The sequence below is a fragment of the Balaenoptera ricei genome, chromosome 6, assembly GCF_028023285.1.
Source record: "Balaenoptera ricei isolate mBalRic1 chromosome 6, mBalRic1.hap2, whole genome shotgun sequence".
NCBI classification, from domain to species: Eukaryota; Metazoa; Chordata; class Mammalia; order Artiodactyla; family Balaenopteridae; genus Balaenoptera; species Balaenoptera ricei.
Genome location: NC_082644.1, coordinates 18324033 through 18394772, shown reverse-complemented (window position 1 = coordinate 18394772; position 70740 = coordinate 18324033). Strand labels below are relative to the sequence as shown.

At 51.7% G+C, this 70740-nt stretch overlaps 1 protein-coding gene across 1 annotated transcript; it reads right to left on the bottom strand.

Moving 5' to 3' along the window:
• Positions 1-19797: 19797 nt before the first annotated feature.
• Positions 19798-67383, bottom strand: LZTS1 (leucine zipper tumor suppressor 1). The gene is made up of 4 exons (XM_059926266.1): positions 67217-67383; positions 24724-25191; positions 22689-23480; positions 19798-21242 (listed from the first exon to the last, which is right to left on the bottom strand). Exons 2-4 carry the CDS (start codon positions 25066-25068, stop codon positions 20583-20585), a joined length of 1797 nt encoding a protein of 598 aa, XP_059782249.1. The 5' UTR covers positions 25069-25191; positions 67217-67383; the 3' UTR covers positions 19798-20582.
• Between the last annotated feature and the right edge of the window lie 3357 nt (positions 67384-70740).

Genomic DNA, 70740 nt, shown 5'->3' with positions numbered 1-70740 from the left:
ACATTTCAGCACCTCAGAAGTTACCATCACCCCCTCCCTGGGGAAGCCACCGTCTTAACTCCTAATACCATAGGGGAAAAAAGCCTTGATAATCTTAATGCATAAAAATGTATAAAGTAAACCAAGTTACCACAAAATTCCTAACCCTTTTCACCACTTGTTTCTTTTGGTAATCCAGGGCCTATACTTTGCAAAGATAGGTTTCTTTATTTCAGGTTCCCCAACTGGGTGGGAAAAGAGGGAACCCACATGATTTCTAATCCCAGGGTCTCAGATTTGACCTCAGCTGTGTGCCATGCTTGTGCCCAGTATCCCTCCTGGGAATCTGTAGAACTTCTTCCTTCCTGTCTTGCTTAGGTAATGATGGGCTTTTTCCTGCCCTTCATGAATTATCAAACCAAACTCTAGAGGATGCCACTCTAGGATTCTAAGCCAACAACAGAACTTTCACACAGTGAGTGAAGCATTTTACTCAAGGGAAGACCAGAGCTAAACCCACGGCCCTACTCCTGATCAATTTTTCTATAGGAGATGATCTCTTTCTAGAACAGGAGAGAACAAGTACCTTAGGAAGCCATTGCTCTTTTCCCCACAGACCTGGCAGAAGCTTGGAATGAAGGAACTCTTGTTTTTCCAGGTCTGGGAGCACAGGACATTTTTCTCCAGCCTGCCTGGTCAGCTGTGTTCCCTGGTCTTCCTCTTACACTGAAAGCTAAGAACTTGCGTATAGGAAATGACGTCAGCACAAATTCCGGTGACTAGAGCTTTTGGGGGAGCACTTGGTCCTCTGCTGCTGCCACGTGAAGAGAAGGAATACAGAACAGGATTTTCCTCAGAGTCTCTTGGAAGATTCTAACATATTGCTGTTCTCAGCCCTCTCCCCCAACCTCACCTCAACCCACTATATTATATTATTTACAACCATCCCAAGACAGGGTGGGATAACATTATTACCTTTTACCCAAGAATCATGGCGGTCAAGTAATTGACCTGCATTTGATGGCAGAACTGGGGTTGGAACTCGGGGACTCCTGAAATCGAGTTGAGTGTCCTTCTGTCATTCTGTACCTCTGCTGTGGCTAGAAGCCTTCGGACTGTGGCAGCCTATGTGGAAAATCATGGGCTTTGGAGAAATCCCATGAAATCTATGCCCTATACTATAAACTATGAGAATTTAGGTAAGTTATTTACCAACTCTGAATCTGTTTATCATATAAAGGGAGGCAATACCTACTCTAAGCTGTTAAAGATTAAGTGAAAACACTACAAAATACCTTGCCGACTATCTAGGTTTGAATCCTGACTTCGCCTCTTTCTGATTGGAGGAGAAAATGTTTTAATCTCTGGACCTCCATTTCTATGTTTGTAACAGTATATCTTTTATTTAAAACAAACAAACAAAAAAACCTTATTTTACTGATGATAAACTGATCACAGTTATGGAAAAATTCAATGCCTGCACCTCAATGACTAAGTCATTTCAACTTAAGTTTCCTCATCTATAAGACAATCTGAGCAGGGATCTCATCCTTATACTGTAGGGTGCTGGTAGAAATCAAAAGTCATTGAGAACCATTTAAAAACTCATGATCAAGGAAATATTAAGGCTCCATATTTCTTAGAAGACTTTGTGATCTTGAGATGCCTTAAGTGTCCAGGGGAAGCTACATTGTATTGTGTCTCTTATGTATCTGGTGAGATACTTTCCATTTTGTTAATGTCAGTACTGGAGCTAGATATTAAATAACTTGCCTGAGGTCACAGAGTTAGTATGATTGACCTGGCTCTGACTCACAGCTTTCGTCTTCAAAAACAGTGTTTTTTCAGGATGAGAAGGTCATGACCAGGACCTTAAGTTTTGTTAGAGAAATGAGACCTCTGGCCATAAAGATGGGTCACGCAGAGTCTTGGAATGGCACCATAGGGCTACCGGGAATATATTCATAAGCAAATCTGAGGGAGGATGGGCTCAGGCCTGACATCTTTTTCAGAAGAGCAAAACACAATAGCAAACTCTACTGACCCTGTACTGCCTTCTCTCCTCACCCACCATCACTGCTCCCAACTGGATCAGAAGAGAGGCCTCCAGACAGCTGGTGAGAGGCCAGTCTCCCGGCAGCTGGGAGGTCCCATCCTTTCCGCCCACTGAGAGCACCTCTCATTTCTGCTACCTGGTATCCACCAAGGAGCAGGTCTCAGAGGACAGGGTGGCAGTGACTAGGGAACCCTTGCAGCCTCAGGGCAAGACAGGCTCCTGTGCCTCCAAGAAGGCAAGGAGCAGGGATCAGCTCCAGGAAGCTGTTACCCCGCAGGCTGAGGAGTCTCGGAGACAGAGCCCTGTCCTCTCCAAGAGAGGTGCCCTTCCCCAAGAAGCAGCTCAGGAAGGCATCCTTGGTATCACCCCCAGGCAGCAGCTGAGTGCAGAGAGGCGTCCTTAGACGCCCCCCAGGCCCAGCCACCACTGCTCATGGCTTGGCCATGTCTAGAGAGAGAGTGTGCCCTCCTAGAGCCGAAATATTCCTGAACTCAGTGCCCAAAAAGAGGAGGGGAGGGCTTGCATTCCACCCCCAGCCCCGCGCGACCCTGACCAGTTTTATTGAGATGGAATTGACATATAACATGGTATAAGTTTAAGGTGTACAAAGTGATGATTTATGCATCTATTGCAAAATGATTGCCACAATAAGATCCATCTCCTCACAGGGTTACAACTCTTTTTCCCTTATGATGAGAGCTTTAGACATCTATTCATTTAGCAACTTTTTTTCTTTCTTCTTTTTATTAGGAACTTTCAAATACAGTATTGTTAACCAATCATCATGTTGCACATTACACCCCCAGGCCTTAGTTGATAAGTGGAAGTTTGGACCTTTTGATCACCTTCCCCCAGTTCTCCCTCCCCCCACCCCCGGCCTCTTGTTTGTTCAAGTTCAGTTTTTTTTCCCCCACCTCCCCGATTCCATAGATAAGTGAGATCATGCAGTATTTGTCTTTGTCTTATTTCACTTAGCATAATGCCCTTAGGGTCTGTCCGCATTGTTGCAAAAAGAGCCTAGAATTTAATTCTGAGATAGCTGGCTGACAACTATAGCATCCCAGGACTAATTGGGGCATAGATTTCTAGAAAGGGTCAGGTATGTCCTTCTCAAGCTGTCCTCTCTTCTCTTGCTCTCTCCTCCCCTCCTGCCTCCTTCCCCCCAATCTACACACTCACGTTCTCAAGCTGACAGCTGTCACCCACGCTGCAGCCTTGGGATTGCCTGTTCAGCCAGGGTTTCTTGTACTAGTGGGAGGGCATGAGGTGAGGAAAGTTCCTATCAGGCAGGCCACCGAAACTTCTACTCTAGAGAACTTTCGAGGGCACAGAAAGCACTGACTCTTTTCCGAGGCCTGCTCTGGGGCTGGCCTGGCCCCGAGTTGGGAGAAGAGGCTCCCCAGCGGCAAACCCATCAAGAACCATGACTTGAATTCCTCTTCGGTTTGAGGTCCAAGTCGGTCACTCAGAGAGCTAGTTGGGGAAACAGCCTAGCTAAATAGCAGAGGTGTCTGTGTGTCTGAGGCGGTGGCCGGTGCTTTTAACACTGTTACAGAAATAAAAGCAAACTGGAAAAAAAAAAGCCCTCTTGATTCTTGCTGCATTTCCAGTATTCACCACAAGGTGGCAGTGGGCTACCCGAAAAGAGGGAGCTCTTAGGCACAGGGTGTGCTCTTCAGCCCATCTGTCCCTGATGGTGATGAGGGGCCCTCCTTGGCATTCATGTCCCCCTCCCTTAGTGGGAATCATCCCAGGCACCTCCTTTCCCCTCCCTGCCCTTCTTCCACCCCTGGGTCTCACCATAGTCCCAATGGTTCTACACCCAGAGCTCCCTTCTGCGTTCTTTCAGGGATGCATCCCTTCCCCTGGGACTGGATAGCAATGGCTGGAATTTATGTGTTTACTATGTGCCAGGCAGAGATCTAAACACTTACATGAATCATTTGATTTAATTATCAAAACAACACTCTGATGCAGGCACAACAAGTCACCCTGTTGGACAGATGAATTGGGCGAATGGAGATTAAGAGCAGTTTTCTTGGTCACGTGGATCAAAAGCCCTTGGGCCCAGGCTTTACCTGAGGCCGTTTCCCCAGAGGTGGAGCCACAGCCATGTGGTAATCCACCTGCGTCAGCAAACCACAGTAAGTCACTCGCAGCCAAACTCCCAGGAGTTCCCAGTTACCACATAACAAAGCCCAAACACAGGCTGGCCTCTCATCCCTCCCCAGGCAGCAGTGACTGTGCTAGGAGCAGCCTCCTTCCCACCTCCCAGGCCTTCTCCCAAATAAGATACTTCCAGGCTCTTTGGTCTGGCCTTTTACCATATCAGGGAGATTATCCTTATCTGGTCACAATCCTATTCTACCCTCAAGTCCTATTATGGGATGAAAGATGTCCCCTCAAAAATTCACATGTTGAAGTCCTAACCCCCAGAACCTCAGGACATGACCTTATTTAGAAATAGGGTCATTGCAGATGTAATCAGGTAGATGAGGTCATACTGGAATGGGATGGGGGTGTGGGAGGCAGGCCCTAATCCAACATGACTGGTTCTTAGAAAAAGAATGTCATGTGAAGACAGTGACACAAAGAGAGTGTCATGTGATGATGGGAGTGATGCAGCTACAAGCCAAGGAATGGCAGAGATGGCCATCAAACCACCAGGATCCAGGAGAGATGGGGAAACAGATCCTCCCACACAGCCCTCAGAGAGAACCAACCCTGCAAATATCTTGATTTTGGACCTGATTTTCCGACCTCCAGAACTGTGAGGCTATACATTTCTGTTAAGACACACAGCTTGTGGTACTTTGTTATGGCAGCCTTAGGCAATGAATACAAGACCCAATTCCAATACTTCCTCTTCAGAGCCTGCAGGGGCTTCCCCTGCTGTGGGTCAGGACTAACATCCCTGGCGGGCCCAGGAAGGCAAGGAGCAGGTATCAGCTGCAGGAAGCCTTTACCCTGCAGGCTCCAGAGTCTCGGTGGCACAGCCCTGTCCCGTCCAAGAGAGGTGCCCTACAAGAAGATGTCTTGGCATCATTCCCAGGTAGCGGCTGGGCATGCCCATGAGAGGAAGCCCCACTTAGTCCTGGCTCTGGCTGGGTCCTTAGAGCCCAGGCCAGCCACCACTGCTCATGGCTTCGTCATCGGTGATGTCAAATGTCGGAGGGCCTTGCATTTCAGCTGATGCCTGTCTACCTTCGGGCTGAGAACTGTTCAAGGACAGTGTCCTGTCACCTTCAACCAAGACAGATCCGAACTGGGGACCTGAATGAGGCAGGGGACCCTGGGAAGTGGTAAAGTGGCCAGGGCCAAAAAGGGGCAGATAAATGGGATGGAAGGAGGAAGAAGGAAGGGAGCAATAATTTCTCATTTGGTCTCAGCACCAAGGGTGGCCCTGAGGTTGTAGGGTCTGCTATTCCTCACTTACCTGCCTTCCACAGGGCAGTGCTGGGACTGAAACTTTCCTGAGGCCCCTTGGGTCCTAGTGGGGAAAGAGCCTGTTAAGTATTACTGATCTGAGCTTTACATACACATTCTCATGCCCACCCCTAATGATCGATCCAGGAGGCATTGTGATTTCTATTTTACAGATGAGAAAACCGAGGCTTGCATTTCGTAACTAGACCAAAGCCTCAAGGAGGCCAGGCCAGCAGCAGTCCCCCCATCTGCTCTACCTGATCCCCAAGCCCTGGCTTTTGGAGCAGAACACCCCCGCCCCCATTGTGTTGGGTGCAGACTGTGGCCCTGGGGTTTGAGGTGGAGCCACACGGGGTCACTGGAGCAGCCAGCTGTGACCCCTTCCGCCACATGGAAGCTCTGAACCTCCTTATCACCAACCTCCCTCGCTGAGTCTCATCGAAACCACCAAAGTCCCTGTCCCTGTCTTGTGACGGAGCCCAGAAAGCCCCGGGGCTGCCTGAAAGTCAGCTGCCTTGAAACAAAGGGCCACTCGTGCCCTTCCACCCCTCCCCCGTCACACAGCCCAGCGGGGACAGCAGGTATGTAAGCAAATGGGGGAAATAGGGCCACAGCTGCCGCCCAGCCGGGGCAGCACTAGGTCTTCTGAATTCCGGTTCCCACTAAGTGGTGATTACTGCAACTGCCTGGGGCCTGCTCCTTCCAGCCAGCTGACTGCAGCCAGGGGGGCGCCGGGAGAGCCGGAGCAGCTGGCGGCGTGCACTTCGGGCGGGGGCAGAGCCTCAGCGGCAGATGCCAGGCCCTGATTATTCCCGGAGGGCTGCAGAGAGGTCGCATTTGCACGTCAAAGGGGGTTGGGGCCCCAGTGCCCTCCTCTTGGGACCTGGGTCTATTCTGGGGAAAATCAAGTTGCTTTGAGCGAGTTCCACACCCGGGTCCACCCCCTTCTTAACACGAGGGCGGGTTTAAACATGACAAGGAGGAGTTACAGCCCACTCACTAGACCCTCCCAGGGACCCTCTGTCCAGCAGCTCTCCTTCTGGTGGAGTCTGTTCCGGTGGGAGGGGCTTTGGCGTTTAGCCCCGGCTCTGTTTCAACTGCCCTTTCATCTCAGTCCCCCCAACGTCCCTCCTTAGGGGGTGAATCATGCCCCCCAAAATGTTGACATCCTAACCCCCAGTACCTGGGAACGTGAACTTATTTGGAAATAGGACCACAGCAGATGTAATTAGTTAAGATGAGATAGGCCTCTAATCCAAGGTGACTGGTGTCCTTACAAGAAGAGGAGAGACACAGAGGGATGCCAGGTGAAGACACGGAGACACAGGAGAGAAAATGGACAGGGGAAGACACAGGCAGAGAAGGGAGTGATGCTGCCACAAGCCAGCGGACACCTGGAGCTGGCAGAAGCTGGGAGAGGCAAAGAGCAGTTTCCCTAGAGCCTTCCGAGGGAGCACAGTCTTGCCAACACCTTGATTTTGGGCTTCTAGCTTCCAGAACTCTGAGATGATAGATTTCTGCCCTAAGCCACCCTGTTTGTGGTACTTGTTAGGCAGCCCTAGTACACTAGTAGACCCCTGAAAAATAGGGGGTAATATCCCTATGTAACTAAAGAAGAAACAGGCCTGGAAAACTGCTGTTCACAGGCCATGCTTCTTTGCAAAGTGTCACGAGGACCTCGCTGTAACACCTGAGCAGGGTGCTGGGGCAGGGGGCGACCAGCCCAAGTCCCCCCCACCCCTTCATTACACCCCAAAGTAATTCAGGTTGTGACCAGGGTCCTGAAACCACACGATGAAATGGGAAAGAAGACTGGACGAGAAGCAGAATCACCCCTCCTTTACCCAAATCCACCTCCTCTCCCTCCCGGGGCTCCCGTGCTGTTTGCACAGGCTGCCTTGTCATTACTCAGGTGTGTGTCTCCTCGCCCAGCCCCGGGAACGGGATGCATCCCACAGCCTAGCTCCTCCTCCTCTCTGCTCAGTAAGTGCCACTGGCTTTGGCTTCTCTCCTGCTGGGTAGTGGGATAGGGGGTTGAAAGGAATTATCGCCCTAAAGGAGCTCACGGTCTGCAGGAAACCATGGAGGAAGATGTGTTCAACTCCTTCCAGGCCTGACCCTGACCCCTGGGCTAAAAAGCCACTGTCCTGCTTAGCCTCTGCGAAATGGGGCTGTTAACAGCCATGGCGGCCTTGGGTGAGATGTTCTTTGCACGCTGCAAATGCTGTTGTGAGCAGATAGGGTAGGGGGTCCCCGAAGAAAGAGAACCAGGCATGGCTCTCTTGACATAAGAGAAGGCATTTTGGGTCTAAGCCGTTTTGTGACCTAAGCCTGGCCACAATGCTTGCCCTTGAACGGGTCTCAGTATTTAATGATCTTAAGGGAAGTGAGGGAATGCAGGAACAAAGGAAAAGTAGTCAAGAAAAAATAGTCCAGTGATAGAACAAAGTCCTAGTTTCTCCTCAAAGAGTATATGTAACGGTCTGATACATACCATTGAGTTCTGCGGGAACTAAGGCCCCCATCCAAGCGGAGGATGGAAGGATGATGTTGACTCTCCTGACTTCGATGAACTAAAGCTAGGACTCTGCTGACCTTCGCCCCAAGTCTATGCTGAGTTCTCCTCTGCCCAAGCCCCTTCATGAATATGCATGTACCCTTAGCTTAAAACTTCCCCAGTTCGGCTGTTTGGAGAGACATTGCTTTGGTGTTCTCCTTACTTGCTGCAAGTCATAAATCCTGCCTTCTGCCCTTTGCCTCAGCTGTCTTTGGGCTCGACACCCAGCAAGAGGCGAACCCAGCTTTCGGCTAGCACTGTGTCCTGTAAGACTCCACCTCACTCCCAGCAGTGGGTGACCTAACAGGTGGGGTTGTCTCCTCACCCACAACCCAGGCCCCCCAGTCACGACAGAACGGCCCTCCTCCTGGTCCTCCCCTTCCAGAGACACTGGCCTTCAGCTTTCCAGCCTCCGTGCCCCTCACTCAGGCCTGCAGATGCTGCTAGCTTCTTGACGGGGCAGGACGGGAGGCTGTGGAGGTAACGATTCTCCTTGTCTGTCCCTCCAGCCTCAGGAGGTGCAGATTGGAGCAGTAAGGGGGAAAGACAGCCAAGTGGGAACCAAGGGAGAGCGTTGTTCCAACAGTCACTCGCTGTGCGGGTGACCCTCGCTGAGGGCGCCTATGTCGTGGGGATGGTGTATCTCACAGCACAGGGTTGCCATGGGTCCTGGGGGATGTGGACCTGCAGCCACGTAATCAGTGTGCTTTTGCCACAGGGTCTGGAGTCATTGGCCTCTCACCGCCTAGAGAGAGAGAGGAGGGCCAGTCACTGTGCCTGCCCTGTGGGGACACAAAGCAGGGGATCCCGCCCCAGCCTCCTGGCCAGGACGCTGCAGCAGCCTTAATGATCTCCACTTCCTCATTAGGCTGCTGAATGGACAGCCTCCGCCCTCCCCAGTCCGGCCTCCCCATTGTCTGGCCATTTGTCTCCAGCCTTTTCCCTGTCCTCTGTGTACAGCACAATAGCCTGGAAATGGCCACTTCCTCTGTCATTTACTGCCTGGGATGGCCTCACCACATAGTCTGAGGATGAGAGCCTTCGCTAAGTACCCTCCAGATCACCATAGCCAGGGTGGGGTGGGGGACCTAGACCCTCGGAGGTGAAGGGGTTCGCTCAAGGTCATGTGGGGGAACTGGCAACAGAGCCCCGTGTGAAGTCCGACCCCCCATCCAGAGCCCTCTGCTGAGCACCCACTGTGGCTGAGGAGGTGCCAGCCAGCTTTGGGGGCCCCTGCCCGGAGGTCACCTACAGCTAAACTGGTGGGCTGGCTCTTGGGCAACCCCGAGAACAGCACAGCACAGCCCGCCCCAAGCCTCCCTTCCCTTGCGGGCCCCAGTTCCTCCCCATGCCTAGTGTCCCATCCCTGGAGATTTGCTGGGGACATCCTAGGAGTCCTTAAACGTACCCTTCATCAGACACATTACATATATTCAACCAGTGTTCCTTCTCTTCTCTGTAATGGCCCAAATTCATAAACAAATACGGCTCTCGGCAGTGAGCGTCAGTGAGCACCTACCGAGTTGTGTTTTGGAGGCTCGAAGAGGGGAGTTGTGGATGTAAGCTGCACTTGAGCTTCGCACAGGACCCCTGGCTTGATCTTGGTGCCATCCGTGAGGGCCTGGAGGCTGCGGTGGAAAGAGCTAGGATGGAGGCCCCCATGCATGAGGCTTTGACTGGTGGTGCTGGGTTCCGAGGCGAGGGCAGACAGTAATGGGGAGGCAGCGAGGAGGAGGGGAGAAGAGGGAGAGTAGGGACCGTGGTGGACGCACGGTGGGTGACCCGGATCCCCCCTCCAGGAAGAGACTCATCCCCCCACCTGTCCGGAGTGTCGTGGCTGCAACTCTCAGCTGAGTCCCTCTCTGCGCTTTGCCTCCTGGTCCACAGCCACACCTCGTCCCGGGAGTGGGGACAAAGGCCCAGCCCTCCTGCCCTACCCCGTGGGAGGCTCAGCGGAGCCTCGCGGTGAAGTGTCCCTGCACGCAGTCCTGCTGGCTTCCTTCCCTGCGGCGTGGCCGGAGGCCTGCTCATCTTGGTCGCAGAGTCGGCCTCCTGGGAAGCCTCTCCTGTGTGAGAGGCGCTTTCTGGAGGTTGACCTCTGCCCCGATGAGAGGGAGGGGTGAGATGGGAGGCACGCAGTGCCTTTCCCCGTTGAGAAGCCCCTCCACCCCCTTCCCACCCACACCCACATGCACACACCTCTCGGGCCCCAGTTTTCAACATCAACTTTACAAACACTAGAAACTAGGGGAAAGGAGCACTGTCTTTTATTTTCTGCTTTCCCTTCTGTGTGTGTGTGTGTGTAAGAAAAGTTAATTAGCTTAATAGGCTTTTTCCTTTTCTGATAGAGTTATGCCCTTTGGGGATCTGTAGGTAGAAATACCCTATGAAACTAAAATATTTGAAAGATGGCAGTATGAAATTGAGCCTGAGAATGGTTTGCTTTTCTCGGGCTCAGGAAGCAGGAGGAGTGAGGCGGGAACCAGATTGGGAAAGACAGGCTTCGGGCTGGGGGGATTTTACTTAGGTGTTCCCGTAGCTGTGTCCTTCTGTGATGCCAGATCTCGCTTGGAGCTGGCCGGCTGGCATCGCTGTGGCCCCTCCCGCTTTCTAAGTATAGTCTTTGAGGCCCAGCCAGCTGGGAGCCAGAGCCAGCATTTCCCTGGAAAGCATTTGCTTGCACAGGGGCCAGGCCAGGGAAGCTGGTGCAGGAGGCTGGTGGGACTGGACTGCGGGCAGAGGTGCTCAGATCCCTCCCGTTTCTTATTTCCTCGGATGGGCCTGGTTCCCTTGGGCTCCCTGTGTGCACATCAACGTCTTGGATGGATGGTCCTGAGGCTCCTTCCAGGCTGACCTCTGGGTGGGCGGCCCTCTCCTCCAACCTGGTGGTGACCAAAGTGGGGATCAGAGCAGGCTGAGCTCCAGGCTGCTCAGCCGGGCGTTTGCAGGGGCTGGGGGTCAGCTGGGCCCCCAGGAGCCTGAGGCACTCAGACGGGAGTGGGGGACAAAGGCAAGGTGACCTTGAGGAGCTGAATCCCTCGCTGCACCCGTGCCCAGCTCCCCCCGACCCTGGAGCCCAGCGATCTCACGTGACCTCACTTTTCTCCAGCTTGGGAAATACTTCAGAAACCAACTCACTTCCTCCGAGGTCACCTGTCCCGGGATATCTATACTTCTGAAAGCTCAGCCCAAGGACGTGCATTGCTAACAGTGGAATTTCAGGACTCTGTGAGGGAAGGGCCTTCTTGAGGGGAAGAGGGGCCTCTCAGCCCGTGGGAAGGTGGGGAAGAGGAGTTCAGAACACAGCCTTTTATGGTCTGTCAGCCACCTGGGGGCTGTCGTAAGGGCGGAAGGAAGAGGCAGCTTCCTGTCAGAGCGAGAGGCTGGGCAGTGGCCACAGTCAGGCCTCACACACTGGGGGGTCCTGGCCTCTCCGAACCGCAGCTTCTTCGTACATAAAATTCACGGTTGCTGTGAAGGGTAAACATAGTGTGGATTTGGGAAGTCATCCAGCCGCAGCCCAGGAGCTGATAACTTCCCTTCTAGGGGTGGACCGCACCCCCTAGTCGCCACCCTGTGACCTGCTCTGCTTTGCCCACCCTCCAGCCTGGAAGAACCAATCGAGCCAAGGGAACCCTAGGCCTTGAACCCTCGGGCTACGTGCTGCCTCGCTCTCGGCCCGCAGCCCAGGAGGATGCCACCGGGTGATGGATGCTGGCAGGCAAATAGTCCTGTTATTTTTGTTGCAAGGAATTTAATTTGCCTCACCTGTCACCGGTTACAAAAGCTGTCGTGAGCCTACTTACCTCTAAATTAGCCTTCACTGAGGCAGTAGGGGGTGGGGAGAGCAGAAGGGAGAGTGCGGTGGGGACTTTGTGTGTGTGTGTGTGTGTGTGTGTGTGCATGTGGGCACGTGTGCGTACACGCGTGTGTGCAGGGCAGAAAGAGGGGAGGGGCCGTGAGAGCCGAGAGGCTGCGCTGGGAGAGACAGTGAACTGGGTTCTAACTGACTCCCTCCAGGCAGGGGGTTTGGTCATTGCCACAGGCTTGCTCGGGCCCAGGCCTGCTCCAGCCCCTCCACCCCAACTCCCAGCAAATCCCTCTTTGTTCCTTTCTTCCCCCAGCTGTGCCCTTTCTCCCAGGAGCTTCCCCTGACAAGCCAGCCTTCTGGAGTTGAGAGCTGGGAAGAAAAAGCTGGGGGTGGTAGGGAGACAGCTGACCGTTCCCCAAGGCGGGGAGCTTTGCTAAGGCCGCTGGAGCCTGGGCCACCATTGTAGTTTATCACAGTTTGAAGCAGTGACATTATATTAACAAATAATAATAATTACAGTAACAATAAATTATGATAGCAGTAATAAAAATAATAGCAACACTCGATCTAACTTTTATCGGCATCGTCTCATTGAATTGTCAAAACCACCCTCTGAAGCACAGGGAGGTTAAGTTACTGATCCAACATCACACGGCTCGGCAGCAGTGGAGTCTGGAGGTGAACTCAGCTAGCTCTGAGGCTGCACTTGACCCCTTGTCATGCTTGCCATAGAGGCTCCCTTGGCCGGTCTCACAGTAGAACACGGAACTGGGCAGCGGAGTGGGTTGTTTTTTTTTTCCATAAAGATTGTGACTGATGAGAAATGTCTTCGTGTTTATTGAGATTGTGTTGATCGTAGTTGTGCTGTTTCAGGGACCGTGCTTTGACGTGTGGTTAGAGTCTGGTTTGCTGAGATGGGTGTTGTAAACATAAAATGTAGGGACGTGAAGCCGGTTAAGGGGACTGAACTTTATTCTGAGGTTAGAGGGGAGCCCCTGAAGGTTTTGGGTAAGGGAGGGGCATGGAGGGAGCAGCACGGGGGGTATAAAGCTGAATGCTGTGTGTCAGTGGATTTAACGGACCAGAGTGGGGGCAAAGAAACCAGCAGGGATCTGAGAGTTGTCAAGGTGACTAGCTCTGTCATTCCCCAGCTGCATGACCTTGAGAAAGTCCTCTCTCCTCTCTGGTCTCTCTTTTGCACATCTGTAAAAGTGAGATGGCTGGAATTAGAAGATATCTAAGATGTCTTGGGCATTCTGTGAGTCTCTGGATGACCTCGGCTGGGCCAATAGATGCTGGAAGAAAAGAAGGCGCTTTTTTTCCCAATTAATTAATTAATTAATTAATTAAGTTTTGGCTGCGTTGGGTCTTCCTTGCTGCGTGCAGGCTTTCTCTAGTTGTGGCGAGCGGGGGCTACTCTTCCCTGTGGTGCGTGGGCTTCTCATTGCAGTGGCTTCTCTTGCTGCAGAGCACGGGCTCTAGGTGCGCGGGCTTCAGTAGTTGTGGCTCACAGGCTCTAGAGCACAGGTTCAGTAGTTGTGGCACACAGGCTTAGTTGCTCCGTGGCATGTGGGATCTTCCCGGACCGGGGCTAGAAACTGTGTCCCCTGAATTGGCAGGCAGATACTTAACCACTGCACCACCAGGGAAGTCCCAGGGGGAAGGCTTTAAGAGTGGAATCTAGAGAATCTAGGATCTGATTGGATAGGATGATGGAAAGGTGGAGTGTGGGGTCAATGATGGCTCCCAGTGCAAGGAGAGATTGATAGAACATCATGGGAAAACAGTCTGTATTAGACATACAGTAGGCTGATAAACTTCTGCTTGGGGACCAAACAAGGCAGACCCCTCCCACCAAAACAAACATATATATATATATATATATATATATATATATATATATATAAATTAATTAAAGCTGAACATGTCTCTGTCAAGTTATGTGGAAAGATGCTATTTTACCTTTAGCATCTATGTAAGGATTGTGTTACTTCACAAAATTTGGTTCTACACATGGAAGAACAATGTTTAATGCTTCAGACTTCTCAAGGGTTTTCATAGGAATTGCCGGGCAGAATTGTGTTTGAGGGAGAGGAAGGTGAGGTTAAAGGCTGCTCAGGCCTGGGAATTCCCTGGACTTCCAGTGGTTAAGACACTGTTTGCGGGGGGCACGGGCTTGATCCCTGGTCAGAGAACTAAGATCCCACATGCCACGCAATCAAAAAATGGGCAGAAGACCTAAATAGACATTTCTCCAAAGAAGACGTACAGATGGCAAAGAGGCATATGAAAAGCTGCTCAGCATCACTAATTATTAGAGAAATGCAAACCAAAACTACAATGAGGTATCACCTCACACCGGTTAGAATGGGCATCATCAGAAAATCTACAAACAACAAATGCTGGAGAGGGTGGGGAGAAAAGGGAACCCTCTTGCACTGTTGGTGGGAATGTAAATTGACACAGCCACTATGGAGAACAGTATGGAGGTTCCTTAAAAAACTAAAAATAGAATTACCATATGACCCAGCAATCCCACTACTGGGCATATACTTAGAGAAAACCATAATTCAAAAAGACACATGCACCCCAATGGTCATTGCAGCACTATTTACAATAGCCAGGTCATGGAACCAACCTAAATGCCCAACGACAGGCGAATGAGTAAAGAAGATGTGGCACATATATACAATGGAATATTACTCAGCCATAAAAAGGAACGAAATTGGGTCATTTGTAGAGACGTGGATGGATCTAGAGACTGTCATACCGAGTGAGGTAAATCAGAAAGAGAAAAACAAATATCGTATACTAACGCATATATGTAGAACCTAGAAAAATGGTACAGATGAACCGGTTTGCAGGGCAGAAACTGAGACACAGATGTAGAGAACAAACGTATGGACACCAAGGGGGGAAAGCAGCAGGGCGTGGGTGTGGTGGTGTGATGAATTGGGAGATTGGGATTGACATGTATACACTAATATGTATAAAATGGATAACTAATAAGAACTTGCTGTTTAAAAAAATAAATAAAATTCAAAAAAAAATCCAAGATCAAGGTGAAAAAAAAAAAAAGAACCTGCTGTATAAAAAAATAAAAAAAAAAAAAAAAAAAAAAAAAAGATCCCACGACCAACAACAAAAAAAAAGCTGCTCAGGGCTGCAGGGGATGTTTGGGGGCAATAATGAAAGATGCTGAGGTTACAGCAGTGCCGTGAGCCACCTGGCAAGAAAAAGCCTGCTGAGACCCACCCCCCCATCCCCCCAGAGAATGTAAGTTTTCCAGGAGAGAGAACTTGGGGTGCAAAGGAGTCCAAGTTAGGAAAGGACAATGGCACAGTCTCCCCAAATGTAGAAATAAGGGGATATTTTGGTTTTCCAACCTTCTTTCCCTGAACCAATTCCCCCTGCCCTTCTAGATACAGCACCGCCTAGGCCCTACCAGCTATATCATCCTGTTTACTTCCTTCATATCACTTCTCAGAATGCAAAAATCACTTGATTTATTTGTTTAGTTCCAGAGTGTAAGCTCCATTAGGAGAAAGAAACGACCGCTTTTGTTCGCCTCTGTACAATTTCTGGTCTCTAGAACAGGGCTCGTCATGGAGTAGGAGCTCAGTCAATATGTGTTGAATGAATCCATGCATGCACACATGAATAAATGTAATGGTGATACTTCAGGCCTTGAGAAGCCTGGGCTGGGGAGAAATTTGGGGCAGCATGACCTTCCTCATATAACTCAGAAAGCACCTGCTGCAGAGGCTTCGTGGGAACCATCGCTGGTTTGTCTCCCTCCTGATGGGCCCAGCACACAGTTTGTCTATGGCTCCGCGAGAAACCCTGAGAAACTATATATATATATAGTTTCTCTTTTGTTCTATTTTTTTCTAAAATAATCAGGTTTACGGGGGCTGGGGGTACTCAAGGAAGGCTTGCAGCCTTGACAGCGCTCCAGAGCAAGTGGGGTGGGGAAAGCCTTTGCCCCCCACTTTGCTGCCCTTCCTGCAGCTGGAGCAGTCTTCCCATGACCGCATCCCTTTCCAGGCACCCCGCTTTTCTGTTACCCCAAGCCCTATGGACGGAGAGAGGCTTGTTGGTGTGGCAAGTAAGGGGATTGCCAGAGGGCATTTGGGTTATCTTTTCCTATGTCACGTAATAAATCACCCTGGGTTTATTAGGTGGCTTAAAAACACTGCCATTTAATGTGCTCTGGTCAAGATTCTGGAAGGGCCGAACGGGGGTAAGCAAATCTCTTGTTCCATGGTGGTTGGCTGGATCCTGGTCACTCAGCTGGAGCCTCGGTGGAAACACGGGACCCCTCCAGCGCCATGGGGTCACCCCAGCAGACTGGAGGGGCTTCTTACATGGCAGCTCGGGGCCCCCAAGAGTATAAAAGGGGAAGCTGCCAAGCTTAGGCTGCCCTCTAAGCTTCGGCTAGAACTGGCAGAGCATCACTTCTGCTGACTTTGATTGGTTTGAGTGAGTCCCAGGGCCTGCCTGGGCTAAAGGGGAGGGGGCTGCACGGTGTGGTCCGTGGGAGGCATGTTCCAGTGGGCGTCACCCATGAAGCGGCCTGCCAGCCTCGGGCCAGGTCCAGGAGAAGGGGAAGTGTCACGCCAGGCCTGACATGACCCCTTTGCCCCCATGCTAGGGCCTTGGAATTAAGACAGATGTGGGCTCCTGTCCAGGCTTGGTCAGCTAGCTGCCTTACCTTCCTTGGGCTTTGACGGCTCACCGTACCCCGATCCCCCATCTCGCTGGCCTCCTGTGCTGCCCTGTCACCTGCACGGACAGGCAGGGAGACCAAGGCTGTGTGAACGCCTGCTCTGGAATACGTTTCTTGTCTTTCCTCTCCTTCCCACCCCTCTTAGGTCCCACCCTTGCTGCCAAGGCCCCTGCCTGCGCACCACCTTCCTGGAGACCCTGATATTTCCCACCCAGAGGCACTGTGTCTTGTACCCTTCGTGTGCTCCACAGGCTGTCCTGTGTTTTTAATTCCCTCTTTGCACATCCCTTCTGTCTCCTGCCACCTGAGTAGAAAAGCCCTCTGAGCCTCGGATCTGGGCCCAGAGCAGTAGGCAATGCTTGTCGGGGTGAACGAGGCAGGCTGGCACCGAGAAGGCTGGACAGATGGCCACGGTGGTGACTGCACCTTCCCAGCTGGTAGGCCCTGGGGTGATGGTAACAATAGCCACCCTGGTCTCCTGCCAACGAGGCCATACGCTATAGGCCAAGGAGTTGGCTGGTGAGGTGAGCAGCTGGAGGAGAAAGGCAGGGAGGTCTGAGTTTGGGGCTGGGGTTGGGGGGGGGGTGGTCTCTGTTGGAGAACTCTCGGCCTTTGCAGGGGACCATGGCCCTTGGTCTTCTTTTCCCCCCTCCCCAGGGTCTGCCCAGGGCCTGGTCACAGATAAGGTCACAGGGTTGGTGAGGGGTAGGGACCAGCTGGAGGTCTGCCTGATGCCAAGGCCCCTGCTTTCCTACCAGCCAACATAGCCCTCGTCAAGGCTGTCCCCCCGCCCCCCCCTCCACCCCACTCCTTCACTGATGGGAAGGGACATCACCTTTCTTATTCCAAGTGCAAAGTCCCCAGGGAGCTGCCGCACCACAGCCAGGGGAAGGAGGGCAGTTGGGGAGGGCATGAGAAATGGCATTCTTTATTCATAAATAAAAACATAAAATTACCAGAAATAGTTTACATGGCCAAAAGGGGGCATCAAAAATAAAATAGCTCAAAGCTGTGAAAAGCAGAGCAAACCAAACAAGACCCGACCAAGAGAAAAATAACTCTACACATTTCTTCCAAATGCCAGTCAATCCACAGCCAGCCCGGGCCGGGGTTCCACAGAAGAGGTGAGGAGGGCAGCACATCCAAGTGCACAGGTGCACGGCCTCCTGCCACAACAGCCCAGCCCGCCTCCTCCCTGGGATCCCTGTCTCCCAAGAGATGGCCCGGCCTGGGCCGGGACGAGAGCAGGGGCAGAGGCTCAGCAGGGGCTTCTGAGGCGAGAGGTATCCCCCTCCCAGTCCCCACGGAGCTCAGTGCCCCTGGGGGTGGGGCGTGCTCAGCAGGAGTTACCCGAATACAGAGGCCAGAGGAGAAACCCAGGGTGGGCGCCGCATTGAGAGTCTGGCCACTCCAAGGCCCAGAGGCAGAGTCCCCTCTTGGTGTGGTGGTGCCGGTGTTGCTGTCTTGCTGCAGACCGCGGAGCATTTCACCATCCTGTGGGGAGCAGCAGGGGTGGCTCTGACCCAGCGAGCAGGTGTGCCCGCAGCCGTGCTCAGAGGGAGGGGCGGCGAGCTCCCACCGGCCCCGGGCCAGGCCACGTGGTCGACTTTCCCAGTCCCTGCTCAGCCTCTGCTGCTCGGAACCGCCTTCCAGAGAGGCTAGGTGGGGCAAGGTTCAGAAATAGCAGGGAGGTTTGTGCACAGGGAAGGGAAGGGAAACCACACTGCAGTGAGGTCGCTATATTACACAACACTCGCACTCTGGTGCAACTGGTGCCAGCGTGGACCACCCTGGGGTCTTGGGCTGGTGGCAGCCCTGGGAGGGCTCCGCGAGTTGGCCTGGGGCAGGGATGCGGGGTGCAGGGCACGGTCACACCGCGGTGGAGCCCCTTCGCCCCCTTCCCCGGGTTTAGCACCCACCTCTTCACAGCGAGGTCTTGAGGGCACAGCGACGGGCTTTGGGCTGCTCTTTGTGGAGGGAGGGGTCCTCCAGCCTGGGGAGGGACAGCAGCCCCTTTCTCTATCCCGTGGGGCAGTCTCACTGGGAAGAAGGACTCAAACAAGGCACAGGCTGGTGGAGATGGAGAGACCAAGGGCCGTGGCACAGGGGGAGGGACATCTTTGACTTGGGGGTTTGCATGTGCCCAGTGGAGGGGACTGGCCCCCAGGGAGGGAGAGGGCTCTTGGCCTGTCGATTCCAGGTTTAAATCTAGCCAAAGACTAAGAGTAACGGCTTGAAATTCCGGAAAACCTGCTCTGTTACCTGAAGGCAGGACAGGCACAGCTTGACGCAGGGATTGGAAGGCAGAGCCAGCAGCAGGGAAGGTGGCCCTGCCCTCAGCCCAGACTCAGGGGAGGAATGGTGGCCCTGGAAGGATGGGGGGGCAGGAGGAGAAGCAGCTTCCCACTCCCACCCCGGGGCGGGAAGGGCCAGCAGTCGGGGACAGAACTGGGGGCACCGGTCTGGGACTGCTAACTACCCAGACGTTCTGGCCCCTCCTACCTCAGTGAACCCCTCTCAGCATGCGGGAGTGAGGCCCAGGAATCCAGCAACGGCTGGCTGTCCCAAGAACAGCAGCTGCGGCTAGAGGCAAAAATAGAACACGGAACGGCCTGGCTGCCAGCGAGATCGGGCTTGCTTCCGAAAAGACAAGAGAGGAAAAAGAAGAAGAAGAGAAAATTCGCTGAACCAAGCAACTGAGGAACCACCTTTTCCCTGCACATCTTCAGAGGAGAAGCCCAGCCTCCTGCAGGGCCTGGGTCCTTGACGACGGGGCTCAGGTGGGGCTGCAGGTGGAGAGGGCCAGCTGGTACCCCCCGGGGCTGTTCAGAGGCTGTGTTGGCACCTCTTACTCTCTTTGGCCACCGGCACTCTGGGGCCCCTCCCTGACCTGTACAGACTCTGTCTGCACTTAGCCCTGGAGGTGAGAAGGGAAACGGCAGGCAGTGGGATGGAGCTGCAGGTGAAGGGGGGGATGCCCAGCCCAGACGACCCTGCACCATCTCAGGGGACACAGGTTATTCTGGATCCAAGCAAAGGCTTGGTTCTTGGGAAAGAAAAGCAGCTCAGGGTAGCTGCTGGCCAACTTGAAGCAGGTGGGGGAATCCCTACCTCTGGTCCCATGAGGAAAGATCTGGAGGCTCCCCTGGGAACAGCTCGAAGTCACACCCTCCCTGTGTGAGGGACAGGGGCGTCCTCATTCTTTCCCTCCCAGCACCCACCCCAGGGCCTCGGGTCTATGGCTTTAAGAAGAGTAGTCACAGATGTCAAAGGCCACCAGCCATCCAGAGGCTGCTCATTTCTGGTCAGCAGGGCCAACAGGAACTGGCCATTACTACCTAGCTTCTCTCTCTGACCCACTCTGGGTCTTGCTGAGTCTAGATAATCCTGGGCTGGCCCAGCTCTCCCCTCCTTTCTGTGGCCTGCCAGGGTCAGGAAGCGCTGATGTTGCTAAGTCACGTTCTCCACACCTCACTCCAACCCCTACCCCTCTGTGGCCAGGGGAAGATAGCTCAGGTTACGACCAGGTCAGATTCCAAAGCTTCTGGTCACCAATGCTTGTGTTCTATTCCCAAGGCATCCCAATGTGCTGGGGGCCAGGGGGGCAGGGGGGCTGTGCAAAGAGGGGGAGCGAGAAAAGAAGTTGTGGGAAGAGAGGTGGAAGGGAGCTTCCATCCTGGGGAGGCCACTGGCCTTCATGGTGGTCACCACCCTCGCTGGGAGAGGGTAACTCTAAGTATTTTGAACAAAGGCCAAGGTTTAGGGAGCCCTTAACCAAATGACGTAGATCCGGGGACTCATCTCTTGGCAAAGCTAGAGGTCTGGCAGGCTGCAGGGGTGCTAAGCACTGGAACGTGGGAAAGGCGGGGAGAGGCCGTGTAGCAGCCCCTCCCCTCCCCTCCCCTCGAGGTCTGTGCTTCTCTCAGAGGCCTGAGCAGGGCAGATGGGGAGGGGAGCCCCCACTGACGGGCTCAGCACCCCTGCCTCCCAATGCCAGGTCCCCGGCTCCGTCCCAGGAGGCCCCTCAGATCTCGGTGGCGATAATGTCCTCGTAAGGGATGTCAGCTCCTTCGAGGTCAATCTCAAAGGGCTCCCCTGCACCATCCCCGCGGGCCAGCTGCTGCAGTGTCTTTTCCAGGCGCTGGTTCCGCTGGTACATGGCCAGGTAGCTCTGCTGCAGCTGCTTCTGGTACTGGATCACCTTCTCCTTCTCCTCCTTCCATACCAGCCGCTCATGCTGGAAGCCCGAGGACATCTGGTCGTGGCCCTGCCGCTCCTCCCTGAGCTCGGCCCGCAGCCGTTCCAGCTCCCGCTGCAGAGCAGGCACGTCCTCGGGGACGGCGGAGGCAGGCCCCAGGGCGGCCGTGTCCCGGCCCCGCGGCAGGGCGGCCTGGGCCTGCAGCTCCAGCAGCTCCTGTTCCAGCAGGTTCACCTTCTCCCGCAGGAGCTCCGCCTCGTTCTTCTTGCGCTGCAGCTCGTTCTCGCAGACCTCCAGCTCCAGGCCCTTGGTGCGCAGCGCGCTCTCCAGGTCCTGCGTCTTCAGCTCCAGGCCCTCCAGCCTGCCCCGCGTATCCTTCAGCTGTGCCTTCAGGTTGAGGATCTCGCTCGCCTTAGCGTTGATCTCCGTCTGGGACTCCTTCAGCTGCTGCTTCAGGAGAGAGATCTCGCCAGACTTCTGGCACACCTGCCGCGGGGCGGGGACAAGAGAGAGAGAGAGCCAAGGGGTGAGAGGCGGCACCTGGGTGTGGTGTCCTTACTTGTAAACTGACGATTAGTAATAGTACCTATTTCATAGGGTTGTTGTAAAGATGAAATGAAAGAACCTAGGGCCTGGCATTAATAACCACTCTATGAATTATTATTATAAATATGTTTGCAATATATTTCTGTGTTATTGTGAATGTCTAATTTATTTAATTTAATTTATTGTTTTACTCTACAGCCTGATTGGATAACCTGGGAATGAGGGCACAGCAATGTCCAGCTTGGTTCCGGATTAGACAAACAAGGATGGATGCGTTGTGATGCCAGCACTGGCTTATGTCTCTGACATGCTCTGAAGTGTCCCAGGTCCTGGCTGAGATACCATGGCTGGGGTAGGGTCTGCTGTACCAACACTGATGGGAAAGAGGAGAGGGAGTGGTTCCATGGCTAAGGTCCTGTCCTCTTCGGGAAACCCGGCAAACAGAAAGTGACTCTCCCTTCCCACCTGTCTGGTGCCTCCATCCATCACTTCCACAGAAAGGATCCTTTCCCTCTACCCCTGATAACACCTGTTGCTCTAATTCCCAGGATGAGTACAGGCAGCTCAGTGCAAACAGATGGCTGTGTGGCCGAGGGTGTGTCACCTCGACCCGGGGGGGTGATGCTGGTCTAACCAGACCCAAGGAGCCCTCAGCCCCTTCCCAGGGCAGGATTTCTTTGGGGTGAATGCTGTGCACACCCCCTCCCGGTCCCCTGCACCACCTCTCAGGAGAGAAAAGCGAGCAGGATGAGGGGGTTAGGCTGTTCTCCAGCGAGGCCAGGCCCAGGCGCTTCACCTCCAGGTGTGCCTGAGTGGGTGCAGGTGTATGTGAGCCCCTTTCTTCCTGTTCTGCGTTTCCATCTCAGCCCACCAAATAGAAGCCCCACTCGCACTTCTGTGAGGACTTCTGTCCCTGAGACCTGCACAGCTGCGGCCGCTCCTACCAATGGGTGGAGTCCCTTCCCTCAAAAGTCGCAGATGATACTATGCTCTCTCGTGGCTCTGGGGCCAGCATGAATTCAGGATGGTCTGTGGTCCTCCTGAGCCTCTGTGAGCAGATGCAGTGAGTTGGCCCTCAGACAGCCCAGCCGGGACTCGGCTCTCTTGCTCCAGCTTCTCAGCCGACGACTCGGTTAGTAAATTCAATTCTGGCCACGAGGCACCGGGGTGGGGAGAGGAGGAAGCCCAAACTAAGAGTACCCCCAACTTGGTTTACCATGGAGCCCCTTATTTGGGTCATGAAACCGGTACTTCAGCCCAGTTTTCCTGGGCAGTTGTGTTCTCCCCCATTGCCTAGAGCCTGGAGGAGACCTGGAGAAGGCTGGTGGGGGGCAGGCGCTGGCACCGAACCCCTGCCCGTTCCCCCGCCCACGCCCGCATCCTCACCTCCCACTGGGTCTCCTCCAGCGCGGGGACGAAGCTGGTCTTCTCCTTCTCATAGGACCTGAGCTTGGTCTCCAGCAGGTCCTGCTCCTTCATGAGGCTCTCGAGCTCCTGCCGCAGCTGCCGCTTCTCCTGCTGGAGTTGGAGCACCTGCAGGTGCAGCACCTGCTGGGCGCGCTGGCTCTTCTGTGCCGCGGACTTCAGCTTGCCCTTGGGCTCCAGCCCCTCCGGCTCGTCCTTGCAGCGCCGCGGTCGCTCCTCGTAGGCCTGGCTGGCAGCCAGCTCCTTCTCCTCAAAGCTGCGGTGCAGCCTCTGGAGCTCACCCTCCCTCTCCAGCAGTTTCTGCTCCAGCTCCTGGATGGTGCACTGGTCCGTGGAGATGGGGGAGCGGATGGAGCCCTTGTCCGCCTTGCTCGGGTGGGCCAGCTTGCTGCCCCCGTCGGAGAAAGACAGGGCCTTCAGGCTCGTCATGTTGCTGTCCTGGAGGATGTTGCCCTGAGTGATGTTGTGGGCCGAGCCCCCAAATCGGCTGGCGGGCCCCACCGGCGTCACCAGCGGGTCCAGCTGGTAGCTGCTGGTGGTGCTGTGAGTAGGCAGGCTGGACATGGAGTTCCGGCCGGAGTCAGACAGCGCCCCGGAGCACAGGCCGGGCTTCAGCTCCTGCTCCTTGGGCTTGTCTGGAGGCGCGGGGTGCAGCTGGTGGCTGGCGCTCTCGGGGGACGAGTGGAGGATGGCGCCCGACCGTGGCAGCACCGGCTTGAAGGCCGTGGGTCTCACAGCACCCTTCTCCAAGTCCTGGGGAGGAAAACAGGCATACGGAGCCCGTGTCGTCCCCCGATGCACCCCCAGCCAGGTATGCGTGCCGGCCACGTGGCCCCTTCCTGGTCGGGAGCCATAGGTGACCTCACCTGTCGCTCTGAAGGAGCCAAAGGTGGTGAGTCTCTCCCAAGAGGGAGAAATTCCTCTGTGCCTGGGGACGTCCTTAAGGATCATGAGGCAGTCTGTATTGTGAACTACAAACCTGTCACCATTTTGACCCACCTTCCACCCCAAGGTACCAAACGACTCTTAGATTCACTGGCTGAGACCCCCGTGCCAGGGCTCTGGGGCGCTGTGTGGTGCAGCTAAGGACACTGGACGTGTGTCCTTGAAGAAGTCCATCCCTGCTTCACCTCCACTGCCCCTTGCAGTCAGCCAGGAGCTGGAACACTGGCCGTGGCCTGCCCCGGAGGTTGGGGGAATCGCTTGAAATAATAATCCTTCCCCTAAAGCCGTCCTTTTCATTGTTAGAGGACTTCACAGTTTACAGGCTCTTTACTTTGAAAAGCTTAAAGCTCTATGCAAACATATGGGGCCATTTCCTAGCACATCAACACCACAGATTCATCTTCCCAGGTGAGGCCAGGGCACTGAATAGGAACAATGTTTTCAGTGTCCACTGGCGGGACCCGTGAGAGCTTGAGCCAGCATGAGGGCTGGACTTCTGAGTACGTGGGACTCTTTGCCCTCATCCCTGCTAGACTGATGATGAGAACAAACTCCCAGGCCTTAACCAGTCAAAGATGCTTTGGGGCCAGCCTGAGCAGGAGCTGCTGTCCCACCAGAGCAGAAAAGGAGGGGAAAGCCCACCTCCATGAATCCTCTAAGGAGAGAAGCTGCCAGCTCTCTCCAAGTGCCCTCTCTACCTGTTCTTCCAAACGGTAAGCGAGCCCCCCCTCTTTCCCACGCGCTTGAAAACGTTGCTGTCCGTCCTACCGTGGCAATCCTGAGTTACAGCCCAGCAGAGCTCAGGAAGGCTTTCACTTCCCCTTTGCTCTCTCCTGAAAGCTCACCCAGGACTTCTGCATCGGGGGACTGACCAACGTGCCCATCCCTTTGTCCAGGCTTGCTCTCTGCTGGGGCTCAGCACTCCCGCCCTCTCTGCATCACTCAGCCTCTCGGAGATGTAAGCGTTTAGACCTCCACCGTCACCCCTCCCGGCCCCAGGCCTCTCTCCTGCCTTTCCAACCCAGCCACCCACACCAGAGACCCCGCTTACCATTTCTAGCTGGTTGGAGAAGGGCATGAGCTTGGGTGGGGTGGACGGGCCGAAGTCCACCCCGGCCTGGCCCCCTAGGTCCCCACTGGACAGTGCAGTGTAATCGGGGCGGTGGGAGCCCCGGGCCTTCTGGCTGACCTTGATATAGAAGAAGTCTTCACTCTTGCCCATTTTGGAGCTCGACTTGCCATGACCCGAGTCCTGGGAGAAGCCAAATCTCAGCAGCCCGTCTGAATACCGATTGAGTTTCTTGAGGTGCGAGGACTTGCGCAGCTTGTACTGGGAGGCCCGGCAGTGCTTGCTGTGGAAGCCGTGGCCGGAAATGAGGCTGCTGACGCTGCCCATGGTGACGCGGGGCCGGGGACAGGCAGGGCAGAGCGGGGCACCTGGCGTGGCTGTGGCAGTCCTGGCTCCGCGAAGAGGCTGCGGTCATAGCAGAAGCCTCACAGAGCCCGGGAGAGCCGAGACCTGGAAGGAGAGACAAGCAGGAATCAGACTGGGACGGGGCCGGTCACTGTACGGTCCCCGCCGGTGACTTAACAGAGGAGGCATTCTGACCGTGAGATCTGGGCGACAGAGAAATGCATGTTTCTCCTAACAGAAGTTCAGCCCTGCCTCTGTTATTGGGCTCTCCTCTCATTCTTCTTTGTCCTCTACTTCAGCAAACATCCGCTGGGAGCTTACATCGGGATGGCCCCTGGTCTCAGCACGGGGATGCGGGGGTGACTAGAACAGGCACAGTCCCCGCACTCATGGGGCTTGTGTGTGGCATAGTGTGGACTGGCCACAAACAGATCAATGTGTCCGACCTCAAGCGATCTAGGTGCTACGGGGAAAATAAAGCAGAGTGAATGGGATGGCATTCTGGGAGGTGGTTATTTTATGCAGAGAGTACGAGGGAGGCCTCTCTGTTGAGTGTCATTTGGAGAGACCTCAAGAAAACGAGGGAGCAAGGCACATGGAGATCTGGGGGGAGAAGGAAGCAGCTCAGGGGCAGCCCCAAGGGCAAAGCCCTGAGCTCCTGTGTGGAGTATGCTGGGCATTTGTGAGACCAGCAAGGAGACCAGTCTGGCTGGAGGGTAGTTAGCAAGGGGGGCACAGGGGATGCAGACGTCAGAGAGTTAGCAGGTGCCAGGCGACAGAGAACCTGGCTGGCCATAAGGGCTTTGGCTTTTAGCCTGATGAGATGAGGAGCCCCCAGATGGCTTTAAGCAGCTGACAACCTGACCTGACTTAGGCTGTGGAGGGACACCCTGGCTGCTGAGTGGAGAAGGGGCCATGGAAGGGCCTGGGTGGAAAGTGGCGGGCCAGTTCGGGCAGATGAGGGACTCACATGGCTGGACCAAGGGCGGTAGTTATGGATTCAACTTTAGATGTAATTTTAAGGTTGAGCTGATAGGATTAGTTAAAAGATTGGCTGCAGGGAGTGAAAGAGTGGAGTCTAGGATGACTCCAATAATTTTGTCTAAGCAACTAGAAAAAGTAAAAGTTGCCATTTATTGAGATGCAAAAGACCACAAAAGGAGCCAGTCTGGGATGAAGTCAGGGTGGAAAATAGGAGTTTGGTTTAAGACATTAAGTTTGCAAAGCCTATTAGACATCCAAGGAGTGATGTGGAGTAGGGAGTAGGATGGCTGTGGAGCGGGGGAAGCTGCAGATTTCCATGTACAAGGTGTTTGTGCAGAGAAGCCAGGTTTGAGACTAGATGAAAAAGCAAAGGCAGGAAGACAAGAGAAATGTGAGGACTGGTTCACGGAGGCCAGGAAGGTGAGGGGGAATGAGGAAGAGACACTGAGAAGGCTGTGACAGAGATGCAGGAGACCCACGAAAGGCAAGGATGAGGAGGATGGTGTCAAGTGCTGCTGAAGTAAGATGGTGACTGAGAATCGATCAGTGGATTTGGCCATGTGGAGGCACAGTGACCTTGACAAGAGCAGTTTTGGTGGAGTGGCGGGAAGAAAGGCCTAGACTGGAGAGCGTCAGGAGAAAAAGAGGGGAGAAATAATTGTACCCTTGGACACTGAGAAGTACGTGATAGACTTGGCTTGCATTCCCGGTTACGCTCCCTGCCAGCTATGACTCAGGAGGTAAACACTTGCACATCTTTAACCTTCAGTTTCACAGACACTTAAAAAAATTCTTTTAAAGTAATAGGGCTGCATCTTATAATCAATGCTGAAAACAGTAACAACGACCTTGCCAGTCACCAGACGGAGGAATGCACTGGAAGGCAATGCTGGCACTCTCGCAGACACAGGCAAATCGCTGAGCGCAGGTCACATGATTTTCAGAGCTCGGAAAGGCTGTGTGGTTGTCACGCATTGGGAAGGGGTATTTCTCAGTCAGTCAAAAGACAGATGATCCAATTAAACGGGGGGACTACCAGTTTAATAAAATAGGAAATGCAGAAGGAACCCTGCATTCTTTATTATGCTCTAAATTACCCTGACAATCCGAAAGGGGCGAGAGACAGCCCAGGTGGGCGATGAGGGTGTATGGGCACAGCTGAGGGAGCCAGAAGACTCTTCAGGCGCTGAAGGTGAAGGCTCAGATTCAAACGTGCATTGTCATCTTGAAGAATAAAGTGGTTATGTTATGAACAAATACATTCTATATTCCAGTCCTAAAAGGACAACATAACAAAACAGCATTGTGTAAGCGTAATGTATTTTTTCCTATGAAAAGCTTTTATTAAACTGATGGCCTCTTAGAATCAGGGAACCATGGTGATGCCTCATGGGGTCATTATGAGCAGTTTATTGGATCCCATCAGAAGCTAATAGGTCTGGTACATTTATTGAAAGCCTAGAACATAGCTGGTGCTTCATAAATGGGAGGTATTTTCACTGGTATCTATGATTTATATTACTATCATTGTTCTCTCCAGCATTCGTCATCCCTGTGTTGTCTTTAATGGCCATATCTCATTTTCCAGAACTAGTTCTCTTCCTTCCAAATGCAACTTTCCTGCATCTCATTGCCTGACAGCACAACTTAGGAGTATGAAGTTACTCTGCTGATTTAACAGCTGACAGTGACAAAATGTGTTTCTCATGCCCCAGGTCATCCATCTCTTGCTTAGCTGAGGCCTTCAGGTCCTATGAGGCAAATATTCTACTGCTGTCCATATGTAGGGAACCTATTTTTGGCCAAAGGACTCTCCTGCACTCTGCACATTCTACCAATTGGGCAACTGGTGACTTACTTTTTGCCCATCCAATTACACATTTGTGAGCATCTACATGGGTAGTGTTGTAGAGATAAGGCTACTGGCTATGGCATCAGACAGATTTGGAGTTGAAAATTAACCTCTCTGAGGTTTCTTTGCTTACAAAATGGAAATAATCATTATTTCACAGGATTAGTATGAGGATGAAGCAAACTCACAGACGTCAAGTGCAATGCTTGGCACATGGTAAGTGCTGTCCAGAGGTATGTGTGATCAATACAAGGACATGACTAGGGTGCCATCTAGAAGCATGTAACAGTTGGAGCAGAACTATAACACTGGGAAGACATGTAAAATGAATCTGTTTGCAGCTCATACAACTCAATAACAAAAAAACAACCCAGTTGAAAAATGCGCAGAAGACCTAAATAGACATTTCTCCAGAGAAGTCATACAGATGGCCAATAGGCACACGAAAAGATGCTCATCATCGCCAATTATCAGAGAAATGCAAATCAAAACTGCAATGAGGTACTGCCTCCCACCACTCAGAATGGCCATGATTAAAAAGTCTGCAAATAACAAATGCTGGAGAGGGTGTGGAGAAAAGGGAACCCTCTTGCACTGTTGGTGGGAATGTAAATTGGTGCAGCCACTATGGAGAACAGTATGGAGGTTTCTCAAAAATCTAAAAATAGAGTTGCCATATGATCCAGCAATCCCACTCCTGGGCATATATCCAGATAAAACTATAATTTGAAAAGATACATGCACCCCTATGTTCATAGCAGCACTACTTACAATAGCCAAGATTGACAGATGAATGGATAAAGAAGTTGTGGTGTGAGTGTGTAGTGTGTGTGTGTGTGTAGTGTGTGTATACACACACACTACACACACACACACAACACACACACACACACAATGGAATACTACTCAGCCATAAAAAAGAATGAAATAATGCCATTTACAGCAACATGGATGGACCTAGAGATTATCATACTAAGTGAAGTAAGCCTGACAGAGAAAGACAAATACCATATAAATACCACTTATATGTGGAATCTAAATAAAATATGACACAAATGAACATATCTACGAAACAGACTCACAGACACAGAGAACAGACTTGTGGTTGCCATTGTTGGGGGGGATGGGGGAGTGATGGATTGGAAGTTTGGGATTAGCAGATGCAAACTATTATATATATAGGATGGATAAACAAGGTCCTACTGTATAGCATAGGGAACTATATTCAATATCCTGTGATGAACCATAATGGAAAAAAAATGAAAAAGAATATGTATATGTATAACTGAATCACTTTGCTGTACAGTAGAAATTAACATAACATTGTAAGTCAACTCTACTTAAATAAAATTTTAAAAAAATAAAACATATCTGTTTGCAGCTCTCCTGCTGCACCGCCATCTCCTCTCACTTGGGCCTTGAGACAGCCTCCAAATTTGTCTTTTCCCCATCTGCTCATCCTAAGCACCTGGGGTGTCACAGTCCTCTCCCTGCTGAAAACCTTTCAAGGTTTCCTATTGTTCTTGGAGTGAAGCAGACCCTTCACAAGTCCCGCAGGCCCCGGCAGGCCCTGGTTTTGCCCCACCACTCCAACCTCCTCACTGCAGTTACAGCCACGCTCATTTCTTTCTGCTGGTGGAACACACCAAACCTTTTTCCAGAGAGGAGCTTTTGTGCTTGCTGTTGTCTCTGCCGACAGTTCTCTTCCCTTAGCTCTTCCTCTTCGCACAGATTTCCCTTTCTCACCCTTTAGTTTTCAACTCAAATATCACCTCTGCCAGGTGGTTTTCTCTGGTTACCCTTGGAAAAATCCATCTCCCTCATTCCTCTCTGTTAAGCCAACCTGTTTATTTCCTTCGTAACACTTGCTTTAACCTATAATGATCTTATTTTTAAATGTGTTTATGGTGTGTATCTCCACCAGAATGTCAGCTCTATGAGAGCACGGACTTTGTCTCTAGAGTCCTAGGGCAAAAATGAGGAAAATGAGGGGAAAACTCAGAGAGGTTAGATGACTTGACCCTTGTCATTCAGTTGGCCAGTGACCAAGGTGGGATTTGAACCCAGACCCAAATTCCATGATCTCCATGTGATAGCAGATTGCTAGGGACTGTATGTGAGGCTCAGAGATATTAGGGGTTCTGTCCTGGAAACCAGGCCAGTTTCAATGGTTGGCAGAGGAAAAGCCTAGAGGGGAAATCAAGCTGTGGCCTCCAGCCGTAGCTTCATTTCTCCTTTGGGCAGAGGACAAGGTCTTAGGTACAGGTGAGCTCCTTCGTTGACCTGAACGGCAGCCAGGATGATGTGCAAAGCACAAGTACTGTGCTGAGCCCTAGGGGACTGAGAGGAAGAAGACAACTTATGCTGGGGAGCAAAGGCGAGGAGTGGGTGAAGGATGCTGGCTGTGACCCTGAGTGCATTCCTGTCCCTTAGCCCGGGATGCCCCGCTCTCCACTGCCCAGGTCTTAACACACAGAGGCGCTTTGAAGTTTGAGATTATCCCCAGATACACTTGAAGCTAAACTAATTACCTTGAAGTGTCTAGACTTGTTTGGTTTTCAGCTTGGAGAGCGCATCACAGAAAACCTGGCTGTGATCCATCCTAGTTCCCAAACCCTGGGTCTTCCCACCCACCCCCACCGGACTTGCTGCCTCTGCCCTTAGACACAAGGGGAAGGGCACATTTTTATTCTTGGGAAAGAAATCCCCACTGGCCAGGAGGGCGTACCTGGGGTGAAAGTGAGCAATCACGCTGACCTTGGAGATTCAAGAAGGGGAAAGGAAGAGGCAAGAAGGACTGGAGAGGAAAAAGTAAAGGAGCCACAGCACCTCAAGGGGAGCACGTCTCAGTAACCTTCTGCCTGGCCTCTGACTGATGTTACAGAAGAAATCCAGCAAGAATTAGACTTTAGGTCTTAAGAGAAGAGAGGAAAGAGAAGAACAGCCAAAAACAGCTGGTGGAGGGACTTCCCTGGCAGTCCAGTGGTTAAGACCCCGCACTTCTAATGCAGGGGGCGTGGGTTCGATCTCTGGTCGGGGAACTAAGATCCCACATGCCTCACGGTGCGGCCAAAAAAAACCCCACCACCACCAACAAAAAAAAAAAAACCAGTTGGTGGAAAAGGACCCCTAGGCTACACGTCTCAGAATCTGGCCCCAAGGAAGTCAGAAGACTTGCCCCCAGAACCAGTGCCAGCCTCCCCCTTCCCCACATGACCTATCCCACTGAGTGGGGCTCCTGAACCAGTCCAGGCAAGGACCACGGAAGCCTGGGAAGCCCTCAGCTGTGAGCTGCTGCTATTCCCACGGCAGCTGCCCCCTCCCTCCCCATCCATCCTGCACTCTCCTTCCCAAAGGGAACCAGGGCTCACACCAGGGTGACACATTCCTCTGATGTCCCTTTCTGGAATACGGAGATTAGAGGCATGGAGTTGAAAAGGGATCTGTCTGGACTCAGGAAGGTGAGAAATACTACTACTCACTCTCCCATCACACGCCAGAGGGGAAGCAGCTATGGCCTTGCCCACATCAAACCCCAAACCCACACTTCCGGGCTGGGGAGAGTGGGGGGCCATAGCTGCCATCCTGCCCACCCTCCCCGTCTGGAAAGGTCATCCACAAGATCAGGATGCTAGCCTCTATGGGACTTCCCTGGCAGTCCAGTGGTTAAGACTCCACGCTTTCAGTGCAGGGGGCACGGGTTCGATCCCTGGCCAGGGAACTAAGATCCCACATGCTGCATGGTGAGGCCAAAAAAAAAAAAAAAGGATGCCTCCCGCTCCCTACCTTCTCTCCTTCCTTTATGCCCTCCCCACCACCACCCAGGCCAGGCTAGGGGGCAGCTCTACGCTCTGCCTGGTACTCACCTCCCAGGGGCCTCCACCCAGGGCACCCACTGGGCCTGGGCGGTGGTGCTGCCAGTGGAGCAGTGGGAGGCCTCGCTCGCACCCTGAGGGAGCCTCCTCTGGCACCCAGGGCGAGGGGGGCTGGTGCTGCCCACCCTAGAACACACAGCGAGGTGTGTCCCCTAAAAGTGCCGAGTAATGTCACCTGCAGGCTGAGCAGAGCTGATGAGGCTGCAGTGCCGGGGTTCATTTGGTCACTTATTCAACGAGTATTTCTTCAGCATCTGACAAGTACCAAGTACCCTGCAAAGTGCAGGTGGAGGGGCAAGGAAGGAAGGAGAGGAGTTAAGTGCATAGAAGAAAAAAAAGAAAAGCCAGACATTTTAAATATGCTTAAGTGTCTCTCACTACCTACTACACACCGTTGCTTTGTGGGTTTGTTTTGTGTGTTGTACAGTAGTTAAATCTCTGTGCAGAAAAATAAATGTCGTGAATTCTTATATTGGTATTCTTTATCGGCTAATGAATATCATGCATGTAATTTATTTAGAAATGCAGAACGTTCTATTAAATGTATATGCATGTTGTTAGGATTATACCAAGGTTTCTTTCTTTAGAAGCAGATTGTTTTGGCATAACTGTAATTTATGAATGAATGTTAAATAAAATACACAGATTTATTTTCTTCATTATAAAAAAAAAAAAAAAAGCCAGAAATAAAAGGGCCAGGTGTGTGTCTGTGTGTGTCTGTGTGTGTGTGTGTCTGTGTCCACTACTTCAGCTGCGGTGTCCAGGCAAGGCCTCTGAGAAGGCGGCTTTCAAGAAGAGCCAGCTGATGAAGGTTTTCGGTAGAATGGTCCCCTGAGGGAGAACCACAGGTGCAGAGGCCCTGAGGTAGGAATGGGCTTGGGCTCGGGGGTTTAGAGCAGGGGGTCTCCAGTGGGGTGATCTGGCGATATCTGGAGACAAGGCATTTTTGACTGTCATGATTGGGGGGGTGCCACCGGCATCTGGTAGCTGGAGCACAGGACAGCTCCCACGACAAAGAATTATCTGACCTGAACTGTCAACAGTGCCGAAGTTGAGAAACCTGGCTTTAGAGGAACAGAAAGAAAACATGAGTTTAGAGCCTCAGTTCTGCCACTGAGTGTGGCTTTGAGTAAGTGATTTAAGCTCTGTGCCTCTGTTTCCTCACTTGTAAAATGGAAGTAACCACACTTGCCCTGTCACAGGACTTTATTATGAACACAGAAAGAAGTGAGAGCGTAGAATATACTGGAAAAAATCACCAACGCTGGTTATTGTATTATGTCTTATTGTTCTCCAGGACAATTCTCTGAGATATTCGATTATACAATAGGGTTTATTTGAGAAGAGAAGCACCCCGGGGCTGCACCCCGAGAACAGACACTGGCCTGGCCACAGAGGTCTCAGCATGAATGCTTGCCCCGTGACACCCGTGAACTTGGGAGTAGGCACAGACGGGGCTGCAAGATGTAGTCCTCCCCTCTGTTGGTGCAAAGCCTTGAGCCCTCTCTGAGCTCAGTTTCCAACCACAGCCTGAGGGGCTAGATTCATTTCAGCTCCTTTTTGAGACTTCCTAAGAATTTAATGAGAGTCATCGATCCCTTCCTCCCAAAAATGTACCCCCCCCCACCCTGCTCCAGCTTTTTGGCTATAACTTCTTAGCATTCCTTGAACCCGAATACCCTTCAATGGACCCAGTTTAAAAAGAGATTAATACATCCTGCTCTGGGGGGATCAAATGTGAGCTTTGGGGTTCCGGGGAGGAACGAATAACTTGGCCTTAGATTATTGACTTAACTAATGACTCCCTGCTTCCCTTCAGGGACCAGGGAGGTGGAAGCAAAGGGAGAAAGTGAACTAAAGAAATAGTGTCAGGTCAGTGCAGCCCTACCTCCCACGCTCAGACCCCAGGGTCCTGCAGCCTATTTCCCAAGACTTGGACAGACCTCGGACCTACTTCAAAGGGAGTCAGAAGGTGGAAGGCTGGTCAGAGGAGGCAGCTACCTACCCTGGGATGAACCAGGCTCCCTCCGGCAAGGTTTTCACCAAAGCTCACCCCAGTTCCTGACAGGCCACTATGAGAGATTTCTTCTATTTAATCCTAATTTTAATCGATTTTTAAAATACCGAAATCCTATAAATATCACCTAAGTAACTCGTGCAGAACTGACAACTGTTAAAATGTTGCCATATTTGTTTCGGAAATAAAACATCTCCAAGTGGAAATCCCCCTTCCCTACTCCTTTTTCCTGCCCCACCTCTCCCTCCCCAAGGGGAATCCCGATCGTGAATTTCGTGGGTATATTTGTTTATCATTAAACATATTTGTAACAAATAAGGATACTCTACGTATTGCTTTGGTTTTTACTTTACAGAAATGGTGTCCTGTTTTGTGTATCACTCTGCGACCTTGATTGCTTTATTCAACACTTTATATTCGGGGTCCATTCGTGTCCCTTCTTTGCCTGCAGGGGCAGTGATCTGATGCTCACATTTCCTTCGCCAGTCCCTACTCAGATGTTCCCATTTCATTGCAAGAACCCTCTGGTAGATGATTACTTCTCCACATACGTGGGAGTTGAGTTTTTCTAAGATTTATTTTGAGTCTTGGAAGATGTCTAGTTTTTAGAGCACTCCACACCCCCCCCCCCTTAAGCTGAAACCCCTGAGGAGAGAAGGCATCTTAGTCCCTTATAGACCAACACATCAGAGGGCACAGAGAGTGGGAGGAGAGGCCCCAAATCACACTTCACCATATTACCCGGGGGTGGGGGAGCCTTGGCCAAACAGAGAGGTTGTCCAGCTGCAGGTGACGGAGGACTTCCTCGCTCTGAGGCAGCCTGGACGCTGAGGACAGCATCTTCCATGGCCGAATCCCAAACTCTGGAGCCACGCAGGACCTCAGAGATCCTTTACCCCAATTCCTTCACTGCACAGAGGCGACACGGTGGTCCAGAGCAAGGAAGGGACTTGACCAGGTCATGTGGCAACTTCTGGACCCGAAACTAGTATCCTTTCCATTTTATCAACAGCACAGGAACAACTGGGTTCCATTTTCCAGTTTGGAGGGCTGGGGGCAGTTCGTGGCTCCGTGAGGGGCATGTGTGTGAGGACGGGATGTGGGGAGTGTGTGTAAGGCTGCCTGATACAAATGGGATTCCATCCTGTGGGCGGGCGGCACTGCTCCATTCAGAGATGCTCAGCCGTGGGTGTGGTGCCTGAGAAGACAGAAGAAGCTGCCGCAGGCTCTGCGTGGGCCCCAGCCATGGGTGGCGGAGCTGGCCGGCCTCCAGGAATGGCTGCTGGCTGCTGGGCTGGGGCTGGAGCTCTGACTGCATCACTAGTCCAGGACAACTTCTAATCTTGGCCATGGCAACCACACTTTTGCGTTCTCATGTTCAGTTCCATCTGTGGGACTTAGAGAACTTCACACTCACTATTATTCATCCACATGGTCCTCAGGGTAGACCACGTGCAAACATCAGGTGGCAAGAAGGAGAGGGGCAAGTCCTCTCACAAAGAACTTGAATGTGTGGACCTCAGCTTCCTTTTTTTTCTTTTTCTTTTATTTTGCCTGGGCCACGCATCATGCAGGATCTTCGTTCCCTGACCAGGGATCAAAACCCGTGTCCCCTGCAGTGGAAGCTCGGAGTCTTAACCACTGGACCTCCAGGAAATTCCCTCAGCTTCCTTTTTTTTTTTTTAATTTTTATTGGAGTACAGTTGATTTACAATATTGTGACCCTCAGCTTCCTAAAGGAAGAAAATGACCCTCTTCCAGACCTGCCTTTGTCTCCCTACTGAGGGAAGCCCCGCCTACCATGGGAAGCCCCTTCCTCTGGGCCCACAGTTGCTACTCAGCTCACTTGGCACTCAGCCAGCACAGTCTGCAGACAGCTGTTGCATTACTGAGTTTTTCAGAAGCGAAGGGTTATCTCTCCAATGATCTTTAAACCTCCTTGAAGGCCAGGATGGGGCCAAAGCTTCCTAGTATCTGACATCGTATTGAGCATAGTGCTAAGAACACAATCGGTGCTCAATAAGTATTTTTAATAAAATCAGCTCACAGGGAGCTCAGGCATTACTGGCCAAGCTCGTGGAAAGGAGGACATGTGACTTCAACTGGGGTCCCACACATATGGATTGGAAGCCAAGTCTACAAAACTAGACTCCAAATCTGGTTTCAACCCAAACTTTCATCTCTTGGACTTCACTTGAGTCAACTGGTCACCTTGGGAAGAAGGAAATTTACCCTCTCCTTGACCTCCTAGTCCTTTTCAAAGTTTTGGGCCAAGACAAAGAAATATCGGGCAGAGTCTCTGTTTTCAGTGGGTTGGTTGAAAGACAAGGCAGATACACTTTAAAAAGAGCTTAAAAGGCAGCACCAGTATAACTAAAGATGCAAGATGAACTGGCAAGACTGTGCTGGATTAGAGCCAGCTCTCTGCCTCCAGCACGTGATAAGTTTTTAATTTTTTCTCTTGTAGAGAAGTGAGGTAAAGATTCTCACTCTACTTTCTGCCTGTTATGGACTAAATGTTTGTGGCCCCCTAAAATTCACATGTTGAAGCCCCAACCCCCAATGTGATGGTGTTAGGAGATAATTAGTTTTAGAAGAAACTGTGGGTGGGGTCCTCATGATGGGATTAGTGCCCATATAAGAAGAGACTGGAGAGCTCTTGTCTTCTCTCTCCCTCTCTCCCCATGCCACTGCCCCCATCCTTCCCTCCTTGCTTCCTCCCTCTCCCTCTCCCCTCAGTGGGAGGACAAAGTAAAAAGACAGCCATCTACAAGCCAGGAAGAGAGGTCTCACCAGAGACAGAATCTGAAAGTGCCTTGATGTTGGTCTTCCCAGCCTCCAGAACTGTGAGAAGTAAATGTCTATTGTTTAAGCCCCCCAGTCTGTGGTACTTTGTTATAGCAGCAGAGCTGACTAGGACACTGGCCTCCCCCACTGCCCAGACACCTGGCAGAAGATGCTTATCTGGGCCGACAGGTCACCTTGTTTCTGGCATTGTCCTTTCCTTACATTTGCCCCTCCTGCTTCTCTGTCTACATGGTGCTGATAGCCCCAGAGTGTGCAGATCTGCCATTCTTTGTGGGGAGCTCTATAATGGATGGACACTTGGTGGGAAGTCAGGGACTCAGAGCTCTAATCCTGGTTCTGGGACACCAGCAACCAAGTCACTTTCTGGCGTCATCTGCTGTGACTTGCCTGCCCCTTCAGGTAAACTCCCTGGGGGCAGGGCCTGTGCCTGCACAGTTGTGGGTCCACAGGAGGGAACCGTCATGTACGATGCATTCATCAGGTCCCATCCATGGAGTGAGCTCTACCTGCATTATTACATTAGGCCCTCGACAGAGAATCACAGATTGATGGATCTGTTTTGTCAGCTGGCAGAAGAGATAACCTTTCAGCATCTCAATTTCCTTCTGCGTTAGATAAGCACAGCTGATACCCACCTCACAGAGCAACTGTCAGGATTAAATGAAATCGTGTTTATGAAAATGCTTGACCACAATAAGAAGAACAGTACACGATGGATGAATTTAAACCAAAGTGCTTGTGAAATTATAAAGCAGTATGGAAAGGTGCTAGAACTAGATCCTCCTATATCATGAAGTTAAAAGAGCAGGTCTTTAGGGAAGGACTACACACCCCCACCCCCACTATCTCCCTGTGGTGGCAGGCTGGGACTTGGCAGCTGCCAGACGGGCCTCTCAGTCTCCAGGAGGGTAGCTGGGGCTTGCAGAGATGTGAGAGCAGTCCCGTGGCATCTGCCAGCTGGGCTTGGGGTAGGGGGGAGCTGGCTGCACTAGGCTGGTGGGCAGGCTCCCAGCCAGCTCCCAGGCAGAGGTCTCTCTGGGGCTAAATGGGGCGCGTGCCCAGGATTAATTGACTCCCCTTTCAAGATGCCTCTTCCCCCTGCCCCTCTGCCCCTCCCCTCAGCATGTTGCCTGATTCAGCTTTCCTTATCTGGAATTCCAGTGTTTGTACTCCTGTCCTTGACCTCTCCTCCCATTTGCTGTTCTAAAGGAGGGTCGGGGCAGGGGTGAGCAGGGGAGCTGGTTAATCATCTCAGCCTAGTCTGCAAACCTCCTGGCGCTTGGCTTGCTAATGCCTGGAGGGCTCCACTTGCAAAGCTCAGTACATTTTCTTTTTTTGAGTGAATGGATGAATGAAAGAGAGGCGAGGATGGAGGAGGGAGAGGGTGGGCAGCGTGGGCAGCGTGAGGAGAGGCTGAGGGTGTGGAGGGGGATCAGGAGCCCACGCGGCTCTCAATTAAGTGCACTTGGGTTCTGTGGAAAGGCAGAGAGTGAAAGGGAAATCGCTGGCAGGCTGAGTCATTCCACTGGGGTGAACAATCGGAAGCAATTCTGCTTCCCACTGCTGGGGAGGAATCAAAAGCCATTCTGCCCCGCAGCCTTTTGTGTGCAGGCCATGGTGCTCAGCTGCTGGCAGAGCCTTCCTCCGTCCCGGTGGGCAGCTTGTGTGCTAGCAGCGCTGACTGACAGTTCTCCCCAGGAACGCTGTTACCCACCGATCCCAACCTGCCCTTCTCCCTTCCAAAAATAAAGCCACCGTTACATGCAGAGCTCATGCAAATTGAACCCCACAGCTGCGAGTGCAGCGGCTGCTGCCACATGAGGGAACAGAAGGCGAGCCTCATGCACATTCATGACTTGGGTACCACCAGGCACCAGGGCCCTGTGAGTTGGGCCGCGCCGGTGAGGGGAGCCGCTTCTCCTCCTAGCGAAGGGGGCAGCATCTAAAGAACCAGATCTTAAACGGGGGAGTGGGTGAGACATCCAGGAGGGCTGGGAATCTGGCTGGACTCCTTCCCATCTCCCCTGGTCAGAGATAAGGAACCCAGGACCAGTTAGGACTTCGGAGGCCAGAATGCAGGGGACAGATGGACCCCCTCTCTGCCAAACCCTTGCCACCCTAGAGTGCAGACTGAGTGGGTACCTTTTGGAAGGGTAATTTGAAGATACTAGGTATGCATCAGAACCAACAGGGTCTCGGACAGGGATTCAAACTTAGGTTTGACTTATTTACCATTTTGGTGGCTCCCTAAAGGATTCTGAGTTCAGGTTCAGGTTCAGTAGGGACGAATCTGTATTAAATCAGCCATGCGGGCCCTGGGCTTAGGAAAGGGCAGTGGCGACACACTGTTAGCTACGTGACATCCCTGGTCCAGGTACCAAAGTTGGTACCTGGTTAGCCTTTGGCAAATCATATGACCCAGCATCTTTTTTTTTTTTTTTAATTTTATTTATTTTTGGCTGTGTTGGGTCTTTGTTTCTGTGCGAGGGCTTTCTCTAGTTGTGGCAAGCAGGGGCGACTCTTCATCGCGGTGCGCAGGCCTCTCACTATCGCGGCCTCTCTTGTTGCGGAGCACAGGCTCCAGACGCGCAAGCTCAGTAATTGTGGCTCACGGGCCCAGCTGCTCCGCGGCATGTGGGATCTTCCCAGACCAGGGCTCGAACCCGTGTCCCCTGCATTGGCAGGCAGATTCTTAACCACTGTACCACCAGGGAAGCCCTGACCCAGCATCTTAAATTCAGTGGGAGATGTCTCAAGTTCCCTCAGGATCTCTGAGGCTGTGGAATGCCTTTGTGGCTCCACCTCTACAGAATTCTGACCCTTCCTTCCCCTGACCCAGCTCTACACTGTGGTCCTCCTCACTCTCCAGGCCAGGTTCCTTGGTCCGAGGAAAATCCAGCAGGGGAGCGACCTCACGTTCCATATCATCACAGGAGCCAGGGAGAGGGAAATGCAGGGAGCCTCTCACTAATGCAGTGCCACTGGAGCACAAAAAGGGCTCTAGACCCCTTCCATGGCATCACAGAGACACCCATCTAATTACTCCACCTGTGTATGAGGCCCATCCTAAGGGGGCGGGAGCCCCCGGGCAATCTGTAAGATGGGAAACAAGTTGGTACCAGATCACAGGTGGAAAAACAGAATGCAGAAAAGCTTTTACAGCCCAGAGGTGCTGCTTCAATGCTCCATGATAAGAGGCTATGAGGCCCAAAGAGGTGGGGTGACTTGTCCAAGGCCACACAGCAAGGCAAGAGCAGAGATGGGGCTAGAAGCCTGGTCTCCTGGCTTCCTAGCCAGCTTTCTTCCCACTTACAACTTTCTTTAACAAGAGAGAAGGAAGGGCTGGAGTGAAAATATCATTCTATGCTGCGAGGTACTGCTTTAAAAATACTCAGATCAAAGGATCTAAACCAAAGATGAAATGAAGTCCCCCACCCCACATCCCAGCAACCTGTGATGTGTTACCATCAGCCATAAACAGGGGCCGAGGGCAGGTGAGAAATGGTATCTTTCCATGAAAAATCAATGGCAAACTGGAGCTCGTAAGTTTGGTTGGTGCAGGGGCATGTCAAGGGACAGAGGTAGCAAAACAGAGTAGAAAGAAGCAGGTAGAGTAGAAAGCCCTCAACCACCTACAACACCACTGGGAAAGCTCTGCTTCAGGAATAGAAGAGGGAGATCTTACAGCAGAAGACACTGAATCTTCTAGAAGGCAGGTAGGTGTGGGAGAAGGATGGAGGGTGGGTGGAGGAGGGGAGTGCTTGTCCTAAAGAAGCTCCCCTTCCCGCCTCACTTCTCCCCTCATCCCCACCACAGACTGGCTTTTATACCCACTGAGTGTATTCAGTATGTGTGAATGTGTACATGGGGTGCAGTGGAAGGGGGTGCGGGGAGTACCTGGTAGGTTTCAGAACTCAGGAAGGGACTGGAATTGGGGAAGCCCTTGCTCTGGATGCTGGAAATGACCTAGAATAGCTTGAAGAGTTTCAACTGGTCCCTTAGGGAGTGTGGCCTTCGGTATTCGGAGTTGTCCGTGTGCACCTGAGTGTGTTTCGTGTGCTCAAAGGCATGGCCCGTCTGTTGAGATCTCTGTGCACGGCAGGGGAACATGCCCCCCTCCCCGACCCCGGCCGCCACCATTCCTGATGAGTCTCGACATGTCCCGAGTTAATCCTCTCTTGATGCATCTCATGTGTCTAGTTAGTTGGGGAATTCTGACTTCTGTGTCACCTCTGCCCTGATTTCTCAGCCTCCTGCTTCCTCCTCCAGGGCGTGTTCCTGGCGGTGAACCGGAAACCTCACATCCAGCAAAGGAGCCTCTGGTGAGCATCAAGCAGCCCCCCTACCTTCCTGGAGCCTGCGGCCCCCGCTGGCCCCGACAGTGAGATAATTAACCTCTCTTCAAAGCCCAGGGATCCCACAGGGCTGGCCCATGGCTGCCCCCAAGTCCTCACTACTGTCCTCTCCACGTCTGTGACACTTTACCTGTTAGGGGGACTACCTGACAGAGCCACAGGTGTGCAAAGAGGCTCTGCAGTGCCATGTGGAGACGCTGGGCCTCGGAGGTCCCTCCAGCTGCGCTCCTATCCCTCTTTGCCCTTCATGTTCCAGTGATGCTGAAGGGCTCCTGGTTCCCCAACTTGCCTCTCACTGTTTTCTATCACACTCCTCCCTCTGCCAGGATGACCTCCCTGACCTTGGCTGCTTTGTGGGGAAAGATGGACAAGTACCCTTCCTCCCCCGTTGCCTTCTTCAGTGTGTCTGAAGGAAGCAAGGCCAGCTCTACACCCTGCTAGCAAATCAAATCCAAGACCACAAATACCCACTCCCTGCACTCTGGGGGAGGAAGAGGGCTGGGCACACGGCAGCTGCTGCTGGAGATCTCAGAGCAGATGCTGAAATCTGGGCAGGAGGAGGGGACCTCCACCCGGGGGTTCTTAAAGAACCCTCTGCAACATCTCCTGTGCTGTCGTTTTGAGCTGGTATAGCACATTGGGTCACCCAATCTCCCAGTGCCTCTATGAACAGAAACCATATCTATTTCATTGGATTTCTACGAGGATTAAATGAGCAATGTCTGTAGAACCCTACACTCAGCACCCAGTACATCGTAAGCACTCAATAACTGTTAGCTATCATTGTTCAGTATCTCAAACACTATTCATCTTTCAAGGCCCACCTCAAATGCCGCCTCCTTCCCAGATGAATTCAAGGCATGTCAATCTCCAGATTCTTCTGGACAATGGTTCTCAAAGTGTGGTCCCCAGACCGGTGGCAGCAGCTTCACCAGGGACCTTGTTAGAAATGCACATTCTCAGGCCCACCCCAACCCAGACTGCTGAGACCCAACAAACTGTGTTTTAATGGCACTCCAGAGGATTCGGAGGCAAGCTAAAGTTTGAGAACCACTGTTCTGGTATTTTCTTTGTATTCTATCATTATACTGATTATAGCCTGGTTTGAATTACAATAAGCTCCTCGAGGGTAGACATCATGTCTTATAGTCCAAGGAAGCTGGGGAAGTCCTTGTATTTTGAGTTCCATGAGCATTTTCATTAGATTTCACCTGAATAACTCCTAACCTTGCATCTCCTCCCCATCTTCCCCATCTGCTCAACCTTCCTACCCACCCGAGGCCCTGGGGAAAATATTACTCCACTCAGTAAAACACTATCATCTCCCTCCCTTCCTCCCTCCCTCCCTTCCTCCCTCCTTCTCTTCCATCTTCCCAGGTGGCCACTTGGGGCTCATAAAATTGACAGTGAGTAGAGAGTAGGGGTAGAGCGCACTTCTGGAGTGTCAGGAAACTCCAGATATTTCAGAGTTTGGACCAGGGGTATAAGACATTGTCCCTGTCCCAGGACTGTTACGAAGACTTCTTGGGCTGAGATGTCCTCTCAAAATGCAAAACCAGGGCACAGGATTCTGGATCTCATTCCCTAGCGCACAGATTCCTTCCAGGATACCCCTGAGTAGCCTGAGTATTGTGACCCATTGCACTGTAGCCAGGTGGAGAACAGCAGAGGGTACCAGGACTTCCTGATCACCACTGTATTGGCTATGGGGCTCCTTCCCGGGGCTCGTGGGCAGTGTCACTGAAAGACGGGGGTGACTACAGCCAAGGAGACACGTATGAAGCATCAACATGCCAGCCAGACTTGGTTCTCTCTCTGTCCAGCTAAAGCCACTGATTCGCAAGCATAAGCTTTCCCAGGGACACAGAAGCTTTGAACACAGCACAGGCTGTAGGTAGGGTGACCATATAATTTGGACACTTTAAGAGTGAATAGGATCATTAGTATTAAATACACCAGGACAGCAGACATAATAAACTGGGATGTGTGGTCACCTTACGTATCAGCCATATTTCTTCCCATGAGCACCAGGCCAGGGGTAAGGATGTCAAGGAGGGAGTTTGACATCTCTTGACCCCCTGTCCCCTCCCCTCAGTCACTTAGCATTTTGTTGACCACACAAGGGACAAGGAATGGGAAGCAGCTAGGAAGTAGTGAGTCCCAGCCAAATGGACCACTTACCAGCTGCTTTGTGTACAGTGGTCCATAGGGAGCTGTGGCGCCATATACTTCAAGCACCTTTGCACTGGGTCCTGACCTCATCTGTCCTCACAACAACCCTGGGCAGGTATTGAAAGCAGAGTTTCAGGGGTCACAGCTAGAACAGCTGATTCTAGAACCCAGGACTTGCTGGTCATGGGCCAGAGCTCATCCGCTGCCTGTGACACAGCCTAGTCACAGGGCAAGGTGAAGGCAGGATTGATACACCTGGTGGGGCAGGCCCACCTGCATGTCACCTCCCAGTACATGTGTCAGCAGATGCTGCTGGGAGCACCCCTGTCTTTGTTCAACATTCCCAAGTATTTGGTGAGCATTTATTATGTGCTTATAATGATGATGATGCTGTGTCATCATCAGGGCCCTGTAGATAAAGCAGTGAGCAGAACAGAGTCTGCCCTTACCGACATGTCAAATCATGTCAGGAAGTAAACAAACCTAGCTTGTCTTCAAGGCCCTGTACAGTCTAACCTCAATCTCCCTTTTCTCCTTCAGCTCCCATTATGGCACTTCCCAACTGGTCCCGATACACAGGGTCATTGACACTCAGGGGTGCATCTGACATCAAGAGTGACCTTGCCAGCATCCCTGATGCCCTCGGGATTTTCCTGTCTCCATGCCTTTGCTCATGGGGCTTCTTCCCATCTGAAGCACGGCGCCTTTCTCTCTCTCTCTCTCTCTGATCCAGCCCTCCCTGGTTTCTTCTGCTCAGCAGACTTTGTATTGTTGGGCAGTGCTTTTGTCAACTAGATAGTGAACTCCTTTGAGCCCAGATTCTGAGGGACACACCAAAGGATCAAGATCTCCTAGCAAGCCTGGGCTTTGACTACTGACTTTTGCACTTCTCAAGTCATATCTATTAAACCTTCTTCACTCTAAGCCCTGTACCCACCTCTGCATCTCACCCCCTGCAGGTGACTTCATTTCTACAGTACAGAGATAAGTAGAAGCATTGGGAGGAAACTCCCTCAATTTCTTCAACTCCTAAACTTACCTGCAGTTGACATGATTCCTGCCTCTTTTTGCCTGTCACAGTGAACTGTCCTCGCATCAAGCTAAGCCTTCCAGCCGTGGTATGATTCTATCAACTCCAACCTTCCTAGAGGTCTGGCTCTAAGAATTATGTTCTTCTCCCTCTATTTCTTCAAGTTCTTGCTTTCTGTTATTCTCCCCCATGAGCACTTAAGCATGCACAAGTCTGCCAACTCCAAAGCAACATACCAGCTCTTGAACTCCATCTTCCCTCCAGGAACCATCGTCTTTCCTCCTGTGCACAGCCAAGCTTCTTGAGAGAGAAGGCTATCCTCACCTTTGCCCCTTGCTCCTTCCCACTTGGCCTCAGTCCACAAAAGCCTGGCTTCTGTCCCCACCAATCCACTAGAACTGCTCTCCAGGGATGTTGCTAATCCAACTGATACTTTTCAATAATTATCAAACTTGACTTCCCAGTCACTCCATATTTTTTTTTTCCCCACTCCATCCTTTTGGAGACACTCTTTCCTTGGCTTACAGGATATTACAATCTCTTGACTTTCCTCCTATCACCTTTGACCTCTCTCACTGTCACTTTTATCTCTTTCACCCTGAAATGCTGGTGCTCTTCAAGGGTCCATTGTGGACCCTGTTCTCTTCCCCTGGTTGGCCCATCTTTTCCCATGGCTTCAGCTGCATCCACAAGATGATGAATTTTGGATCCAGGTCTGCAGCCCAAACCTTTCTCCCAAGCTCCTGACTTGAATATCCAACTGCCTGCTGGTCACCTTCACTGGGATGGGCTGACACATCTGAAACTAACATGTCCGAAATGGAATTCACCATTCTCTCCTCCCTGCCATTACCCACCTTCCCCCCACACGTCCCTCCTTCTGGGTTCCTAGGCTTGGAGAATGGCACAACCCAGCCAGAAATCTTGATTCTGAGAAATCTGACCAAGCCAGGAACCCTTGATTCCTTCTTCTCTCTCACTCTTATATCTGATCAGTTACTAAGTCCTATCTTATTACTGATTTTCCTCAAAACCAGCATTTCGGGCTTCCCTGGTGGCACAGTGGCTGAGAATCTGCCTGCTAATGCAGGGGACATGGGTTTGAGCCCTGGTCTGGGAAGATCCCACATGCCGCGGAGCAACTAGGCCCGTGAGCCACAACTACTGAGCCCGTGCTCTAGAGCCCGCAAGCCACAACTACTGAGCCTGCGCGTCTGGAGCCTGTGCTCCACAACAAGAGAGGCCATGATAGTGAGAGGCCCGCACACCGCAATGAAGAGTGGCCCCCGCTTGCCGCAACTAGAGAAAGCCCTCGCACAGAAATGAAGACCCAACACAGCCAAAAATAAAAATAAAAATAAATTAAAAAAACAAAAAAACAAAAAAAAACCCAAAATAAACCCCAGCATTTCCCTGCAAATCCACTGCACTTAGTCTAAGTTTCTATTATAGTTCCCTTGGGATATTGATAGGCCTGTTTTTTGCTCTTTTCCAAGCTTTCTCAAGGATTCCCTATTGCCCAAAGAATTCCCTAATGTGGCAGAGAATGCCTTCGTGATTAGGACTACTTATCTTGTATCTTCATATGGCACCACAGCCCTCCCTTCCCTCACCTCCACCCATTCTGACTGACTTGAGTTCTGTAATTGTATAGTATCTCCCACGGACCTTCTCCCAGGTTTTCCCACACTGCTCCCTACACCTAAGTCCCCAGGACTTTGCTGAGACAGGGCTTCCAGTCTGAGGCCTTCCTACATGTCCTCAACATACCCTCTGATTATTCTTATCACGGCCTCAATCACCCCACAGTGCAAGTCCTCTTCATTCATGTCTCCTTCTCAACAAACTATAAGACTGTTTTATTCAGTGCTGTATTCCTAACTCCTAGCGCCGTACACAGTCTAGAGTTCCATAAACGTTTGCTGAATGAATGGAGAAGCATATGTTTAAAAATCATATTCTATTTCAGGGTGCATGGGTTCTGTGAGCTGCGACACCACAAAACAGTTCACAGCGGTGTTTATAAAACTTTTCATCCCTAAGCCCCACCCTGGGGGGCCTCCCTGGAATGCATTAGGCAGCCTGGAGCACAGCCGTGACCGTCCCAGCCCTGCCACGCTCCAGAGAAGGCTCCTTTGTGTGGCACTAGTGCCTCAGGGGCACCCTCGTCTGAGTGTCCGGCCCAGGGCTAGGGGTGTGTTGGAGTTTGTAGGCCTGCGTGTTAGACCTTCGTCGTGCACTAAGTGAACAGCTTAATGATGTGACCTGCTAAGTGTGTGCGCGTTGCATTCAGTGCCCCTATCAGTGTTGGGTTTTTCTAAGTCATCTGTACTCTGAGCTCCATTTTGTGAAAAGAATCTGGGACTCACCACCTGTCCTGTTGTGCTAGGAACTTTCCTGGCATGCGAGACTTCAGCCCTAGAACTGGGAAAGTCCCAGAAAAACTGGGATGAGTTGGTGGTCTTATCTAGTCTGGAAGTTGGGATTAGTACAAGAGAAGATTGAATCAGCCCTGGTGATACCCTGACCTGCCCCTTGGCCTCTGAGCGACTGCCTGGGGTGATGTGATCAGAAACCAAGGTAGCGTAGCTGCCTCCGTTACCTCTCAGGCTGTGATCTTGGGCTCGTGAAGGGAACTGTCTGTCGGGCTGTGTCATGAGTTGGGGGGCAGGGGGCAAAGAAGAACGTGTGTGGAGGGGATAGGTGAATCATTAAGTTGGGGGGAGAAAGAAAGGGAAGAATTGAGCATATGGGTTGGCCCCCATCCTCATCCTTCCCACAGACGCCAGAGAGACAGGTAAGCAGCAAGTGGGGGAAGGGCCTGAAGGAGGAGGAGGAGGTCTAAGAGGATCTGGGAGGGGAAGGGTCCAAAAGGCTGAGGGGAAATCTCAGGGGAGGGGAAGAGCATGGAAAGAAAAAGATGGAGAGGGAGGAAGATGGAAAGTGCCAGTTGGTCCAGTCTGCTCTGGAGGGACCAGACAGGGCTGCTGGGCTGGGGGTGGGGCTTCATTGTGATGTAAATGCAGTGATAGTGAGGAAGGGTGAGGGTTCACTGCAAAAACAGCAGCGGAGATGAATGCAGAGATTATATCAGAGCTGCTGGTCATGGAGATCTGATTTCTTTTGTGCAGATGTCACATGCCGGGTAAGCTGGTATTAACTAAAAGAAGTCAGGGCTTAGCAGAAAGGAGGTGTGTGGTTGAGTGCATCTTAGCATGTCAGGAGAAATCACGTAGCCTGCAGAAATGAAGGCAGCTTTCAGGGACAGGGGCACATTTTAATAGGAAGAGACATCTGTAAAGCTAGTAGCTACTATTCTTTCCTCCATTACCAACAAAAAAGATTTTTTAAATAGTAATACATAGATAGATAATGACAGCAAAATTAAACGAATAAAAAACCAAAAATTAAAACAAAAAAATTTTAATTAAAAAAAAATTTTTTTAACTAAATAATGAAATCCTGGGATACAGTTGTTTTGTTTTATTCATTTTTTTAATTTTTGAATTTTATTTTATTTACTTTTTTATACAGTAGGCTCTTATTAGTCATCAATTTTATACACATCAGTGTATACATGTCAATCCCAATCGCCCAAACTGTCCTAAAAGCACCTACCTTCTTCTCTGTTTCTACCCACTGCAGAGCCAAGAATCTCATGCAAGGTTCCCAATGACAGGATGTATCTGGGCCCTCTGTGTCTATTGCCAATCCTGGCTTAGCGCAGGGTTTGGGGATTCTGGGACTGGAGGGAAGGGGGAGGTAAGAGATTGTGTGTGAGAACCCCTCCATGCAACCAGGAGCAGCCCGTGCCTCAGCAAAGAAGGGTAGAAACAGCCCCCACTGACTGTGAGTCCCTTGGAATATCTCACCACTATATCATTTAGCACAGTGCCTGGCACACAGTTGAGCTCAATAAATGTTCAATGAAGGTATATATAAAATAGATACCCAACAAGGACTATAACACAGGGAACTAGTCTCAATATTTTGTAACAACCTATAAGGGAAAAGAATCTGAAAAAGAATATATATACACACACACACACATATATATATATATACATACATATATATATATGACATAACTGAATCACTTTGCTGTACACCTAAAAGTAACACAACATTGTAAATCAACTGTACCTCAATAAATAAAGTTTAAAATAACATGTTTTTAAGAAGTTCAGTGAATGAATGAATGAACTTCCTGACTTAGGTCTCTCCTAGCGCAAATGGATCTTCCCCATTGCAACAGCTGGAAGTTTCATTTCTAAAACACAGACCTGATTGCTTGAGGCTGAGATCCTTTACAGCCTATCCCCTTGGCAACAATTGTCCTAATTTCCTTCCTCAGAGACCTGCACTCCCAGGGTGCTCATGATTCCACATGACCTGGTCCCAGCCCCCTTTTCCAGCTCTGTTCCGCCCTTCACCCTCCCCTGGTTGCTCACCATTTCCTCCAAATACCACTCAGCACATCCTGCCCTCAGAGCCTTGCTCAGGCTGTTGGCTTAACCTAGAATCTCTTTTACCACTTGTCCCTGTGACCCCAGCCTCCAGGCTGTAATAACCCACTCTTTAAGGTCCCACTCAAATACCACTTCCTCCGGGAAGCCTTCCTGTGTCTTCCTTGCTTCTTTGTGTGTCATTTCACAACAGGGGGCCTGGAGAGAGCTGATGCCCCACACTGATTTCACCTTCCCTTGCTAAGTCCCTCATTCTTTACCTACATCCTACACTAGTTTTTGGGTTTCTTGAAGACTAGTGCTGTTTTCTGTGTCTCCACAAACTCAGCCAAACGACTCTTAAAGGAAGGAGGGAGGGAAGCCAAAGAGGTTGGAAGAAGAAATGTTAGTGGGTTGGTATTTAACATGGCAGATCCCTAGCTTTTTGCCTCAGAAATTGCTGTCATCAGCACTCAACTTCCTTCTCCTGATTCAGCTTCTATCCCAAGAAGGAGAATTGCTACTGAAAGAGTGGCACTGAAGGAGCCCTGGACCACCCTCCTATCAGGGCGGTAGTGAAGATGCCCTCATTCCCTTAGGCCCACCACCCCACCCCGTTTCATCAGAGAAAAGAATTGGCCTTGACCCTCTTAGAGCATACCACAATCAGGCTGCGCCCTTCCTCCCGCCTTAATCTGCCCAGTAATAGTGCTAATTGGAGGGACTTGGGCTCCTTCTGCAGCCTTGTTTTGTCAGGCGTAAAAGTCCTCTCTAATTTTCTGGATGCGGATACTGTTCGGGCTGGCACCCTTCCTCGGGAGTTCCACTGTCATTCAGGCCTCATGAAAGGCCCCTTACAGCTCACTCATTCACTGTACCTCATTGTTCCCGACCATTCATTGACATTCATCGGGATAATTCCTCCCCGGCGGCACATGCATGGAGGCGTGTGCACATGTGTTCAGACCTCATGTCCCATTAGCAGTGAGGACACTTGAAGTAAGAGGGCAGCGCCGCCTGAATGCAGAACAACCCTCCCCCTCTAATGGCTGGGGAGTCCACCGCACTAATGTGATTTCAAGAAGGGACCAGGAGAATTGGTGGCCTCTGCAGAGCAGACAGGGAGGAAGGGTCGGGGGTGTTCCTAGTCTAAAACACTGTCAGTTACATCACTCTGGACAGATCGCTTTCCCCTCCCGTTCCTCCCAGAACCAGCTGGTTCTGGAGACCCAATCTCCACCCTCCTTCTTGGCTGTTAGCCTGGCATTCAAGGCTCTTCAGAAGATGGCTCTCAAGTGCCTTCCAGGCATTTTTGCTGCCTCCTCCCTGCACTGAATTCTACTCCAACCAGCCAGGTCTGTTCCTATGATCCGTAGCTCACGCTTGCTTATATATTCTCTCCAATCACTGCTTAGGGACTGGGCAGTTGTAACAGCAGAGCAGTTGTTCCATCTCTGCAACTCAATGAAAACAGTGTCTTTCAACATTTTTAAGGTAATAGTTAACAAGATGGTTGTTAGGACTATGGAGAAAGTCATTAGAGGCAGGAGAGCAAAAGTAAGTCCATGAAATAGGTGATATAAGAGAAAACAATCAGTGGAACGGTAGTGCTTTCATCATGGCCTAATTCTATCTCCTGCCCAGCAAACTACAGCCTCAGCCCCTTACCCACCTAGCCCCAGAATCAGGCTCATTTCTCCCTGATGTACTCTCTTGAGTAATGAAATCCCACCACCAGGCCTTCCAGGACCTAGTCTAGCCCTGCCCTTCCACGAAAGACACTCCCTGATCCCCGCCAGGGCTCACAGTTCTGAGGCCCAGGGGCTTCTTGGCAGTACCCTCAACCGGCACTTAGAAGGCCTCTGCATGTGCACATTAACTACTCAGATGAGAGGCCCGATTTCTGGAGGCAAGAGGCAGGGGCTCATACCTCTGTGACTCCCCAGAGCAACCTGTGGGAAAAGTCTGCACCCCAGCAGCTGCTCCCTGGGCTTCTGGCTGGCGGTGCAGATTGGTGTTTGCTTGCCTTGTGAGAAACAATGACGTTTGTTCTGCCAGGACAGATAGGACCTGGTGGGCCATTGCTCTTGAATGGGAGCATCTTGTAAGCAAAAGAGCAGAGGCTTTCAGGTCAGACTGATGTTGACTGTACTGTCACTGGCCATTGACTACTAGCTGTAAGGCCTTGGGGAAGCTACTCAGCTGCTTCGAACCCCCAGCTTTTCCTTTTGTGTCTGTAAATTGCAGTTGAATTTCCTGGGCTAGGAAATTCTTTATTATAATCAGTGGTCCTATGTATTGCAGGAAGTTCAGCAGCATCCCTGGCCTCTATATACTAGATGCTAATTGTACCCACTCTCTGCCTCCCTCCCCTGCAATTGTGACAATTAAAAATGTCTTAGATGTTGATGAATGTTTCCTGGGGGCGCAAAATGGATCCCAGCTGAAAACCACCGATATGTACACCCTGGGGTTGTTCTGAAGATAAGATGATGTGATAGCAAATGTAAAATAAAGTATCTGCATATAATAGGTGCTCAATAAGTGCTAGTCCCTTTTGAAATTTTAAGTAGAATTTGGCATTTCCCTTCCATCCTCTGGGGCTTCAGAAGTGGGTGGGGTGGGGATGGCTCTAGAGAAGAGCTCGGTAGAGGATGTCTGGAGCCCAAGGACCTCTCCAGTGGCTTCACTGGTCTCAGAGGAGAACTTTCATGGATGCTCAGGTGTGTCTTGGAAGTATCTGATGAGAAAGAGGTGGTGGGAGAATTCCCTGGCGGTGCAGTGGTTAGGACTCCACGCTTCCACTGCAGGGGTCCTGGGTTCAATCATCGGTCGGGGAACTAAGGATTTTTTGGCGGTGCAGCCAAAAAAATAAAAAATTTTAAAAAATAAGGAAAGGGGTGGTGGACCTGGAGGCCCAGAGGGGGATGCGGGTTCAGCAGTTTCCTTGAGAAGACTTTTCCAAGCAGGCAGCCCATTTCTGCTTCAATTTCTCCTCCCCACCTGGTTGTTCGGGGGAGACATATGGCCCATTCCAGACAAGGGACCATGGCTCACATAGAGAAGCGGTTCACACCAGGAGGGAGTGGAGAAGTACTGCTGAGATGCTAGCTTGGCTGGGGCACAGGAGGGAAGGACCCGAAGCATCCTCTGGCTGTACCGCAGGCCCCCGAGGACAGACTGCTGGCCCGCCTTGCCCCCAGCACATCTGGCCCGTGTAGCTGCCAAGTTCTGCCTGCCCAGCTCCAGGCCTTTCCACTGGGGTGGGAAGACAGAGGAAGGAGAGAGCTCTCCAGAGGCTGCACTTCCTTCTGGACTGGAATCCATGGAAATCTTCCAAGTGTACAGTTGGGCTTTCATGAGAGGTAAAACTGACCCGATATAGGGAATCTCAGAGTTGCTCAAGCTATAGCTACCCACTAACTCCCGCATGGGCTTTTTGGTTTGGTTTTGTTTTTTAACAGTGGAATAGTAATGACAATGGACAAGAGGCTTGAACTCGCTCCTCTGGGCCATCGACTAGTGTGGTCTTACGTGGTCTTGAGTGAGTCATTCTCTCCGGGGCTCCCCTCCGTCATCTGCTCTTGGCCAGCGTGGTTAACTGCTCTCACCAATACAGACACTGTGAGAGGCTCTGGTGAGATCAGGGACCAAACATGCTTCGAGTGGAAAGAAAGGACTGTTGGTGTACACCCACTGCCAAGTTCAGCCTCATGCTGAGGGAGCACAGGCCACAGCACAGCCATTTAAAGGGAGTCACTGGATGAAAGGACCGAGCTGAAAGGGTGAGCACAGACCAAAGCGGGCCGTCTCTGGGAGGCCGGAGGAGACTGCCCTCTGAAGATTAACGAGGTCACCGTGTCAGGAGCTGGGAGCCCGCAGCCCTCAGCTGGAGAGAGGGGTCCAGCAGAGCAGATGAGGGGGGCCAGCAGAGCAATGGATGAGGGGGAAAGAGTTTATTGTGTTTTGGTTTGGTTTTAATCATGAGAAGGGGTAAAAGATATGGACGTTTCATGTTTTTTTAAATGGGAAGTTGAGATTCAGAAGCCCCAGAGGTGTGTTCTTCATGTGGATGTGTCCCATGCATATGGAGCTGTGGTCCTGACCGGGTGGGTACCTGGCCCATCTGGGGTTCCTCCCTCTGCACCCCCTGCTTTGTCCTCCCTGAGTGCCTGCATCATCTCTGCTTGGCATGTGGCAATAACCTTTAAGAGGGCCTGCACCTCTCTTCCCACTAACCCTTCTTCTGCACAAAGGTCTTCTAAACACAGATTTCAACACTCACATCACTTGTCTTCCTGATAACCTTTTCCTGCTCCCAGGGCCTATCTCATCAAGACCCACAGCAGCATCTGATAGTGTCAGTAAACCTCTCCTTTAAGAGGGGAAATCAAAAGGCTTGTGTTTGAAACCTATCTTACCATTGACTTCCTCATGGACAGAACTCAAGTCAAGGCTCTTAACTCTCTGAGCCCCTTTCTTATCTCTAAAAAGGGCATAAAGATCTTACACGTGACCTCATAGCTGTGCAGTGAGGGTCAATGACACGGTGGATGTGAAATGGCTTTACAAACTGCAAAGTGCGGTACCAACATTTCATCCTATTCAGGTCTCCGGGACCTTTCTCAAGGTCGATTCAAGGTGGTTTTCTTATGGTTCTTGTGTAGTTTCTCTCCATAGGGATTCTCCCTCCTTTAATTGGCCCAGCAAATCCTGCCCTCGAAAGCTCACTGATTTTCCCAACCTGATGTTCTCCTTCCTTTACTAACTGCACCCTTAGTATCGAGTCCCTGACCTGCCTCAGTTCTTCTGCACACAGATAAGAGTTAGCAAGTCCCCAACAAGGTGCTTGGGGTTTACCCACTATCTCAGCCCCCAGAACTGTGAGAAATGAATGTTTGTTGTTTTAGCCACCCAAACTATGGTATTTAGTTATAGCAGCCCAAGCTGACTGAGACACTCAGTGAGAACGAGAGGAAGGCCAGAAGCTAAATCTATGAACTCGCCCACCTACTCTTTCTCTCCCTCCTTGTACTCTCCTTTCCTTCCTGGCTCTCGAGTGTTCCTGAGCTTGCCTGATTCTTCACTCAGCCTCCCTATCTGGCAGAGTGATGTCACCTTTAGGACAAGGTTGGCAGGGTGGCCTCAGTAGTGCCCGGAGGTGGAATGGGAGGGAGAAGGGGGAGGAAGGATTTGGTCCTGGCGGCCTTCCTCTCCCTCAGGCTACCTGTGGCTCAGCCGCCACCAGGCAGGGTAGGGTCTCCTCCACTCAGCTGCTCCTGGTGAGGTCCTCTGGGCGAGGGGGGCTGGACTATCTTGCTCAGCTCCCCTCTCCCAGCCTCCAGGGCTTGGTCCTCCACCTCCACCTCAGCTCTTTTCCTCCTTCCCACAGACAAGAGGGAGTGAAGCTGTCTGTGATGACAGAGCACTGAGCAGGGCTTCCTTCCCGCTGTCTCCCTCCCTCCCTCCCCCACACAGCTGGGGAATTCTTGAGCCTCTGCCTTGCTGAACAATCGGGACCTGGATGCCGTTGGGAGCCTCCTCTGAACAGGCTGATGGGCCAGCCTCCCACAGCTCAGGAAGGAGGTCACCGCTGCCCAGGAAAGGCTGGGGGGTGGGTGGGGGGACAGCTGCCCTCTCCTTTCATCTCCTCTGGCCGGAGGAGGACGCCCAAGCTGAAGAGCAGAGTCCAGGGACGTCAAGCAGGGGGACGGCGCTTCCTCTTAAGCTCCCATCTGCTGTTTCCTTAGGTACTGGACGGAGCACGCTATACACAAGACCGGATGCAAGCTGCACCCCAAGGTGCCCTGAGAAGGAGCGCTACTATTATCCCCACCTGACAGATGCAGAAAATGAGGCCTCAGGTTTTATACCTGCCAAGTGGCAGTGCTTGGCTTTGAACGTGGCTGCAGTCAACAGCGCACTACTTCTTTATCTCCAGCGGTGTCAGGGCCAGGCACACAGCGCTCTGCCCAAGGCCGACCTCACCACCAGCCAGGGACACCGGCTCCCACCCAGGCTTGCCAGCTCCTCCAGATCTCACCCTAACTCTGTTCCCCCCTTCACCAACCCTTGTGCTCTGGGTTAGGTCTGTAACCCCCTTTATCTCCTTTCAGCCCTAGTCTTGGGCCCCTGCGGCAGCCTCTCTAAGCTTCAGTTCCTTATCTGTAAATTGGGACTGACAGTAGTACCTACTTCATAGGGCTTCTGTACGTATTGAATGAAGTTTTATTAGTAAAGGAATGAGGATATAATTAAGAGGTCAGTAAATGGCAGCTAGTTTTTGTTTTTGTTTTTTTTAACATACGGGGCTTGGTAACTCAAGAGACTACTGGGGTCTAACCCTAGGCTCAATCTCTTGATATATTTTCCTCAACTTTGCAGGTCCCTGGGCTCTATTTCTTTTCTTCCATTATCTAAAGAAATGGGGAGACTTCCATTTTGGGTCTTTAGAGATTAGATTAAAAGAAAAAAAAAAAAAGATGAGTAAACACCTATCAATTGTTAGTCAGAATTGCTCTTAAAGTGCTTAGAAATCACCAATAGACAGTAAACTCCCGAGGACACTCTGATATCCCTGGGGGCTAGCACAGAGCCTGCCAGGCAGGAAGAATTCAGCATATTCAAGGAGAGAAGATAGTCACAAACACGGTATGTCCAGCCTCTTGTCAGAGTAGTACAGAGGGTTAGAGGCTGGGGTGTAGCTAGAGCCACCTTCTCGTGCCCCACCCCCAGCCCCAGGTGTGGATGAGATCAGACGCCTCTGTCTTCCCTGGAGGCATTTCTGTGAGTCTCTGGCCCTCGTGTCCACGCCGGCCTCCTCTTATCTCTTGCGTCTACTGTTCAGCCCACGCTTTCTGCCACTACCTCCTTGAGGAAGACTGAACAGGACCTCCTGTGGGCATCCTTTTCACCTGAGTCCAGGGAGGAAAGAGGGGAGGACAGAGTGGGGGAATCCAGGGTACCACCTCCACTCAGTGGCTGGGGGCAGGGAGAGCGAATGGCCCAGAGGCGAGTCCCATGCTTCCTTTGTTCTGGGCAGCTCACTTAGGTCTCTTCAAGCTCCCTGAGTCCTAGCATCTGACGCCCCACAGCTGAGCTGGCATCCCCTCTCCCAGGTGTTCCTAAAAGCCACGTGCCTTCTCCCCAACAGATCCCAACATGCTAGAATAGAGAAATTGCTGGACTCTGAAGACAGGATCTAATGTCAGATCAGGTAGAGGAAATCACCTCAATTCTGTTTTCTCCACTAAAGACACACACACACACACACACACACACATATCCACAGAGGAAGAGGAGACAAAAGGCAATATTGAGCTCTCCTGGAAGGAGCATTAAACACCAGCTTGCTTGTTTCACTTGGGAGGATTCCGGTACATGATCCTGGAGGGGAATGTGTGTCCCATACAGGAGCAGCTTCTCCTGGGTCCCCCAGGTTGCCTGCTCCCGTCTTGTTTAAACGCCATTTAGGCAGAATAGATGTCCCTCTGATTTTCCAATGCAGAATTCGATCCCTCAGTCTTTTGCTTTCTCCTATAGGAGTATCAGCCAGACCTGGGCCATCTCGCAGCTGTACATCTCCCATGAACACAATGCAGAGAGAAAAGTTTCATTTTATTTTTCTTTCTCCCCCTTTCCTGACCTTATGTGCTACATAATCCAGAAAATGATCCAGATGGGAAAGACATCGGCTTTGAAGCAAGAGGCAGGAGGAAGGAAGAAAGGGGCGCAGGATAAACCCCTTCTATCCAGCCGTTCGCCCTGGGGAGAAATCCTCCCCGCCTAAACTCTGTCCCACACGCGTGCTCAAGATGGTGTTGCGGGGTCTGCCTGAGGCAGAGGGAAACTCCGCTGATTGATAGGATCCCTGAGCCCTCACCTCTCCCCTCCTCCTCCCCTGCACACGCATTTGGCATAAGCCAATGTGAGCAAGAGATCCACTTTCAGTGCTGAGTCTTGACATCAGGGCGTTCAGTGATGTCTTGCTCATCTGTTCTACATAATTTCATTAAGTCAATTTTAATTTAGTCAAATTGACAATGGGGATGGAGACCCAGAGTGACAGAGGTGTCAGGGCTTCCCTCCCATATGTTTTTAGCTACAACGAGCCCCCTCTGCCAGAGTAAGCAGATAAGGGAAGCTGTCACAGGTGGCATTGCCTGACCCCTTGGACATGTGCCTGGACCGAGGGCTCATGACCCTCCTGCATAGACAACTCAGCCTCCTGCTGGGTTTCCTTCCATTAGAGCTGATGGAAAGGGGATGAGACTGACATAAATTGAGCTCCTACTATGTTTCATGTGCTTTCACTTATATTGGCGCTTGTACTTTCCATAAAAATTCTGTGTGGGACACAATACATTTTACAGATGAGACTGAGACAGACAACTGTCTGTCTCATTTTACAGACAGACAACTGAGGCTCAGAGAGGCTAAGTGACTTGCCCAATGCCACACAGCTATTAGGTAGCAGAGCTGGGATCCGAACACTGGTCTGTCTGATTCCCAAATACACATTCTTTCTGCTGTCCCCTCGCAAACTTGCCCCCAGGATTGGCAAGCGTGAAAAAACCCATGCCTCACCTTTAGGACTCACCTGCTCTCTCTACTAGGACTGTAGGTTGCATTCAGGTGAAGATGAATTGCTCTGGGAGCCTAAGGGCGCATGGCATGGGCTGGAGTGTTTCCCGGAGGAAGAACCTGTCTCCAGGTATCACCTCACTGGAGACTTCACAGGACACTGCCACGGCTTTGCCCCTCCCTTGGCTAGCTGGGTTTTCAGCAGGCAAAAGGGAAGCTCTTGGGCAGGTACCTGGTTGAGGAAACTTCCAGAGGAAGATGGGGAATGGTGTTCTGAGAGGTTCAGAGCTGTGGGCAGGGGATTCCTGGTACCCTGTTCTTCTGAGACTGAAGGAGGTCCCTGCTTGGTGAGAGCTGCCTCTCCTGACGCTGGGATGCACAGCTGCCTCCCGTCTGGGAATCTCTCCCGCTGTGGCATCAACGCACTGGGTGGTCAGTGTGGCTGGGGGCACCTGCAATCCTCCCGTTCTGTTTGAGTTTGCTTTAGACTGAGTACACATGAGACAGAGGCAGAGACCTTGTGTTTCATTTTTGAAAGGTGCCAACTGGTAGCAACGGCCACTGGCCTCGTAAACCTTCACTGTCATGTTAGCCGGGAGCTCCTCAGCACACTTAGAACAAAGGAACCGGCAGAGGAACAGAAGGAAATAGAACATCCGAAGCACTCAGAGAAACAAGAAGGAAGACAAGAGAGGAAAACGGAGGCCGTGGGTATCAGCTGTCACTGGAGTGCAGGGAGAAAGCCACAAAGATGGCTGAGAGCATCCCACTACCAACAAGCTCTCATATGTCCCCTGGGGCAAACCTGCCTGTCACCCCAGGTTTGAGGATCTGATGAACCCTACTGGTCCCCAGCCCTTGTCCACAGTTAGCAGTGGGTGAGTGCAAGGAGTCTGCAGTAGGGCACCAATCCTGGTTCTGCACTAGCCAGCTGTGGGACCCTGAGCGAGTAAGTCCCTCCCCAGGCCAGGCCTCTGTCTCCATCCATTAAAACGGAAAAAGGCCCCCACCCCCTCCCTCCATGACTCCTTCCAGGTCCAAAGCTAGGAGGTGTTCCCTATGTCTCCTGTTATAAATAGGGCCTAGACCCAACACATCCACCTTTGATCTTGGACTAGGAACTTCCCTCTCCTTGAAGCCTTGGCTACCCCACATTTCCAGGCTGCATGGGGTCTCTGGGAATGTGTGCTATCAGCTAGGAGATGGGAGGAGGCTAGAAAGGGGTTCTAATAAATAATGTTATTTCTGGAAAGAAGCCTCTCCACCTGAAATCCATCCTACACTCCACTGACAGATGAACTTCCTAAAACAAAGGTCTGTTCCACACCACTCCTCTGCCTATGACTTCCGTGGCTCCCCACTGCCCACCAAGTCACGTGCAAACTCACGAAAGGCCCTCCTCGATTTGACTCCACTTGCCTTTGTTTCCCTGCCACTTCCGTCCCTTCCCTGTGCCACCTACTCCTCCCATCTCTTCAAATCACACCCAACCCACAGGGTCCTTCTCAAATTCTGTATCTTCCAAGAAGATGTTTCAGACCAACTGGGCTTTGTACTGTGATTTTTTAAAAATGTGTCTGTCTCTTGTCCCAATACCAGGTCAGTGATGCCCCCAGGATTTCAGCAGAGTATTTGATGTGAACCTACCATTCTATGACTTTAAATGAATTGAACTAAAGGAGAATGAACTGGGTTCCTGGGGTCCAAAACAGCAGCTCTTAGAGGTAAGCAGAAAAAAGACTTGAGGAAGAAGATTTTGAGGGGTATAAAATGGTGTTTAGGGGGATTCCCTGGTGGTCCAGTGTTTAGGACTCTGCGCTTTCACTGTCGAGGGCCCGGGTTCGATCCCTGGTCGGGGAACTAAGATCCCTGCGAGCTGCCTGGTGAGGCCCGCCAAAAATGGTATTTAAGGGTCCTTTCCACCCTGAGATTTTGTGTTCTATGCAGAGCAGGGGTGCATCGCTTCAAGGCAGGCTCTTTAGTTTCCCGATATATCTTGGACCCCTGGCCTTGGCGGTCCTGATATAGCTCTAGCATAGAAATGAGTCCATCATGCAGAGAAGTTTCTAAGTCAACACTTGGCTGAGGCACTGCTAGGAGGCCAGGGGAAGCTGAAAGCCTGGTGCTCCTGGTTATCCTGGTAGATGAGATGTCATCTCGGGAAAAGCCAAGCATCCTGCCCCTACCCGCCCACAGCCGGTGCAGAGCCTTTGAGCCGGGCAGCTGCAGGCCCTCCGAGGGGAGGGCTTCAGGCAGCTGGGACTCCTTCCTGGGCCCCTTGGGTGGAGCCCTCCCTTCCCAGTGCAGGTGGAGGCTAGGGGCTCTGCCCGGAGGCTCTTGTTTTCCCCACCTGCCTGCAGTGCGGTCTGTCTGCTGGCGCCGCGGAGGCGTAGGGGCTGGGGGAATTTGATCAGCCAGAAGGCCGAGGCTGTCTCCCCACGATGTGAGCACAGCCTAATCCCTCCCTCCCTCCTCTGGGTGTACTGCTGAGATGCCCTGCCAGGCGGAGGAGCAGAAAGGAGCTGAGGCTGAAGTATCTGAAGGTCGCCAATAAATCAGGGAGACGCCCCGAGTCCTTAAGAAGTGTCCTTCTGAAACTCTGCTGCCCCTGACCTCGCCGCTGAGGTGGTGAGGCGGACACAACCCAGGCATATCCTCCAGACTCTCGCGACAGAGCTGCCTGTCAGCGACTGGCAAAAGGTCAAGGGCAGCCTCAGGGCTCCTTCGCCCAGACTTGTGCCCTTGACATTCTCAGTGTGGTTCCCCAGTGTCCCTGCCTCCCTAGCTGCGTGGAAGCTTCTGTTCTCAGGGTTTGCCCATTATCTTCCTCGAGAAAAGGGTGGGAGGGAAGGAAGCTGGGTTGGGGGGCCCACCAGGTTTCAGGCAAGCTTGGGTTGGCACTGAGTTCCCCTTCCAACCTCTCCCTGGGAGACCAAACAAACGTTATCAGGGACTCAGAGAAGCTCCTGTCAAGGTCACTCTGCTCTGCCTGATGCTGTCTGTGCTGTCGGCCATGAGAAGCGCCTCTGCTGTCCAGCCCCTGCCGGCCCCAGGGCACGGCCCGGGCTCTGGACAAGCTCTCCAAGACAGCCCCATCTCCGGGCTGGAGATCACTCCTGCCTTCAGCTCCAGGACAGAAGGCCTCCAAGTTTCTGCTTCCCTCTCTGGTCTGTCCTTCTGTGATATTAACCCTTTCCCTCCCTGAAGTTTCCTCACCCAGAGAGTAGACCAAGCCATGAACGCTCCCTTGTGATTCCTCCTCATGTGCCTGGGATCCCAGACCCCATGGCCACTGGGCAGCACAGGGAGATCTGAAATGGCTGTGTAGGAAGGGCCACCGTAGGCCTCACCACCACCAATCTCAGCCATGTGGGGGGCTGAGCCCTGACTGTGTCCAGGGCCTGGTGCTACACCCTGGAGGCATGACACACTTTCTCTTTCAGGAAGTTTATCATCGGGAATTCCCTGGTCCAGTGGTTAGGACTCCACACTCTCATTGCTGAGGGTCCGGGTTCAATCCCTGGTCGGGGAACTAAAGATCCCATAAGCCATGCAGCACGGCCAAAAAAAAAAAAAACAAAAAAAACCAGAGAAGTTTATCCTCTAGGCAGGGAGGAAGGATAGAAGCTAAATTTTAATACATGGGAACAGATGCTCAAGGGGTGTGACAGTACCTACTGGAGAATTAAAGGACCAGACCAGGCAGGGGCAGCCCCAGTAGCGAGTGTACCCCTCTCACCCTGAAATGCCTGGGTCTCCTCCTGGTCTCCTCCTCGCCACTGGGCCAGCACCCACTCACCTATGGCCCACTGCCCCAGCACCCAGGGTGACTGGGGTCACGGGAACAGGTGTTGGCAAGCCCCAGTTTTGTTTCCCTGCCTCCTTCGATTTCTCTTACCTCCTTCCCTCTCCCCTTTCCTTGCGTGCCTATGCTCAATTCTCTCTCTCTTCAGCAGGAATATAATGTTCGGCTGCTTTCCACCCACTCTCTGAATGCTGCCAGCGAATAATGACTAAGGTGGTGGGTGGAAGTACAGCAAGTTGAGACCAATTTAGCAGTCCAGGGTGCCAGGAGGAGGGTGATTTAGCAGCAAATAGCTTTGCAAACAGCAAGGAGAGTGAAGATGTCCCCAAAGCCAACAGACCAGCGAGCCAAGTGCGCTGCCCTGCCCAGGTGCCCGGGGCCGGGATTGCCTCAGCCACCTGGCAGTCTGTGCATAAAGGTTAGGTCAGGCATGGAGCAGGGTTTGTCCTGAGACACTGACTGATTTTCAGAGCCATGCCCATCCCCAATCTCAGCTCTACTCTTGACACCTTTGAGAGACCCGTGTCCTTGTACACCCCTGGGGCTGGGAGTTTCACCTAGATGGGCCCCTCTTCTTCTAGTGGATGCTGGGGCCTGGGAGGATATGCAGCCCTGAAGCCCGAAAGACTGCCCTGGGCATGGCAGAAATGGAGGTTCTGTGGTCTTGGGGAGGGGGCTGTCCAAGCACACTGCCGATCATGCCCCAGAGAGAGGCCAACCCCGTGGACACAGGTGCGGAGCTTGCAGGGCCTGCCAGCCAGGAGCCTGAGGACTGGTGTTATGGGATGTGACTGCGAGTGTGGGTATCAGAGGAGAGCTTATCTGAGATGCAGAGATGATGAGAATGCAATGGGTGTGTGTGTGGGGGGGGGTGTCTGCCCGCAACCATCTTGAAGGCAGTTATCTTCTCCCACAGTGATTAGCTGACATGGAAGCAAATCTGTGGGTGATCTGGGGAGGGCAGCTCTTTACTGCCTTCGTTCCAGACACTGAAAGAAGCCTACATCATATCTGTTCAGACAACAATTTGGCCTGTCACTTAGTAAGAAAAATCACCTCTCTGTTGGATTGATAGGACAATTAGTTTTAGTTGCTAGTGCGCTCTGTCTCACACACACACACACACACACACTCTGTCCTCTGTCTCTTCTACCCTCCCTTCGATCCTCACTGCACCCTCTTGCCACCTTCCCTCCATCCAATTCTGTCCTCATCTGGGCGGCAGCCTCCATGTGTGATCACCTCCCAAGTCTGGTTTCCACACTGCTTACATTACCAGCAAAGAGACTGCTAATCCCTTTTTAGTTTGGGACTTATTTGCATATGGATAAGATGGAAACACTGAATTAGATTATGGAATAAAGTTTGCTATTCTAATGAAATGTCGTTAATTCAGATTCTGTGAAGACAAAATTTGCATAATTTCACTGTGGCGTGGACTAAACCTTATGAGTTGGCTAGCTATAAAGAGAAAGAACCGACATAGGATACATTTCATTCCTTAAAGTAAGTCTCAAGTAGAGATCCCATTATGCCAGATACTTTCCTAGTTTATCATTTATTGAGCTTAACCTATATGCCTAACAAGTGCTTAGGGATAAGAAGGCCGGGGGGGGGGGGGGGGGGGGGGGGGAGGCACAGAAAAAGGGAAGAAAACTCTAAGACTCTCATCAAGCTTGAATTATAACAATTATGGAAGAAATCGAGTTCTTGTAATTTTAAAAATCTCTTTTCTTCTGCACTTTAAACACTTGTCAACAATTCATTGAACCTAAATCCATTTAATGAGGCCTAATGGTTGGGTGGTTACAGCCCCGACGGGGAGTCAGGATGGCCTGATTCAAATTCCAGCATTCCACTTAAAGTCTTGGGTGAAACCCCTTTACCTCTGACAGGCTCACTCAATTTTCTCATCTGTCAAATTGCTGAAGAAATCTGAGTTGTAAATAATAATATTGATAATAATAATGTTTCTTTTAAAATTAAAAAGCGCGACTAAAATCACTACAATAGGAAGCCTAGGGATGGTTAGGCCGTCTGGTGGGAGTCTGTGTCCGGCAGGAAGCAAGAAAGTGAGAGAAGCAGGATGGAGATCGCATATACAGAGGCAGCTTTGCCAATCAGCAGCTAGAAGCCCAACTCACCCCTGCCTAACTTTGGCTGACACATCCCTGCCCACTTTTCTGGACCCTGGGAGGGGGCCATCCATGGCCAAGCTGCACACTTGTTCGGCTGGAGGCAGTTATAAGAGGTGAGTGACCACCCACCCTGCATTCCCCAGCTCTGTCTGGTCCCGGTGGCTGGCCAAGCCGGGCAGAAGGAGGTAACGGGCTCCTTCTGGGGCTCCCCTTGGAGAGAGAGAGATCCATCTGCTTGGTTCTCAGTTTGCATCTGGGAGCCGTGACCTTGCTCCTGCTATGCTTCCTCTCTAAAGGGAAGGTATAAATCCCTTCCTTAGGTTCAACTTCAAGGTTCCGTTCTGGCCACCTCCACCCTGGAGAGTTCTAGCTTACCTCCCCTCCTGGGAAGCAGCTGCTGTGTTCAAAGTTACCATGATCCAGTTTTCAATGTACTTGTCACTGATTCATGGGGGCTGGTTCCTCTTCAATCCTCATCACAAGTTTTAGTCTCAAACTATTATTTAGCCATTTTGTTTATCCCCCATCTCCCTGGCACCTTGCATGGCTAAGACCTTTAGTGTAAAGAGTGAAATGCGGAGCTTTTCAAACTTGAGCGATGATCTTTGAAAGGAAAACGAAAATTGTCACGGACCCCTGAGAAGGCATGTGAAATCCTGATATGAGAAATAATGGGGTGGTGCAAAGGGCACGGGAAGGGAGTCACCGGACTCTGAACCGTGTGACCTTGGGCAAATCACAAGCCAGATGACCTCCCCAAACATGGTAGCAACTCACACTCCCAACAGCACCGTGAGAATGTCCATCTCAGAACAGTGGTTTTCAAACTGCAGCAGCACAAAGATCTATTCAAAAGCAAACTCAAAGACTTCACCATGTAAATCTCCTAAAGATTCCTCAGGCAGTTGGATACTTTTTTGTTGGCCAAATCCCAGAAACGCCTCACCATTGCCCTGGAACCACTGCCCCCTGGGATTCCAAGTGCAGGATTTTAAAACCCCAAATCTACATCACATCTAGCACTTCCCACTTGTATAATTGTACTTCTCGGTCGATGGACCTGGAGATAGAGTGCGTAGGTTGGCAGGGTGGGTGGAGGCTGGGTTTTCTTTAGGCTCCCGAACTATTGGAGGCAGGAACCAGGATGGAGAAGCCCCGTCTAGGCAGAGACCCTGAAAGCGTTGGCCCAATAATAGCAGCAGGAAGTCAGAGGTCACGCCAGCAAAGTGTCCCCAGGCAGAAATCTGCTGCTAGGAAAAGTGCTCTCACCAAGAGTCTCTGACAGCTCTTTTCTCTCCCATTACTTTATTAAACATGCATTTCCTAAGGGATTCCTCCTAGCACCCAAACGCCACTCTGAGCTGGGAATTCACGACAAGATCTCTGCCTCTAGGAACTTTGGAGGCTCTTCAGGGGCCCGTGGGTAAATGCCAGGAGAGCAAGGAATGACGGTAGGAACTCAGAGGAAGGCATGTGAGCCAGACTTAAGGAGAGAAGAGGGAACAGGTTCTTGGAGGAGTCGATCCTTACGGTTAAAACCTGAAGTGCAAGCAGCGGCTGGCTGGGTGGAGGTAGAGGAACAGGGAAAGAATATTTTGCACAGAAGAAACATGTTCAAAAGTAACAGAAGAAAGTGGAAAGAGTCACGGGCAAGGCTGAGCTGAGTGCAAACCCTTGCTCCCCCATTTCCTATCCTGGCGACGTTATTTAAGTCTCTTCCTCTAATAATCATACATACCCTGTGGGGCTGTGCTGAGCGTTGAAGGAGATAATGAAAAAAAAGTACTGGACACACAGGGTACTTAGTGAGGGGTATTAAGTGTTGCTAAACAGTCCCCATTACACTAGTCTGTAAGCTGCATAAACACGGGTTTGCCATCATCACCTCCTTGGTCTTTGTAGACTCACTTTCTGCCCCAGAGCCTTGCATTTTGTAGGCACCCCATGAATATTTATTAAATGAATGTGGAAAAAGTGCAAAGGCATATACATACATTTTGGGGAGCAGAAAGCCATTTTCCCATAGCTGGAGCCCATCCACCTCTGTCCCCGTACAGGCAGACACGGGGTTTCTCGAAACGGCACGGTACATCTTTTCCCCCACACACTCCCAGTGCCTTGGCTCTCCTCAGCCTCCAGTGCGCAGCGGCACCCCTTTGACGGCAGCCAGCCCGACACACATCTACCTGGGCACAGGGGCAGACCAGACGGGGGGCTCCTGCTACAGACAGACAGACGCACAAGCTCAACTATTCAAACAGGTTCTACCTTGTGAATCGCAGAGGCTGCCATAAGTGTTAATAAAAAAACCCCACCATCTCAAATGTCCCATCCTCCTTCTGGCTCACACGCTGATACCTGCAAAGAGACACCCTGCTTTCTCCACCTGAGTTTCTTCTCATTGCCGGCAGAGCGAGTGTCCCACGTTCACATCTACCCAGCTGAGCCCTCTGTGCCTGGGGAGTCCACTTGCTACGCCTGACTTTGCTCCCATTAGCTGTGGACCTCGGGAAAGCCCTGCTGTTCTGGGCCCTCACTTTCTTCACTGGCAGAACACAGAGAGTCAGCTGTGCTTCATGCTCACCTGGTAGTTATGTCATGAGAGTAAAGGAGATACCAAATGAGATAACATCTATGCTGCTGTGCAGAAAACACCTCAAGAAGAAAGGCGCTGGAGAAATACAAGGTGTAAACCCCACACCTGATTAGTGTGTACACTTCTGTCCACAGACTTCACCCACAGACGGTGCTCTCTTCCACCCTTGAACGCAAACAGCCTTCCTCCCCATAAATGCTGTCTCAGATACCAATCTTCATGTGCGCACATATATACATATACTTCCAACACCTGTATGTTCCTCAGCGTGTCCAGGGAAAATTGTTTTTGAACTTAGAGGAAGCTCAGGTTACGAACGCTCTCTTGCCCCTATCTACAGGCTCTTTTGCAGGGTCTCTGGTGCAGGAAGAAGCTCATCTCTCTGTGGCTGGGCATCTCAGCCCCCATGATTAGGCTGCACTTCCTCCCAAGGGCTCTGCAGAGCTTGGTACCTCCTCAAACTTGCCAGCACCCAAGACCAGAGCAGAGGGGCTGGTGGCAGCGAGAGGATGTGGGAATGGAAGGACCCAGAAACTTCAGACGCTCAGCGCCCTAAGTACTCCTTGTTCCTGGGAAATCGAGGACCCTGAAGCTAAAGAGTCTGCAGCACTTTCCTAGGCATGACACACCCATGGGCAAGCAAAATGCTCATGTCTTTCAGTTTAGTCCTTTCCACCTGCAGGAGGAATGGGAAAGCTCTTGGTGTTTTGGTCCTGTTGCTGCTGAGTTGTGTGCTCTAAAGGCTGGAGATAAGCACGTGGAAGGGTGTGTGTGTGTGTGTGTGTGTGTGTGTGTGTGTGTGTGTAGGGGTGGGGAGAGGGTGAGGGGCTGGCTGCCTGCGGTGGGTGAGAGAAAGAAATGAATGTGGTGTGTGTGTAGGTGTGAGATTGTGTGTGTGTGTGTTGCTTTGGCTGAATTGCTCCAGGGGGCCAGGTTCATCACCCCCGCTCTATCCACCTCATCCCCTGTAACCTATTCCTTCAGTGAAACAATCCAAACCTCTAACTGCATCCGTGTTCCCACCATCAGTGCAGACACAGCCCACCTCCAAAGTTCCAGACAGCGAAGTTCAGTGGCCAGGCCCCAGCTGTCAGACCCTCACGCACACCTCCAGCTTCCTCATCTCTGGACATCGGTGTCACCCAACACCTATGACCCCCCAGATCAGATTCTGGGCTTGGAGTAGATAAACCCCGTCTGCAGGAGACGGAGACAAAGACGGAAAGACGGACGCACCCTCCTTTCTTCCGGGCTGGTACCAGACCCGCCGCACGCGCCCAGACAGAGGGGAGACCCTGACAGTTACATGCGGAGACAAAGACACCTGGACAGACGCCGGCACAGACAGACAAAGACCGACGGACGCGCTGGCACGCCGCGGGGAGCGCAGTTTCCCCGGAGCTGGGGCGCCCTGTCGGGGCCGTAGACCCTCCTCTGGAGGGAGCGAGACCCTTGTCCACCGCACCTTACCTGCCCCTGCGCCTGGGGCTGACTTCAGGGTTTTTTTTTTTTCAGTGCGTTTTGCGATGCGCTCCCGTCTTTCTTCTCCCAGAGCTGCCGGGCCGGGCGGGTACCGCGGCTGCTCGCGGCTCCGGCTCGCTGGACTAGGCGGGCAGAGAAACTTTCGGCCTCGCCGCCCTCCCGGCGCCCGCCCGCTCCCGGCGCGCCGGCCTCCGCGCGGGTCCCGGAGCCGCGGGCTGGCGGGAGGGCAGGGCGGGCCGGGCGGGCCGGGGCGGGGTCGGCGCCGCTCATTGGCCAGAGCGGGCCGGGGCTGGGCTGGGCGGGGCCCGCGCCGGCACCGCTCATTGGCCAGGCGCTGCCGGCGGCTCGTCCTTGCGGCTCGGCGGCCTTTGTTCCCAGCTGACAGCTGGGGCTGCTCTCGACCTCCGGCTCGCCTGCATCCGCCTCCCGCGCGGGGTCCCGGCTCCCCCAACTCTCCGATCTCAGCTTCAGCACATCCCTGTGGGCAGACCCGTCTGCTCAGTCTTTTTCCTCCCCCTCTTTCTCTTTCCCCATTCCTTCTTTTTGTCCTTTTCTTCTTATTTCCCCCCTTCTTTTTCACCCCCTTCTTTTTATCACCCCTTCTTCTTACAAGTTTCATTTTCCTAGCACCATCTCCCCACTCCAACCCCCAAACCTTGCAAAAAGGCTGGACTTCTAGGTTCAAAGACGGCACAAGCAGCCTAGTGAGGGGCATTGGTTCACCGTGCCAGGATTGCAGATTGGAGCCTAGACCACTGGCACTCCCACTCCGAAGACAATTCAAAGGCAAAGGTTTCCAGCTCCCTCCCAGGGACTGAGTTTCAGGTGAAAGTTGAGGCCTGTTTATAGAGAGTAATCTTACGAAGTACCTTTCTAACGCTATCATTTTCTCTACGACCCTCGCTTTCAACTTATAGCATTTGAGCTAGGAGGGGACCTAACCTTACAAGCTTTGGTTGGACAAAGGGCCAGTTAAGTGGGGTTCCAGGTGTTGCATGAGGTTCGGGTCCTGAGGGTGCACTAAGGCTAATCCGTTAAAACCAGGCATGGCTCTGCCCAGGGAGTGTCAGACGGGGGAAGACTGAGGTGGCTGACTTCTGATTATAACTAGAATGGGGGAAGACAGCCTGAAGGGAAGTACACCATTTTGTTTCTGCCACCCCTCCACTCAAACCCTCTAGGGCAGCGGTCCCCAACCCCCAGGGCAGCACACATATGCTGTGTGGATGGATGCGGCACAAGAGGCATGGATGGAGCTTTAAAAAAAGGAGCCATCATTCTACCTGGGATGATCAGAGAAGGTGTGAGTAAGGATTGCATTTTAGGTCTCAAATTTTGACAAAAAGAGAACGGCTTTTCGAATGAGGGATGAGTGTACACAAAGGTGGGGAAGAAGTGCTGTTCAGAGGAGGCTGAGTAGCCTTGGGGTTGACACATAGAAATTGTAGTATTACTTGTAATAGCTACCATGTGTATGTATTGGGTTGGCCAAAAAGTTCGCTCGGGTTTTTCTGTAAGCTTTTGGGAAAAAATGAACGAACTTTTTAGGCCTGTTAGGAACCGGAACACACAGCAGCAGGTGAGTGGTGTGCAAAGGAGCCAAGTTTCATCTGCTGCTCCCCATCGCTCGTATTACCACCTGAACCATCCCCCCGCCCGCCCCTGTCCGTGGAAAAATTATCTTCCACGAAACTGGTCCCTGGTGCCAAAAAAGTTGGGGACCACTGCTGTAGGGGATCCTCACTATCTCCAGTTCTTGACTGTGAAGACTCCATCTCTCAATTCCAGGCTTCCTGGGAGGCAGCAAACCATGAGGTTTAAGAGGTCAAACAGGCTCTGCTACTTATCAACTGTATGATCCTGAGCCAGTGCCTAACTTCCTTATATGTCAGTTTTTTCCTATTAAAGATGGGGGTAACAATTCCCCGAAAGGAAACTCCCTGAGGGCAGGGACTTGCTCTTCTGTTCATGGCCGAGACACTTGGTTCGTTTTGTCCACACATGTATCCCCAACACCCAGAACTTGGTTGGCACATAGTAGGCACTCAATAAATATTTGTTGAATAAATGAATTTCGTGTTTATAGATCTGTTGTGAGGATTAAACAAGAATCTCTAGTAAGTATTGGGTTGGCCAAAAAGTTCGTTCGTTTCCCCAAAAGGGCTTACAAAAACCCGCATGAACTTTTTGGCCAACCCAATACATACACATGGTAGCTATTACAAGTAATACCACACTTTCTCTGTGTCAACCCCAAGGCTACTCAGCCTTCTCTGAACGGCACTTCTTCCCCACCTTTGTGTACACTCATCCCTCCTTTGAAAAGCTGTTCTCTGTTTGTGAAAATTTGAGACCTAAAATGCAATCCTTACACACACCTTCTCTGATCATCCCAGGTAGAATGATGGCTCCTTTCTCTAAAGCTCCATCCATGCCTCTTGTGCCGCATCCATCCACACAGCATATGTGTGCTTGCTTGCGTGGTGGTTGTGGCTATAGGGCTGGCATTCCCTGGAGCTTGAGCTATCTGGGGTCAGGTACTGGATTCTACATCTACCTCCAGGGATAGATGTGGTACCTCCACACATGAGAGTTTCTCAGTAATATTTGCTGAATGGGTTAATATAGATCAAACATCTCAGCACCTTCAAGAAAGGGTAGATTCTTGGAAGGCAGAGTAAGGGACCCAGGGGTCTTCAGACTTCGATCAAACTAATTTTTGTGTCTTCAGATGTGGAGTTCCATGAAAGGGGCAGAAGGATTCTGGAGGCCTGCTCCTGGTTCTGGCCTTACCACTGACTATGTAAATGCTTTTGGACAAGCCATGTCCCCGGCTAGGCCTCAGTTTCCTCACCTGCAAAGTGGACAGTTTGGATGAAACTCTTTAAGGGTCCTCCTCTAGCACTGATGTACTGTGGTTCTGTCAGAGACATTCTAGGCAGACATTCTAGGGCTTGACACACAGCCCTCTTAGAAGGAATGAGTTAGGCAAAGGGTCTGGGCAGAGTTTTGGTGTGTGTGTGAGGGGTGGAATCCAGAAACAGTATGGAAGAATAGAAACACCCTGTGCAGGGGCTGCTTCAGAGATAAAGTGGGGTATATGGACAGTGGGGGTGGAAGTAAGGAAGCAGAATGGGAGAGGAGAGCTGTGATGGCACAGCATGTGTGTGTATGTGTGTGTGTGTGTGTGTGTGGTCACAAGAGCCTCAGGAATGTGGACTCCAGAAGTACAAGGCCACAATTAGCTTCCTGATTCAGCTGTTGGGTATGGTAATGCAATGCCTGGGCGTGTCTGCCCCTAAAACCACTGGTGGGATTCTCATTGTGGCTCCTCTTTCTTTGTCTAGTGAAAGAGTGCTGCCCTTCTAGGCCCTGGGTATCCCATTTGGCCCTCTGCATCACGCAGGCTCTCCCTTGCCTGAGCTGAGTCTAGAAAGCTGGGTCACAAAGTATGTTCTTATAAAAAATTCCCTGCTGGGAAGAGATATGGGGACATATGTATACGTATAACT

Bases quoted from the DNA above. Each gene is read 5' to 3' on its own strand.
- LZTS1 (XM_059926266.1), bottom strand. From the start codon at position 25,068: ATGGGCAGCGTCAGCAGCCTCATTTCCGGCCACGGCTTCCACAGCAAG. The intron at 23,481-24,723 runs GTAAGCGGGGTC...TTTCCTCCCCAG, and splicing joins TCTCCAACCAGCTAGAAATG to GACTTGGAGAAGGGTGCTGT. The intron at 21,243-22,688 runs GTGAGGATGCGG...GCCCCGCGGCAG, and splicing joins TGGAGGAGACCCAGTGGGAG to GTGTGCCAGAAGTCTGGCGA.